This window comes from Sus scrofa, chromosome 3, assembly GCF_000003025.6.
Source record: "Sus scrofa isolate TJ Tabasco breed Duroc chromosome 3, Sscrofa11.1, whole genome shotgun sequence".
Lineage (NCBI taxonomy): Eukaryota > Metazoa > Chordata > Mammalia > Artiodactyla > Suidae > Sus > Sus scrofa.
Window position 1 is genome coordinate 109071750 of NC_010445.4, and position 72089 is coordinate 109143838.

A 72089-nucleotide genomic window follows, 5' to 3' on the forward strand; every position below is an offset into this window, starting at 1 on the left:
TTGTGGGTGCTTCTGGGATGGGCAGGGGAGGTTGACAAGGCTAAGACCAGATTCTGAGCCAGCGAACTAGGAGGCAAGAAGCCAACAGAGGGGCCCAGTCTCTGTGTATCAGAGCTGGCTGCTGATCCTCCCAGGCTTTGTTATGGTAAAATAACCTTTGGCGTGACCCTCCTCTCGGCCTCCCTCCTTTCACCACTGGGTAGGGAGACTGCAGCCCGAGGGGAAGTCGGGGGTGGGGGCAGGGGAGGGGAGGGGACTGTCTCTTCAGCCTGGAGAGAGGACTTAAGAGGACTTTGGGCAAACAATGGGAGGTGCCTCAGGGTCAGACCCCACCCATAGCGAGGGCAAGAGCTGCAAGGAAGTCCTCTTCCTCATTCCGGAGAGCCGCTCCCCACCCCCCCACCTTGACACAGGCCTCCTTGAAAGCCCTCCTGGGGCCCTTTAAGATGAAATCTACCTGGGAGAGGTGGTGCATTCAGATCTCAAGCTCTTAGCCTGAGCAATGTTTTATATCACCCTGTGTAAGAATACAGGGGAGCAGAGACCCTGGGGGCAAGGGGCCCCATTCCTGGCAGCAGCCCAAGTGACCTCTAGCTGGAAAAGTGCCCTCTCATTAGCCATCAGGAAATCAAGGCATAGCGCGCGCGCGGCGCCAAGTAGCAGGACCCCAGCGGTAGCCTGATGACATTCCAGCCTGTTAGACAAGGCGCCCCCTGCCCTAGGCAGCAAGGCTGCAGACCCCACGGGTTATTTTTATCTAATGGCGCTACTGTTGGTTGTCTGGTGGCTGCGGTTGGTCGTGGGTCCCAGCAGCCGTGAGCTTGCAGCGAGAATTTCCTGTGCAGTTTCCTCCTCCTCCCTCAGGCGAGGGTCCCTCCCTCCAGTGCCCAGGAGGCAGTCTGAGGGCTGCCTGGAGCTTAACCTTGGCCTCGGAGGAGGCCAAGGGCATCACGACCTTCCCAACACCGGCCACCCACGGCTCTGGATTCCACCCTTCAGTGCCCCAGCCGGTTTCCTCTGCGAGGAAGGGTACAAAGCCTTTACTATAGCTGCCTCTCTCCCACCTCACAACTCTACAAGGTAAAAACACTGCTTTCTAGAAAGCCAAGTTCACTTCACTCTCAAACTGTTTTGACTGCAACTTAAGAGCAAAAAAAAAATTTTCATGACCCAGTACACACATCCATACCTAAGTAGGAATGAAACAAATGTTTCAGGAAATAACACTTCATCTTCCCAGGTCTGTTGCACTGTTATTGTCCCCCCCCCTTCCATTCTCGTTTCGGGGTTTTTTGGTGTGTTTTTTGGGTTTTTTGTCTTTTCAAAAATTCTGATTGCAACCAGTTTCACAACTCAGTAATGATTCGTGATTCGGGTGGAAAAATACTGTTCCAGTGACATCTTTCTTAAGCTCGTTCTTTTTTCTGCATGAAGGAAGGGCGCTTAAGATTTATAGAAGCCTCTGAACTAGGCACAGCCCTGATTTTAGAGCTCTATCCATTTTACAGAAAAGGAAGCTGAGAGGCAGGCAGGCTAAGTAGCTTTTCTACAAAATTGTCAGAATGGGAGCATTTACGCCATGGAAATTGGCAAAAGCCATAAATCACTTTTTCCCCCTTGAGACCCGAGTCTACACACTTACCAGGACATCGCTGGCTCTCGCCCCCCCCTCTTTCTGATACCAGAGTCAGTATATTTTGAAGCCCTCTGACCTCAGCTTCCTCATCTCTAAAATGATATTAAAAATGTCTACTTCACAAGAAAAAAAATACACTTTTTGAGTACATTCTGGTAAGTATGAGGGACAATGACTGGAAAGAAACAAAAATGCAAATAATTGACTTGCCACTATGATGGCATTTGAAAGACAAGGTCCCCAAACTCCACCATCACTGCTAATTGTAGCTTGTACAGGGAAAAAAATAAATAAATAAAAATCTATATGTAAAAAACCCTTACTTTGTAAAACTACTGTAAGAATTAGAAGAAATGAGGACAAGCCTATCACCCAGTGCTCTATAAATGGTAGCCAGTACTAGAAAAGAGCAAATTCACATTTTTTCTGATTGTAAGTGGCCAAGGAAGGAGTACAAAGGAATCCCATTTCAAAGAAGGCTCTTCCATGCAGGTAAACGGAGAGAAAGGACTATTCTAATGAATATTCGGGCACATAGACTATACTGACAAACATATCACTAATTTTCTCAAATTTCTAGAATAAGAGCTATACCGTCTCAAACGTATCCAGTCCCAGCACAGTAGTGGTTCCTCCATCGGACAGAATCTCTGCCTGGTGACACCCAGAGAAGACTCTGAGCCTTAGGACAGTGTGGGCTCCAATACTGGGCAGTTCTTGGCCTGCCTAGAATCCCCTCCTGTCCACTGTCACCCTGCTCTCTGAGGCCATGCAGGAAAAGTCTGTATCATCATCACTATAACAATGACTGTATTGGTTTCCTATGGTGGCTCTAACAAATCACCGTCAATTTCGTGACTTCAAACAACACCAGTTTGTCATCTTACCGTTCTAGAAGTCAGAAGTCCAAAATGGATGTCCCTGGGCAATAATCAAGGTGTTGGCAGGGCTGTGTCCCTTCCGGAGGCTTCAGGGAGCACGGTTTCCTTGCCTTTTCCAGCCTGGAGAGGGACCTGCACTCCTCGACTGGTCGCCCCTTCCTCAATCTCCAAAGCTCCCCGTGACCCCACACTCCCGCTTCTGCCTCCTCCTGCCCCACACCCACCCCCTTATAAGGACCCTGGAGATTAGATGGAGTTCACCTGGATAGTCTGGGCTCCCCCAAGCCAAGGTTAGCTGATTAGCAACCTTAATTCCACCTGCACCTTTATTTCCCCCTTGCCATGTAACCTAATGGAGCCACAGGTCCCTGAGATTAAGACATGAACAACTTTGAGGAGTGGGGGCTCTTATTCTGCCTACCGTGACAGTTAACATTTCCAGCACTTAATATGCGCCGGGTACAGTTCTAAGCATGCTACTTGCAACAGTGCGTTTAAACCTCCCCACTACTCTGTGAGGTAGTTACTCATTTTACAGAGAAGGAAAGTGAGGCCCAGGGAGGAAAAGTAACTAGCCTAAGGTCACACAGCTGGGAAGAGACAGGGCCGAGCTACAGATCCACGGGCCTGACCTCAGAGCCCGTTCTCTTAGCCACAACCACGCATCAGTAATCAGAGGACAGAGGACCAAACAAATTCTACCTAACTTAATCCTCCTTTGACGATCCAGAAACCCCTTCAGGATGTGACAGTGCCTCAGGTCCATCAATACTGACTGCCATTTGCCGCTGGTCAGATAACTTTGGATGGGCTGACCTGTGGATTTTCAGGGGTTGGGATGCCTGATGAGCCTGCTTCCTTCACTAGAGGGCTTCTCACAATGGGCAATAGTGATTCTCAACTCAGCTCTGTAGCATTTGAGTTCAGCTACTTCTCTTTCCCTCTATTTAAGTCCCACTGGCTTCCCAGATGTTCCTCAAAAATATCAAATCAGGAGTTTTCTCGTGGCCCAGTGGGTTGAGGATCTGGCATTGTCACTGCAGCAGCTTGGGTTGCTGCTCTGGCCCACGTTCAGTTCCTGGCTTGGGAATTTCCACATTATGGGCATGACCAAAAAAAAAGGTCAGGTCAGTGTCTACCACAGAGCCTTTGCACTGGCTATCACCCACACCTGGAATCTTTCCTTTATGCAAAACTCAACCATCACTTCAAACAGGTCTCTGCTCAAGGATCCTCTCTTCTAAAAGGAACAAGCTATCAGGCCTTGCTTAATGGGAGATGTCTCTCATTTCCCTCCAATATTTGGTGGATAGAAGGCATTAAATTTCCTTTCTTCTCCCTGCTTTCCCATCCCTCATGGTGATGAATGAAGGGGCCAGGCTAATGGAGGTGCATTTATAGGTAGGGAGGTATCTTCACCCTGAAGCTCTCTTTGACTATGCCATGCACATGGGGGATGCAGAGCAAAAAGCAGAGCTGAGAAGGCAGGAGTTAGTTTCTTACCAGACTTTCCAGAGCAAGAGAGGAAAAAACCCTGACTTGTGGAGTGCCTACTGAGGGCTCAATCTTTACATCCTTATGCAAGAGCTGCTAGAAAGGAACACCGAGGATCCTGGACATTAAGAAATGGGCTCCAAATAACACATGGGCAGAGCAGGACTTGAATACAAGTTAGCCTGAATAACAGAGCACACTTCACCAGTTGCCATCAATGTTCCTCCTTTAGGGGCCTGGGGAGGAGTGGAGACAGCATTGAAGTGATTAGCCAACTATGAAAGAGGAATTTTTCCTAAATGAATAGTTGTTCTATTTAGAGAGTCATATGGAAACAATAGGAGACAGAGGTAAAGACCCACGTTTCCATACCTAGGGGATATTTACCTTTGGATGTACAATTCTTCTAGCACCGTTTGTCAAAGACTCCTTTCTTCACTGAGTTGCCTTGCTTGGCACCTTTGTCAAAAATCAATTGACTGTATGTTTGGGACTATTTCTGGACTCTCTACTCTGTTCCATGGATCTATTTGTCTATCTTGATGCCAGTACTAAACATTTTGATTACTGTAACTTTATAATAAAGTTTGAAATTAAGATTTGGGTTCTCTAACTTTGTTCTTTTTCAAAATTGTTTTGGCTATTCCAGGTCTTTTGCATTTCCATATGAATTTTAGAATCGGATTGTCAATTTCTGCCCAAAAAAGATTTACTAGGATTTTGATTGTGTGAATCTATAGACAATTTTAGAGAAAACTGACATCTTAATATCATGTCTTCAGATCCATGAACATGGTATACATCTCTGATTATGCAGGTCTTATTTCATTTCTCTTAGTAGCATTTTGTAGATTGTATTGAACAGATTTTGTACATCTTTTGTCGGATTTATCCCTAGTTTATATATTTTTGTGATAATATAAGTGGTATTTTAAATTTTAATTTCCAATATATTACTAGCATATAGAAATATAGTCAGTTTTTGTATATTGGTCTTAGATCCTACAGCTGAACTCTCATATCAGCTCTAGTAGATTTTTTTTTGGTAGATTTCATAGGATTTTTCTACATAAATGATGTCATCTATGAATAAAGATAGTTTTCAGTGAGCTGTATTCAAGGAGGATGTGTCCTGATAAACTCCACCCTCAGGCTTTTGGGGAACATAGAGGGACAATTCAGATGGTCAAGACCTGAATGTTATTGTCAGGGCATCAGATCCATAGATTGAATGGTCTCACTTAGGCTAATATTAAAATAGATTAATGAGGGGGACATTAATACTGGGGGACACCATTAATACTGGGGGACACCCTCCACGCAGATTACTTATCTATACTCTCCATGGTTAAAAACCCAGATATGGGCTGAGTGAAGGCAAAAACATCCGGTCTCAGACTCAAAAATGTCCAAAAACCCTTTCTATAAAGCACCGCCTTCTTTCACTCTGACCTCCATGAAGCGCCCCCCCCACCCCCACCCCCGGTTGGTCTTTCATCTTGGTCTCCCAATTCCATCTCCAGAGAGGCAGTGCCAAAATGTAAAGGATAGCATTCTAAGCCCTGCACTTATTTATTTTTTGGTCTTTTTGCCATTTCTATGGCCGCTCCTGCGGCATATGGAGGTTCCCAGGCTAGGGGTCTAATTGGAGCTAATTGTGGCCTACACCAGGGCCACAGCAACGCCAGATTCTTAACCCACTGAACAAGGCCAGGGATCAAACCCACAACCTCATTGTTCCACAACGGGGACTCCTAAGCCCTGCACTTAGACTGAAATCCAAACTCTTCCTCCAGCCCTCATTGCACTATGTCCTCCTCCCTGTTCCCTCCAGTCAGGCTCATTCCAAGTCTGCTCTGCCAGAAGCACTCACTCCATACACCTCACCCCCTTCTCTTGCTCCATGTTACTTTTTCAGATGCCCCTCCTGACCCTTCCGATAGACACTCTCAGAGCACCTGCTTTTCCTGTCTTTCACTCACCACATCTGTCAATTTTACACTAACGCAGTGCAGTGAGGGCAGGATCTGCTGCTATTTTGTTTACCCCAACCTCTTAACAGTGCTTGATAAGTCCAAGGTACTCAATCAATGGGTTGAATGACTCTTGGAGCTCTCTGAGCTACATACACACCTATCCATTTATTCTTAGACTTTAAAAACTTTACAATATATCTTAAGGTGTTTCTCTTCCCTTAGAAAGGCTGTTTAAAAGCACAGCAGTGTGTTAAAATCTCCCCAGCTGATTCTGAAAAATGCTAATGCCCGGACCTCACCCCAACCCACTAAAATCCACAGGCATCTGCATTGTTTTAAAGCTCCCCTGGTGACTCTGAAGTGCATCCAGAGCTACTGTGAAGAAAAAGCTGCTTTCATTCAACCTGCTGATAAAAACTAAGGACAGGCTTGACCCACAAGGGCCAGCAGGTGAGATATGGAAGGACACTCACATGGGGCTCCTGCAAGGGTGGCTCCTGTGTCTTGTCCATTCCAATGGAGCAGGAAGAAAGGAAACCAGACCAGAGTGGAAAGCATTTTCAAACTTTATTTACAACTGTCACAGTGACAAAAAGTAGTTTGGAAAAAAAAAAAAAAAAAATGCTAGTTTCTCCCTGAGCCTCAAAAAAGAACAGATAGAAGTTACAGGAGGTTCATCTTACAACAGGCATTTTTACTGAAATACTAAGGTTTTTTTTTTTTTTTCCCCTCAATATGATCAGTTAGAAATACACACAAGTTACTTTAAAAAAAAAAAAAAAAGGAGGCCAGACAGGAGCTCAGCCACTTGTCCAAGAGCAGCTGGGTTCCCCCAACAGGCTCACTGCTGAGGGTCCTGACTTGAGCTGTCAGCCCCTGGTCTGCTCAGACTCCACGTGGTCGTACAAAGGGGTCTAGTGACCAGCAAAATAATAAACCACCCCCATAAACACACATATACACAAAGTCGATTTGTTATGCAGTTTACAAGCACATTCCCATCACATGGCAAGACTGGACGGATGATACCGGGGAGTGGATGAGAGGGGACACAGAAACACGAGATTGTTTTCAAAGGCAAGACCCCATCCACAAAGGGAAGTGCGGGATGAGAACGGTGGCTGTGAAGGAATGAGAGGAACAAGGGAGGCTCTCTGCAGCCAAAGCAAGGGAGAGGGAGAGCGAGAGCCAGGGCAACCCCCTGGCTGTGCAGGCTGCAGGCCTCTCCCACTTGCTCAAGGAGCTGGAAGAAGTTATTGCCATCGGTGTGTGTGCGACACAAGCAGACAACACAGAGGGTGGGGGCAGGGAGGCGAGGGGCTGAGCGTCGGCTTCCCAGAGCCAAGTCCTGCTGCTGTGACAAAAGCACGCGCTGGTCCTCCTGCCCCAACGTTCTCCAGAGCCACACTAACCTTGAGGTATAAAACACAACTCCGCACGCAAGTCCCAACCGGGATCAACCTGGACCGACTGGAGCCCTGAGGGGAACACGGTGGGTGTCTCCGTTGGCCGAGTTCAGCCCCAGGGAGCATCCTGAGCTCATCTCTTGGCTGCACAGTCCTGCTCTGAGATAGAGATGGTTTGAAGAGTTTGTCCTGCAATCTCTGCAGCTCCAGATGGTTCTTAACCATGATAAGAAGCTCTAAGCACAAGCTAGCTTTCTCGTGCCACTGTGTCCTTGCAGGGGTCAGGTGGGAGGTGGGGAGGGGTGAGGCCCACCGCTCAATGCTCCCTCACCATGCCCTCCTCCCCCCACATCCGGGAACAAACCGAGGATCAGCTTGGAATCTCACGACACTTTAGTTTCAAATTCCATCCCCAGGCTGCTGCATGAGAGCCTCTCCCTGCCATCCAGTACCACCTGGGCTCTGCCAGCTCTCAGGACCTGCATTAAAGTTCATGTCCTCAACAAGAAATAGAAAAAGCCCCCTCTGCATGCCACTCAGCTCCCACCAGAAAAGCAGGCCAAGATCCCACGTGGGAGTGGGTGCTGCGGCGGGTCGGGCTGGCTGGATTATTCCGCAGCGGGGCTGGCAGCCACCCCGGCCTGACTGCTGTGGCCGGGACTAGGGAGGGTGGAGGTCAGGGGACAGGAAGGGCCAGCCTGGAAGAGGCTCGTGCCTCTGCTCAGAGGGAGAGCAAGTCCGGGGCGAGCAGGTAGGAAGGGATCTTGGTGTCCAAGCACCCACCTGGGTCTTCCAACAAGGGCGGGAAGAGCTCTCGCAACTTCCAAAAGGGCTTGGGGGCAAACGGGATACATCAGGGGAGAACTGAAAAGTGCGGTCTCTTAAAAACCTCCAGATTACAGCGGGCACATACACCTGCCGGGGTCGGAGGGGAAGGTGATGGAAAAGGAAACAGGAGACCCTTTTCTTTCCCAGCATCACCTCCAGCTGGCTTTGCCGGCAGCCAGCGTCCACTGTTCTCCTTTATCTGCCTCCCCATTACAGACCAACACACCTGAAATAAAAGCAAAAGCTGGCAGTGGGCAAAACTGGGGAGAGAGATGAAGACTTTGTCGTGTGAGGTCCCAGCCGCCAGAGTGCATGCATGCCGGGCAGGTACTTCCTGGCTGCGCTTCTCTGCTCAAAGTTTTCTTTAAAACGCCTGTTTTCTCTTTCATCTGTTTGTTTTCTTACCCCAGTCATCCCTTGTTAGCTTTGTACTTCCCCCATCCATCCCCCACCCCCCCAAGAGCCCCCCAGAATCCCACCGCCCCAACCTGCTGGAGTTCAGATAAAGATCTCCAAGGCGCCGCCTCCCCGCACCCCCCACCCCTGCTCTAAGCAGCTGCCTTTCTCAGAAGGCCTGGCACGGTGTCGCTGACGGCTCTGCTGCTCGACATCTCAAAAAAGGAAAAGAAAAGAAAAGAAAACCAACTCAGTGATTTGCAGGTGCAAAACGGAAGCCATCATCCGCTGTTTTCAGAACTGTTGTGGCTCACACGCTCCTTCCATCGTAGTGGGAAAGAATACAGTTCAGGTACAGATGCTGCCTGGGGTGACCCCGTGGGAGCCGGCGCGGACTCTACTGCTCCTTGTTTTCATTCGCTGTCTCTTCACAGTTGTCCTGCTCATCCTCCTGGACCAAGAACTCCTCGGGGGGCCACCGGAGCTCCCCACTCTCCACCTCCCCCTCTGTGGGCTCCACCACGATGGAGGGCAGACGGTCCTTCAGTTTGCAGCAGCGGTCGAAGTCTGAGGGGTCGGGGAAAATCTGAAATAAAAGCAGAGAGAGAACCTGGTCACGGACACGTGCAGGAAGGAGCCCCTGCTCTGGACCAGGGACCATGCCACAGCCTCAGGAGTGGGGCATCAGGCGGGAGCCAGGGAGCAAATTCTGGAGCAACAGAGGAAACCATCCCTCGGGAGACTAAGCCTGGAGCTGGAAGTTTTCGTGGCAGTGCTACTGAATGTGTGTTTGGATTTTTTGTTTTCAGATAAAAGAACTCAAAATCATGGCATCCACAGCCAGTCACATTTCCATTTGCAGCAAGCGGGTTACTCTAGCAGTCCAACGCAGGTAGCAGGTGCCAGGGCATTAAATGCCCCCTAGGATAATTATTGGTACCTGGTGCGAGCCACCTACCAGGTGCTTTACATGAATAATTTGGACCCAACACAGTCATGCTGAAACATAGATGTTGCTAATACTACTTGAAAGAATTCTAGAAGATTCCTGGAGAAGGAGGTGGTCCACACCATTCAGCCTAGAAATGAGTGGTGGTGGGACGAGATTCAGACTCAGGTCTAGTTTGATTCCCAAGCCCATACCCGTTACCACTGGCCTCCTAATGAGACGGGTTCTGACCTCACTGCAGCTGTAAAGTCAAGGTTAAATCAGGGTTGGGGACATGGGCCCAAACACAAGCACGCTGGGAATACAACCACAGGCTTCTTTTTCACTTGTGACCAATGCCTGGCTTCTTGACCATCCTATACCTAAAAGCTGACTTCTTTTTCAGAGTCCCGTCCACGAGACTTTTTTCTTTTTTCTTTTTAGGGCCTTGCCTGTGAAGTATGGAAGTTCCCAGGCTAGGGGTTGAATGAGAGCTACAGCTGCCGGCCTACACCACAGCAACGCCAGATCTGAGCAGCATCTGCGACCTAAGCGGCAGCTCACAGAAGCGCTGGACCCTTAGCCCACTAAGCAAGGCCAGGGGTCGAACCCGCATCCTCACGGACACTGTGTTGGATTCTTAACCCGATGAGCCACACTGGGAACTTCGAGACTTCTTTTTTTTAATGCCTGCTGTGGGTCCTGCCCAGAGCCGGGAGAAACCCCAAACCAGGCTATACAATTCAGGCTCTGCAGATTCCCTTTGGACATGCTGCCCTGTGACTACAGCTGACCCAATTCTTTGCCCAGCAGTTTAAGTACTTAATCCGATGGGCTGCTAGTCCCTCGTCACTCACAGCCCTCAGGGACACTCCCAAGTGCCAGAGAGAAGAGACACTGTTTGGGACACAGGGGCTCAAACGGCACCTTCAAGGCCATCTCTTCCAAACTCTCCATTTCATATATGAGGAGGTCAGGAAACTTGCTCAGGGTCATAACAGCTTGTTAATGAGAAAAAAGAAAGGAAAGCAAAACCTAGAGAAGGTGGAGACCCACATTTGAAGTGCTGGGGGTTCCCTATACCTGGCTCTGGCTCCCGGAGGAAGTAGAAGTATCCCCTACAAACTCAGGCCCCCCAGCTTCTAGGATGCTATAAGGGTGCCTGATCTTACGGCACCCAATCCTAAGCAGTGCTGCCCCAGTCAAGTCCCCTGCCCACGTCACAGGCCACGTGGGGCTGCTGGGAACCACGGGCCTCAACCCAACCTCCCCAATCCCTGCAGACCTGTGATTATTAACCATTTATCCAATAAAGCCCTATTGCTGGGGATTAAGTCTTAAGCCAGCTGCACAACCAGGCTTCATTAAAGACTTAACGAGGCTTATAAAAAGTATGGTAAGAGCAGCCAGGAGGAAAACAAGGCGGAGAGGGGCTAGGCTTGGGGTGAAGGGAGGCCTGTTGATCCCCCACTTTGGGCTTTCTCTTCCAGAGGCAGCCAGCCCTGCACGGCTGCCCTGGCCTGTGCGGTGCACACAGACCCGTGTGCTGAGTAGGGAGAGGGCCAAGTGGCTTCCTTGGGCCCCCCTCCCTTCTCGTGTAGAGCTGGAGCCCCTCCTTGTGGGTGAGGACACAGGTGTCCTTCCAAGCATGGGCTCTGGGCATGAAAGGGGAACCCCACGATGGAAAGCACACTTTCACACATGACTTCCCTTGGGCTTTATCAAACCCCCTAGGAGCAGAGAGACCCTGGGGACCTGGGGGTCACATGGGAGAGGCAGGATTCAAACCTAGATCTGCTGTTCATGGCACCTGTGCCTTTTGGAAAATGAATGGACACTCCTGGGTCAATAGAAAACCGACCAGGGAGGGCAGGCAAGATCCCAGGCCTTAAGAGCCCAGCTGGCTGCTGGAGGCCCCCATGCGGGCCCCAGTTCAGACGACCGTCTGGGCAGCCAGGTCCAGAAATGAGCTTCCCCGTCTGCACCGTTGTTCCAGATCGTCAAGGACAGAGCCATGAAATTTCAAGGGGAGGTGACACCTGGCCCGGGACAGACCTGGGCCCCTGCCTCTACCCTCCGACCTCAAGCCCAGGGCTGTGCCCACGCTGTGACTCCACAGCTGAGAGAGGTCGCAACTGGCTTCTAATTCAGATCACCCAAGCTGAGGAAGAGCCAAAGGGACAAGCAGCAGCAAGGCCAGCAGAGGGACAACAACAAGGGTGCAGAGCAAGTGATCTCCTTTTATGCTGGGAAAGGGTCTTTAACGAACTAAAAGCAGGGGGAAACGTTAAAATAAGGAGGATGATGGTGGAAGATATACCAGGCACATTTGCTGAGCAGAATCTCCGTCTCCACAGTAATCCTCTGAAGTGGTGTGATCACTACTGGCTGGATGAGGAAACTCAAGCACAGAGCAGGCAAGTGACTTACTCAAGGCCACAGAGCTAGGAAGTGGTCGGGTGGGGACCCAAACTCAGGCCCTCAAGATTTCAAAGGAGATGTTCATGTGTTAAGACAGTGTCAAGCCAGAGACCCTGATTTTCCACGAGACCCTAACAAAGCCCTCTCCGCCGCCAGGGCCTCTGTTATTCCTTTGATGACGTGAAGAGATTGTCTGGTCTCACTGGATGGGTACAAATGCTTGGCAAATACCAAGACGATAAAATGCTTTGAAGACATATGCTAAATTCAAATTGGAATGTCCTCTTTTGGAGCAGTTTCAACAGGACTACGGTAAGTACTCAATCCCTAAGCGAGAGGCAGCAATACTAACAAGTAATTAAAACAACTCCAAACAATGCTTTTCATACCAGAGCTGCACAATTAAGTCTTTTAAGTCCTTGGGGGACGTCTGAGCATTGAACTTCTGATACTGCTTAGTTGCCAGAGAACTTTGCTCCCTGAATTGCTCAAGCCAAGCGCCATCAAAAAAAAAAAATTTTTTTTTTTTTACAAAGCCTGTTCATTACATTTCAAAAAATCACTATAATAATCCAACCCTCCCATCAGAGATTTTATTTTATTATCAGAGAATACAATTTATGCCTCTGAAAATTGTAGCTCTCTCCAAAGACAAACAAAACGCACCCAGAACCAAACAGCTTCTCATTTCCTCACACCCAGACAGAAAGCCTTGCAAAGTGTAGCCTAGTATTTTGCCAGTACAATCTTATCTCCAACAGCTGCCTAAGAGGCTGACCCCAAGGAGGTCAAGATTTTTCCACTAAGTCATGCTTTTTAATCATCTAGGCAGCAGAAAAATGAGAGGTTGCAACGGCAATTTGACGGGGCGGGGAAGGCAGTGGAAAAAAGGACTCAAGTCAGACTTGCCAAGCACATGACAGGTAGGGCTGGGGCAGCAGGCCAGCCCGGCATGCTGTTTGCCTGCAGGAACTGGCAGGGAATAAAGCACTGCCCCTGTTCCAAAAAGAAACTGCTTCTGGTTAAACCTCTTACCCCAAAACACCCCTTCTCCCCGGACTGGGGAAAGGCCAGGGAAATAAAATCCTTTTCTCTTTTCTCTGCAGGAAAGGCTCATTTCCAAGAGGCTCAGAAGGGAAGATGAGGAGGCTGAGAGGCATTTCCCACCCTCACCCCAAGCACAGGACAGATCTAGAAGCATCCATCCCAGCTGGGATTCTGTCAGCCCTGCCCCTTCCGCTGTCTGCCAACCCTGGACTCCTCATCCAGCTGTCACACTGGGCTGCCAGCCCAGATGGACAGCAAGCTCCCTGCTTTGCAAATGGGGAGACGTCTTCAAATCACCTGCACCAGGAACATTTCGCATCTCCCTCTGGAGGAACAGCAGGCATTTAAACTTGGGCATGGCGAAATTTACAGAGGCCATCCTTTGCCAGGTGGCCTCCAATCCCAACAAGCCCTGACATTTTGGGAACTCCAATGAGTTCACTCAAAAGGTCAAAGGAGCTTGAGGACCTTCTAGGGAGAAACAGCGTGTGATGTCAACATACTGGAACTTCTGGCCGTGTAGATCAGAGCTGTCCTGGAGAACTTTCCACAATGATGGAAACGTTGGAGTTCCCATCGTGGCGCAGTGGCTAACGAATCCGACTAGGAACCATAAGGTTGTGGGTTCGATCCCTGACCTTGCTCAGTGGGTTAAGGATCTGGCGTTGCCGTGAGCTGTGGTGTAGGTTGCAGACGTGGCTCAGATCCCGCATTGCTGTGGCTCTGGCATAGGCCAGTGGCTACAGCTCCGATTCGACCCCTAGCCTGGGAACCTCCATATGCCACAGGAGCAGCCCTAGAAAAGGCAGAAAGACAAAAAAAAAAAAAAAGGAAATGTTTTCTATCTGCACTGTCCAATGGTAAGCACCAGCTACAGGTGTCTATGAAGTACTTGAGACTAAACATTTTAATTTCCTTTAAGTTTTATCAACAGACATTTAATAGTAATATGAAATTATGTGAAATATATAACGTTAATATAAATTTGAATAGCTACACAAGTAAATGGTTAAATACAAGACACAGTGAAAGCAGGCCTGTCCAGGAAGCTCAGGATGTTTCGTTGATGGACCAGCACAGGCAGTCTCAGAGCAGGGAAGTCTAGGTTCAGGAGTTCCCACTGTGGCTCAGCAGAAATGAATCTGACTGGTATCCATGAGGATGTGGGTTCAATCCCTGGCCTCGATCAGTGGGTTAAAGATCCGGTGTGGTCGTGAGCTGTGGTGTAGATCACAGACACGGCTCAGATCCTGCACTGCTGTGGCTGCAGTGTAGGCCAACAGCTACAGCTCCAATTCGACCCCTAGCCTGGGAACTACCATATGCGGAGGGTGTGGCCCTAAAAAGAAGAAAAAGAGAGAGAGAGGGAAGTCTGGGGTTGGGGTTGAAGGTGAGCTCCTGGAGATGAGGAATAAGTCAGCAGGCCTTTGTTCAAGCATAAAAGTTGCCAGCCAGTCAGCTCCCATTTCACCCATGGAGGGAAACTGAAAGGTAACACCAGGGCCCCAAAGCCCTGAAATTTGGGGGCCTAGGTATCAACTGTCTGCCTCTCAGCCAGGTGACTCAAACCTGGCTGCCCCAGGGGTGGGAGAGGAAAGAGATGTCTGGCACCTAGCATGGAAAATGTGAGCGGTTCTGGTTGGAGCAGCCCTCCCCCGTGTGCACACCTCCCTCCACTGTCCTCCCTGACAACTTGAGCTGGCCACCAAGAGGGCAGAGGGCTCGGCAAAGAGCTGAGAGATGCTAATAGGGAAAACGGACACCCCCGGGTAGAGGAGATGAAAGGCAGCTAACTAGACATAAAAGGCTCATTACCAGTTCTGCAAGCTGAGACCCAGGGAGCTTGTGCATCCTGCTCCTCTTTGCTGGGGGAGAACAGAGGCAAGAGGCTTGCTGGTGTAGGGGGAGAGGGGAGGAGGGGTGGAGGGGCTGAGAGGAATAACCAGGTCTCTCTCCAAGGCCCTGGGAGGCTTCGTCTCAGCATTCAAAATCACGCAATGAGCCTCTCCCCTCTCTGGTTCCAGTCGGGGGCGGGGGAGGTGGGGAATCAACCCCAAACTTGGAATGGAAAATCGCCACTCCCACAGGTAGAGGAGGAGTCTGAAAGATACAGCTTTTCCTTTGTCCTCATGTCTTATTATCTCCATAGCCAGGGTCAAGTCTCTAACTTTTCTAAGTCTCGGTTGCCTCTTGAGTAAAATGAGGAAAGAGTTTCCTCTCTACTGTATTACATGATGCTTCAGGTTGAGGGCCAGTATGGTACCCAACAGGCTCAAAGGTGTGGTGGCCCATCCTCCTCTCCTCATTTATAAATTGGGATTAATGCTAATACCCATTTTATAGGGCTTTGGAGAAAAGCAAATGCAGGTACATACAAATATGTTCTGTAAACTTTAAATTCCTAATGATGGTTCTTATTAGGTAAATCTGGGGTTCCCAAGGCGCATTTAGAGTCTGCAGCTGTGGCTTAGGACAGGAGCAAATCAGCAGCATTCCTGGGCTTGCGCTCACAAATTCTAGGCCAGGCTCTTTGGAGAAATGGTTGTGACTTCATCACCTCCCCCTCAGTGCCTCTCTTTTCCCAGGGCATGGGTTAGGCCAGCTGGAAGGGGAGCCACTTGCCTTGGCCAGATCCTGGCCTTTCAGTAGAAGCCCCTGCAATCTCCCGCTTCTGTACACTCCCCTCCCTCCCCCAGCCTATTCCAGGGGCCTGTGGCCCGGGTTTCTTATTTTTCCTGGAGAACAACAATGGACTGGCCTTGTGTATTTATTCCTTCCTAGGAGGGGCTGGTTTCTAACAATGGACAGATCTCTACCAGCATCCTGCTCTGCCAAAGGCTGAATGAATGAGCAGCAACTAATTCAAAAGAAAAAGTACACTCTGCTTCTTTGTCCCCTAACAATATGTGAAGGCAAGAAAAATGTTCTTTGAAAGACTTGCCTCCTCTATTTTATCATCACCATCATTATTTGCATGGTACTGACTTTTCAAAGTGAAACATGGCTGGTAAGAACAGAAAGAATTACAGCAAAGGGGCACAGTGGCTACCAACTGCATTCAGGGGAGTAGGGAGAACATTCTCCCACCTCCACCTGGATGCTAGTGACCTCATTCTCCATCCTTGAGACTCACCTCACTCAACTCTCCCCTGGCCTGGGTTATGGAATATCCACCTCACCCTCTCCTGCCTTCTCTATCTCTGACCCTATAGGAGACTTGAGAAGAGATTTGGGGCTTAATAACAACTGTTGCATCTCCTTCCTTTGGATTAAAGATGCTTAAGCCTGCAGCCTTGAAGCTTAAAAGAAAAGGAAATCCTCTGGATAAACACCATCTTTCATAAACATCTCTCCAACACACACCCATCCTGCAAGTGAACAGTTCCAAATTCCAAGTAATTAGAACTAATTGCTACTGATACCTCTGGGCCCAGCAAGCCAATGGGCTTTTGGAATGTTAAAGAATGTTTCTCAAAATTCTCCGTGTGGCAAGAAAACACTGCAGCTGTCTGGCATAGATGATTTCAAGTACCCACATTCCTTATCCTTATTGCCCTTTGAAAAGAGCACATAAAAAAGAACAAAATAATGCCATTTGCAGCCATTGGATGGACCTAGAGATTATCACACTAAGTGAAGTAGGTCAGATAAAGGCAAATATCACATGATATTACTTATATGTGGAATCTAACTTTAAAATGATACAAAAGAACTTCATTATAAAATGGAAACAAACTCACAGATTTTGAAATCAAACTTATGGCTACCAAAGGGGAAACCCTGGGGGGAGGAATAAATTGGGAGGATGGGCTTAACATAGACACACTACTGTATATAAAATAGATGAGTAACAAGGAGCTACAGTATAGCACAGGGAGGGCTACTCAGTGTTCTGTAAAATCCTGTATGGGAAAAGAATACATATGTGTATATGTATAACTGATTCACTTTGCTGTACACTGAAAATAATACAACATTGTAAATCAACTATACTCCAATCATTTAAAAAAAAAAGAAAAGAAAAAAAGAAAGAAAGAAGGCATGCTTTCCTGGGCCTTGAGGGATGGGCTTTCTCTCTCTCTCTCCCCCACTGGTGCTACCTAGGGGTCCCACAGCCACAGCCCCCTCTTGCAGGAAGCTCAAACCGCCAAGGCTGCCATTTCCAACCATTCCTTCCTTCTTTGTTTTGGAGACAAAGATCTTGATTGTGTAGCCTGGTCCCAGAGCCTCCCCATCCTTGTCTTGGGCTCCCCTATTACATGGCTTCCAAACTCATCCCAGGATGGAAGCAACTCTTTCAAGTTTCTAAGGACTTGCTTACGGGCCAGCCTCTTGGCTTGGCCTTCATTCACCACCACCCGTGCAGCACACTACCAGGCCAACCTGCGTCAGGACTTTGGCTCTCTCTGATTCTCATGACCCTGCTCAGATTCATCTGACCTGTCTAACCTCACCTTGCCTGTGCCCTCCCTGGACTCGGTGTCACCCAGGCTTTTCTCCTGGCTTCACCTGCCCATGTTAGGCTGAGGATTTCCCCCACCCACGCTGCACTTCCCTTTCCACCATCTGTGAAAATCTCCACTTGGATAACATCCAGCACCTCCACCTCAACTTTTCCCAAAGTGAGGTCATCAGCTAATTTATGTCTTTGAGTTAAAGACATCGCCCCCACCCCACCCCCACCAAACAGGAAGACCTGCTTAATGGTAGGTCCCGTAAAAAAAGGCCTGGAGATTTTAGCTGATCATTACTGCCGTATTAACACAAAACACTGAAGCAAACAGGGGTACCTTCCTAGAGGTCATTACACCAACAACGAGGCAATGCCCTGCTGTCCCCTGATCAGACACTTTCTGCTCAGTCCAGAGCAGTGGTTCTCAAGGCTCAATTCCCAAGGTCTTTCAGGGAGAAAGTGTCTATGGAGTTAAAATGTTTTCTGAATAATACTGAGATGTCATTTGTCTTTCTTCCTGCGTTAATACTTGCACTAATGGTGTAAAAAGCAGTGGCGGGTGAAATTGCTGGCACTGAGCAAGAATTAATGACGGTGGCAGAAGCAACCTGTACTTGTAGTCATTGTATTCTTCTCTACCCCCCACTCACAATCAAAACAAAAAACTTCATGTCCTTGATGAGCAGTAAAGATTAATTCTTATTAAATATGGACTCTTTTTTTTTTTTTTTTTTTTTTTGCTTTTTAGCCAGCACTCGCGGCATATGGAGGTTCCCAGGCCAGGGGTCAAATCGGAGCTACAGCTGCCAGCCTACACCACAGGTACAGCAACTCGGGATCCAAGCCGTGTCTGCAACCTACACCACGGCTCACAGCAATGCCGAATCTTTAACCCACTGAGTGGGGCCAGGGATTGAACCCGCAACCTCATGGTTTCTAGTCGGATTCGTTTCTGCTGCGCCATGACGGGAACTCCTAAATATTGACTCTTAAGTACATGTTGTTTTACTACTCTGTGTGATGAAATGGTAAGTCAGCATAAAACACTTCTGGTGCATCTCAGCACAACGGTTGTCTTGCAGAAAAGCAGTTAGGAGATGGAATTGCAAGCTGCACTAGCCATTTTTTCCCACAGAACACCATTTCCAGCTGAAAGAAGGACTGACAACAAACCATGATTATTCACATTTGGGAATTTGGCAGCTATAAGCCTGACATTTTAAAGAAAAGGACTGGTGGTATTTGCTACCAATGATAAAAACTGAGGTCTCAGGCAAAAATTAGAACTTTGGAAAACTTCTATCAGCCACTGTAAGCTTGGCAGTTTCCTACTACTTGAAGAATTTCTGATGAGACCAGTGGAGATATTAGCTAATGTGACTTTTTGATATTATTAAACAAAACGTGTTAACATTTGGAAGATCTGCATAACTCAGTGAACCTATATTTTCCCAATGATCAGTGCAGCGCATTATGAAACCAAGCGTGGGTAAAAGATTCATTCGAAGTGCAAGAAAGGCTAATGAATTTTAATGTAAGGGTACAGAAGGTTCACTGATAAGGTTTCAGATTCCACATTACCGCTAACCTTTAAGAAACCACCACTTGCTGAGTTTTGCTGAAATATCAAAGTAAAATATATGAAAAGGCTCTTAAAACATTTCTTCCTTTTCTAACTACATACCTACTTCAGCCAGGTTTTCTTCATTTACATCAACCAACACGGTTCACGACAGACTGAAAGCAGAAGCAGATGTGAGATTCTAGCTCTCCTCTATAAGCCAGATATCAAGCAGATTTGCAAAAATGTTAAACCTTTCTTCTCACAAAACTTTTATTTTTGTTTTGGAAAAATACATTTATTTTTATTAAAAACCATCACTTGTATTAACTGGTAATGGTTTTATTGTTATTTTGAAGGAATTAACAAATAATTAAAAAATTAAACACTCTATTTTAATACCACAAGATATAACTCACATAAATATCTCTGGCAGTTCTAAATAAGTATTAAGAACATAAAAAAGACCAAGAATTTTTTTTAAAACTTGAGAACCAATGGGCTGGAGAAAAAACACCCTCATAAAGGTGCTTCTATAAGTCAAAGTTGAAGGATGATATGTTTTAAAACTGGAAAAGCTTTGAGGAGAAACTAAAAGGTGCCTTCGTGTATGTGAAAGGCTGACATGAAGAAAAGAGATTTTTTTTTTTTTAACTCCAGGGGGCCCGATCTAGGATCAGGATGGAGGATTTCACCTCATTGTACAACATTCTAGCACAAAATGATAGAATCAACTTTCCCCATTACAGATGCAGAAGTCAAGGTCTGAAGAGGTGACGTGAGTTGTATGAGATGACACAGGTAGTGGCAAAGCCAAGATTAGAAACCAGCTATCCAGATTCATGGTCCATAATCTCGCTGTGCTGAGAGGCTCTGGGCTCTGTCACCAGCAGTGTTCAAAGAGCACAGAGTGACCCAAGGCCATTCTGCTAGAGTGCATTCCCACATCTGTGAGAGACTGGCAGTCTTAAAAGTGCCCTCCCACTCTGAGAAGCCATAGGACCACCACTGTGATCCCAAGGACAGAATCAATATCCATGATCTCCAAACTTTGTTTTTTTGTTGTTGTTTTTTACACTTTTTATGGTAGTTGATTTACAGTGTTCTGTCCTTTTTTGCTGTACAGCAGAGTGACCCAGTTATACATCTATATACATTCTTTTTTTCACATTATCCTCCACCATGTTTCATCCCAAGTGACTAGATAGAGTTCCCTGTACTACACAGCAGGATCTCGTTGCTTATCCACTCCAAATGCAACAGTTTGCATCTAGTAACCCCCCAGACTCTCAGTCCATCCCACTCCTTCCCCGTCCCCCTTGGCAACCACAAGTCTGTTTTCCATGTTCATGAGTTTGTTTCTTTTCTGTAGACAGGTTCATTTGTGCCATGTATTAGATTCCAGATATAAGTGATATCATATGGTATTTGTCTTTCTCTTTCTGACTTCACTTAGTATGAGAGTACAATCACCAGACTCTGTATACACCCTACAAGAATTTTGAAAAACCATGTCTCCTTCTACAGTTCTTAAAACTGACACCTAAAGCTTCTGATATATAATAAATGTCAGTATTTTAAATTAAAACATGTAAGCCATTGTTTTAAATGTATACGCAAAGGCTTATAAATACCATGGCAACCATCACCTACTTTAAAAAAAAAAAAACTCATCGAAAAGCTCCTAGGTTAAAACTTAGCACTTCCTCTATTTGAAAATGCATTTCTATTCTACTGCTCCATGGAATTTTATCTTCATATACTTTCAAATATGACAGTTTTTAGTCATTAGCTTTCTTTTTACTTCTCTGCAATAAAAGATATATTCATTGTACATAAATTGACTTTTAATGTTTTTATGTCCTGGGACCCTAAGCCTTTTTAGTAAAAAAGAAAAAAATTCTGGATTAGCTTATTGCAGCTATTGGTATGGAAATGATCAATAAACATACCACAAATAATGATTAAATGCAAAGGTAATTTTTAAATTGATTTTGTATTGTGATAGGTGAGATTTATGAAACTTCTTAGAACCATTTTAAATGGTCCATTTGTTTGATGCCCCTAAGGTTTCTACACACTGGGGAAAGAAACCCTGAAAGATTCAAAGGAGGGCAAGAAGCAGGTCCTCCTAAAAAGGAGGTAAAGGGTTGGATTACCTGCGGTGGTGCAGTGGGTTAAGAATCCGACTGCATGGGAGTTCCCGTCATGGCGCAGTGGTTAACGAATCCGACTAGAACCATAAGGTTGCGGGTTCGGTCCCTGCCCTTGCTCAGTGGGTTAACGATCCGGCGTTGCCATGAGCTGTGGTGTAGGTTGCAGACGTGGCTCGGATCCAGCGTTGCTGTGGCTCTGGCGTAGGCCGGCAGCTATAGCTCCAATTCAACCCCTAGCCTGGGAACCTCCATATGCTGCGGGAGCGGCCCAAGAAATAGCAAAAAAAAAAAAAAAAAAAAAAAGACAAAAAAAAAAAAGAATCCGACTACAGCAGCTTGGGTTGTTGTGGAGGCAAGGGTTCAATCCCCAGCCTGAAACACTGGATTAAAGGATTCAGGGTTGCTGCAGCTGAGGCTCGGATTTGATCCCACAGCCCTGGATTTTCCATAAGCTGCGGGTGTGGCCCTTAAAAAAGAGAAGGTGGTGGAGGGCAATCTTGACAGGAAAGGTACAAAAAAAAAAAATGGTGAGGCCTGTCTTTTAGGAAACACAATTTTGGAAAAGCAACCGAAGGTAGCCAAAGATGTGGAAACTGATTTCCCGAAAATGCCCTCTGTTGTCACATCCCTTGGAAAGTTTCTGTGAACCCCAGAGGCAGCTATCCTCTGGTTTTAACACCTTGTTAAAACATGAAGAGGTGTATACATAGAACATTTTTAAGGAATGATTTGGCTTTAAATCCTCCAATATTAGGGTGCCAAGGAAAACAGCCAGGAAGTTTCCTGATGCTTCAACTGCCATATCCAAGGGGGCACATGACCAAAGAAATACAGAAATTATAATGTAGTACTAGCTGATCCTTAAGAATGCTTCTATCTAAGAGAACACATTCAACTCTTGAAGAAGAAAAAATAAAATTCCTTCATGCTAACAGCAGTGACGCCAACCACACTTGTTATTCTGTCCTGTCCACGTACACACCATGGCTCAATTATATTTTTTTCTTTACTCACTTGTTTAAAACATGTTTTTTTAAAAAAAAAAAAAAACTCTATCACTACATAAATGGGAAACTAGTATTACTTGTCATAAGCAGTAACCATAAGATGCACTAACATTTTCAAAGTTTATCTATGTAACTTGTAAATTAAATTTGTAAACAACCAGGCATATGTGGACCTTACTGGAATGTTGGCCGAATGCTATTTACTTGTTGCAAAGAACCTAAAGCCTTGCAGAGCTGTTGGGTGGAAGGTCCTTGAACCCTGGCCCAAGACTTCCAATATGTTCAGATTTACTTCTAAGAGCCCAGCTTATCTTTGATTTCAGGGAAGTAATATTTCTAATATTTCTGGTTCTATGAGCCACACCTGGAACGCCAGGGAAACCAAGATGGTTCAGGGGCCTAAATGTACATCTGTTCAACCTTCTGGGTCTCCAGGTCAAGGCAACTTCACTGGTCTTCCTCAAGGTCACACAATGTTCCAATGTCATTTATAGAACAAAGGAGATAAGAAGGGCACTCAGCAGCTCATCTCCATTCATAATCCACAGGGCATGTCAGTATTCCCACTGTGGGACAAGATTATGATCACCCGCTATTTGGCAATGCTGGCTCAGTGTAGCCTAACATCTGAAATATTATCGTCTCGGCTCAAAATAAGCAATTAACAAACTAGAGGAGATGTACAACGTCTCCCAAATACTTTAAAATAACCAAACACCCTTCTGACTCTGCACAAATCTCCTCCACTTTTTCCATCTCTACAGACTTTACACCCCCGAGATTCTATTTGCTAGAAAAGAATCTATTTGCTAGAGCTTTCAATGCGGGGAGCTTGTATCATGATAACCTCTTTCATTTGTTTTCTGTTTTTAAGGTAATATATAATCAAGAGGCTTAATGATGTTGAAGCTCTTTGATTCAGTAATTCGACTTCCAGGAATTCATTCCAAGGAAACAAATCAGACTTGCACAGAGGTTTGTGTAAAAGGATGCTCAAAGCCAGGTTCTCTATAAGAACAAAAGGTGCCACGACCTAAATATTCAGCAATAAGTGGTATGTAACAAAATGAAATACCATTTTATAAAGAAAACCAAATGACAGGAACATAGTCACGATAATATTATAGTAAGTGGAAAAAAGATTCACTCTAGCATAACTAGTATTACCTCAACTGTATTTTTAAATAAAAATCATAGAAAAATACTGGAAGTAAACATATAAAATGTTTCAGTGATAAGAATGTGGGTATTTTCTTCCTTCGTAGTTCTCTGTATTTTCCTGAATTTCTAAAAGGAATTGCTATTATCTTTATATTTATAACAAACACACACACATACACTTTTACACCTTTTTGACTCAGAAATTCTACTCCTAAGACTCCACTCTAAGGAAACAGTATAAACTATGGACGAAGATTTATATGTAAAATTACATACAAATTATCACATTATTTGTAAGAGAAAAATGTTTACAATCTAAAAAAAATTCAACAATTGGAGAATGGTGAAAAAAATCATGTTGTAATTTTATAACATTGTGCAGTTATTAAAATGCTGCCTTTAAGGCATGTTTAAGATAAGCTGTAATGATGTGACGCTGATGACTTACACACCATAAAGTAAAAACGCAGGACAAAACTCTGTGTGATCTTGGCCACATAAAAATTACAAGTGCCATGGAAAAGAAGGAAAAAGATGCTAAAATGGTCACAGTTGCGATTTATGCGTGGTGAGATTATGGTGAGTGGATAAAAAAAGTTTAAAGAAGAAACTAAAAATTCCAACATGGCATATGTTACTTCAAAAATCTGAAAAGTAGGCATACGCATAATAAAATACATACGTTACCATTGAAAATTACTCAAAACGGGGGGAAGGAAAAGAAAATTTTCCTACAATCACAGCACCGTGATCTAAAACAATCGCTTTGAACATTCCACCATCTGCCCTTTGGGTCATGAATAAGTGTTTGTGGGTATGAGTGTGTGTGGGTGTAGGTGTGCGTGCATCTCCCTGTAGGCGCCTCAGACCTTGTCCACAGGGATCAGCGGCTGAGCTCAGTGCTGCTCAGGCACCTCGGGCTAATGCTCACCTGCGGATGAATCAGAGCTCACACGCAGAGCTGTGCCTAGAGAAAACGTTCAGGAACTTGGGAAAACCAAGGATGCCGCTCAGATCCAGGGTGGACAAGTGTTTCAAGCTCTACAAAGTAAAGGCCGAAGATGGGTTCAAGGCATACTATTAACTCTGCCTGGGAACCACTTCGTGTTCAAGTTAGAAGGAAGTCAGATCTAGAGACCAGCTACCTCTGGACTGAGGTTTGTGACTGCCCTCTTGGCCAGGCAGGTTCTACTTTGGGTGAGAGACCCAGAACCTTCCTTTCCGTTGGCTCCAGTAAAATTCCTAGCTGAGTTGCAAGGAATTGCTATCCCTTCAGCTAAATGCTTGGGTGCCTCTTCTATACAGTTTACCTAAAAGGAGCTTCTGAGAGTGTAAGGCAATTAATTCTAGCAGAGAGAGGGCCAAGGGAGCACCCAAACTTTCCTTGAGGTCAAAATGCTAGCAGGACAATGGTCTGGAGAAACCGGTAGTGAATTTTATTTTATTTTTTTTCTAAGACAGGTCTGTGCAATAAGGGGCGCTTCCTCAGTCAAGGAGTGAGAAGCAGGCACAGCATTTAATTCACTGATAAAGAATCCTCCTGAGCTGGGCTTGGAGACAAGTGGAGGACAGGTGGCCAGGTGAGCGGCAGCTGAGGGGGCACGGTGGCTATTTGATTGCAAAGGGGCGAAGCCTCGGCAACTCTGGGCCCCGTGTGAATGAGGGCCTGTCTTCATTCTCCAAGGATTATTTCAGGACTCGAGCCTGAAGGATCATTTCGGGACGTTCACTAGACACCCAGGAATAGCTCTTGGCTCCAATCACAAGATTCGCCACCCAAACTCATCCTTTTCCCTAAGAGGACAATCCTTCTCTCCAGCCACTTGGGTCAGCGTAGAGAAAGTGCTGATGCTATGAAAATCCACGCCACAGGACGGCCCGGGTAGAGGGATGATCCTCAGTGTAGGAAAGAGAGAGAGGAAGGGTCTAATCAATCACAGAGCCTTCGCTAAGCGACTGTTCACAGGACCCCGTGCCTGGCATTGTGGGAGCAAAGGGCCACCCAAGACACAGACCCGGGGTCTGGAGAGTGATGAACGCACCAGGGCTTGAGAGGCCTCAGGCCTAACACAGGCCCTTTGAGAGCAGGCTGGGTTGTATGGCTCCAGTGTGTGACATGTTGGCTAGGGAAGTGAAGCGGGCTTGTTCTCCCCCTGGCCATGCTACAGACTCACTGTTGTGACCACGGTGTGTGTGCTGGGCCAGGGCATCTCTGCAGGCCCGCACCCGGGGGCATTCCAGAACAGCGAATGCCATGCTGACGTCAAGGCTTCTTTCGGGCCCTGAAAGGAAGGTGCTGGCTCCCTCGTACGAAGGAGACGCGACTTGAATAAAGTGGGCACTGACTTAGAAGGAGACAGCATACGCCCACACAGGGTCCGTGCAACGTGCTTCGGAGCCACATGGTCCTAACCCCTCTTTTGTGTCCCCGTCTTGCGAGGTGTCCCGAGCAGGGAGCCGGGTGGACGGGCTAGGGATAGGAGAAAGAAACCTCACTGGGTTTCCAGCAACATGTTCTGTCCATGACCGCACATCTCCTGCCAAGTGCTCTGGAATTTCAGCTTTATGTCTCTCCAGGGACAACTGAGGCTTTTTAAGTCTGATGTGAACGATGATTTCCTGGTGCCTGTGGGACTTCTGCGCGCCTGCTCAGGAGGGCCTCCAAAATTCTTGAGAACATGTGGGTACCACAGCTGGGGGCGGGGGGGTACCCAAGAGCCAAGGGCACCAGGAGGAGGAGACAAAGGAAGGTGATGACTTAGGCCTGGAGTGGCCTCGTGAGCAGGGGCTTGAGGGAGACGGAGCAGAGACACACGCAGGAACCCCGACCCATCACTCATTTCCACACCTGCATTTACACAGGTGGGAACAGGGAGAGCCAGGCTCGGGGGTCTCGCTTCAGTGGAGATGTGTGTGAAGAGAAGCGTTTCTGAGCTACGGCCGGACTTGTGAGGTTCCACCGAGCCTGTTCTCTGAGAGAGGAGATGCTGCTTCTGATAGAGAGTGAGGAGGGGGAGATAAAGGAGCCGACTACTGCTGGGTCTTGGCGACAGAAGAGGCAGAGCTCCTGTGTGGGGAGGGCCTGGTTCTCAGCCAGCGCAGCACACAGACCTGACCTGGTGCAGAGCTAAAACCGAGGCTCGGGGATGGCAAGAAGCTGACGACAGGGCTTGGCACGGCCCCTCCTCCCTGTCATAGAAAACACCAGGATTTTCCCTCCCTCCTGTCTTGAGAAGCACAGGGAAGAGGCAGGGAAGCTCTTAGGGCAGTGGATGGAAGGGAAGGCCCAGGACACGGGGCACTGTGATGCGTGTAGGATTAGCTCCTCTGGTTTATGGCACATCCGCCTGGCTTCCCCGAGGACAGCCCGCTGCCCCTCTGACTGGTGGATGGACGTCAAATGGCAGGAGTGTGTGACCACAAAGAGTGGGAGGGATACAGGGATGCCGGTGAGGGACACGTGTGCCGATCAGAGAGGAATTCAAAGAGCCTAGGGAATGATAAAAGTTATCAGGCCGTGGTCCAGATGCTTTATTTTTTTGTTGTTGTTTTTGTTTTGTTTTGTTTTGTTTTTAGGGCCGCACCCATGGCATATGGAAGTTCCCAGGCTAGGGGTGGAATTGGAGCTACATCTGCCAGCCTACACCACAGCCCCAGCAACACTAGATCTGAGCCGCATCTGTGACCTACACCACAGCTCACAGATCCTTAACCCACTGAGCAAGGCCAGGGATCAAACCTGCATCCTTAAGGGTACCAATCAGGTTCTTAACCCACTGAGCCACAACAGGAACCCCAGGGCAGTTGCTTTAGAAGGTACAATTTCAAATGAAAACCAAGGAGCCATATCTCATCTAGGACTTAACAAGGGAGATAACACTGCTGCAGCCTCAGCACGCTGTGCTGGGGAAAATTAGACAGTAAGGCCAGAATGCAATGGGCCCTTGACGTGTGGCAGCATCAGTGTCCACAGACAAAAGCCCAGAACCCTTCCCCATACAGGGCTCAGACCAACTCAGGCACAGCAGGAAGGGGATCCAGTCAGAGAGGCATTCCAGAATGCCACATTCTTAGAGCCCCTGGGCGGTGGTGGGGGGCCTGCAAGGCAGCCTGAATTAGGGAAAGTATAAAGGCATTAGGTGCAGACATTCCTGTCCTGTGGGCTGGAAAACAGGAGGCCCACAGATGCAGTATGAGGGAGGGAGCTGCAGCCAACAAGGACATAAATGTCCTCACAGAGGGCCCCCCACCCCCAACACACACTCAGCCCTGTGAGCTGGCGGCCACCCACACCCCTCCCAAAATGTACTCAAGACTTTCTAGTAAGCGTTTACTCACCCACCCGACAGGTGTCATCATTCATGCCAAGCGAGAGAGCAGACATGGATTTCACGTATTGAATAGACTCTCTAAATAAATGTTAAGACAAAACAAGGCACTGGCTCTGTCGATTTTTATATATGCTCATAAAACAGCACTAACTCCCTAAGCACAAGAGATAGGGCTTACCCCAATCTTTCAGGAGATACAGAGCTATCTATCTGAGCCTGGGGAGGCCCTTTAAAAATTCTAAGGCAGAAGTGAAGGTAGGCAGCTTTAGAATCAGAAGGGATTTCACTGAAACAATCACTGTCCGCCTTGCACCTGCTCTGTGAAGGCCCTGAGCCAGTAGGCACCTTGGGTTGGGAGGGGCCACTGAGGGGTTAGTGGCTGATGGCCACGAAGAGGGACTCAGTCATCGCCTGTCCTCAGAGCTCTGGGCAGGGAGAAGGTCAGGCAGGACCACGGCAGCATCCTCTAAGCACAAATGCCACACACAGGTATCGGAGAAGAAAGAGGTCACATCTGGGGCAGAGAAATCAGGCAACTTTCATACTGAGTAGGTCTGGAGAGGGTGGGGAATGATTGACAAATTCCAGTGTGCCTATTTATTTTACGACCTTGTTTCAAGGTCAAACCACAAGTCTGAGATTTCTGTTTCATCTGCCAAGTCAGAATTGATGTCTCCTTCCCACTTTTAGTTCCTTGGAAAAGCAGGTCACAGTAAAAGCCACGTACTATTATTACTCTCAGGAGGAGTGCCAAGAACAGAGCTCAGAGATCTCTCGCCCCCAGGTCTGAGCCCAGCCGGAGCATCTACAGTGGACAGGCTCTGGCCAGTCCCCAGAGGTCTGGTGGGAATGTGTTTAATTAGATGGCACTGGCTTTGAGTGGGCCCAGAGAATAGCAGTCCTATGACAATTGTCAGACCAGCTCGCTGATTTCCCGAGAGGCTGTGAAAACTGAGCCCTCAGTCTGGCACTGCAAGGAAGATTTGGGGGGCCTTTTCTTACGCAGCAACAAGTGATCTCAGGTGCCCGGAGGTGATTTTATTTTCCTCCTGCCATGGTAGCCCCAGTTCAGCTGCCCTCACCCAGTGTTGCAGCCCCTTCCTCCCACATCACCTCGTTTAACCCGCAGATCCAGCAGAATGACCTAAAGGTCAAGAAAACTGCCCTGTAGGACCTGGCCCTTTATCCTGGGACATATCCTAAAGGAGAATGTAAAATGCACATCCAAGTCATTTCTGTATTTGAAGAGGTTCTGTGATGGAAATTGAAAACCTAGAACTGAAAAAAAACAAAAAACAAAACAAAAACCCCCCAAAACCTCATCTGTTACCACAAAGAGATTCGGTCTGATTCAGCAGCTTGGAAACTGGAATCCAAAAACACCCCAGCCTGTGGCTCAGGAAATTTCTACCCTCCCACAGGCTGTGGGGCCTTCAATTGTCTCTCTCAGAGCTACTTTGAAGGTGGAAGGTATAAAACCAACCAGAAAAGGGTATTCCCCCCTCCTTCTGAACCCCCTCAGGCCACCTGAGTACTTATTGCCAGCCAGCAAAAGGGGCTTGACCATACTGACACACAACAAAGGGGCCTTCTTGAACCTCCCAGGCATGTCTGAGGTGACTCGTGCTGTCACCTGTCGAGTCACCTTCCCCAGCCTTAGCTTTCATCTCAGCTCTCTTTGATCACCCTCCTTCCAACACGCCCACTCAGCTTTCAATTTTCTTCTTCCTTTACAAAACAAGCGCCCCTGGAATGCTTCTAAGGAATGACTAGCCAGAACAAGTCTAGATTATAGCCAACGCCAAGGCACAGACACATGATACAGCAGAAGGGCAGGGCTTTGGAGTTTGAGACCCAAGTCATCCTCTCAGTCTGAGCCTGTATCCCCATCTGTGAAACAGAATAGTAATTCCCACCTCAGAGCTGTGGTCAAGAATGAATAACACTCGTAAAATGCATGGCCAAAGCTGGCATTCAATTAATATCTGCTGAATGAGCCCATCACAGCCCATTCATCTTGACGGGCCAGTCATCCTACACAGTTTCCCAAGATCTCCCCTTAAAAACAGACTCTTTCTGGAATTCCCATTGTGGCGCAGTGGAATGAATCCGACTAGGAATCATGAGGTTGCGGGTTCGATCCCTGGCCTCGCTCAGTGGGTTAAGGATCCAGGGTTGCCATGAGCTGTGGTGTAGGCTGCGGATACGGCTCAGATCCAGTGTTGCTGTGGTTGTGGCGTAGGCTGGCAGCTATACCTCCGATTTGACTCCTAGCCTGGGAACCTCCATATGCCCTAAAAGGACAGAAAGACAAAAAGACTGAAAAAAAAAAAAAAAAAAAAGCAGACTCTTTCCTCCCTTAGATGTAATCACCTAGACACTCTCCTTGGAAATCTGAAAACAGGTCACTGCCCTGGTGGTCTCTGTAGTCAGCTGAGGGCCGTGGAAAAGCATATGGCAGGCCGGAAACAGCACCGTGTTGAGAATCTAAAGATGTTACTTTGTCCACTTTTTTGGTCCTTATGCATTTTAGATCCACCAGGTGGGATAATCTCTGAGCCGGATTCTGGCACTCGCCTCCCCGAGAGAGCTGTCCTTCAGGGAACAGTCTCTTCAACTTGAAGTGGTTTGAACACTAACCTTGTTGGAATCAGTTGGTCAACCATCAACCAGAGGAAGAAAGCAGCACTTGATACAACAATTCCTCCATCAGACCACCCTTCCCCATAAGCTGCCCCTCACAGCAATGTTGCTACCATCAAGGCATGGCCAGGAAGGGAAGTTCTGGTCTGAAATGACTGTACAAATTACTTCCTCCTTTGCCACCATGAAAAGGACAGTCCATAGCAGCCAGGATGACTAATTAATAACATCAGCTCATGCTTGCTGAATCCTGACTGTGTCCCAGGTACTGTGAATGCCTTATCCATGCCATCACATTATGTTGAATCTTCACCACAAATCTATGAGGTAAGGACTACTATTGTCCCAATGTATGGATGAAGAAGCTGAGGCTTTACTGGCATTAGGGGACTTTCTCATGGGCACAGAGCTCTTACATGTGGCGCTGGGATGCAGAACCAAGATTGCCTCTGGCCCCAGCAAAAGCCACTGGGCTCTAAGGAGCTAGAAGGAAGCCAGTATTGAACTCACCTGGTAGGAAAGGCCATCCTTTCGGGGGTTGAGGCCAATCTCCTCCATGGATGGGGTGTTCAGCATCACCTCAGTCATCTCGGCTGATCTCAGATAGTCAGGGCTGCCAAGAAACCCAGAACAAAAGTCAACAAACACAGCACTTGCACATTCCTCGTCTCGGTGCATTCTGCCATTAATTCAGGGCACTGTCTGGAAGCGGGATGAGAAGTGCTCAAAACAGAATTTGCAGAAAAACAAGCCCATGCCCTAAGGAACCACCTTACAAGCCCAGAGCGTCAGGCTCTCAACCTCCACCAATAAAGCCCATTGTCTGAAAACTGCTCTGGCAAACCTCTTCCCTCCTCTCCGATACTAGTCCCCACTGGCACAGAGCAACTCTGGATTTTCTTGTGACAGAACTAGGAAAAAAAAAAAAAAAAAGACCCAAACAGTAGGTAGCTGAGGCTGTCTGTCTATATTAAAGCCAATTCAGCCTATGTCTAGAGGAATCAAATATTATTATTACATAATGATAATAGGTCAACCTCAGGGAAACCAAGTTCAATAATGCCGCCTTCCTAAATTTCTCTCTGTCTCTCTGGTGTTTTTTGTAAAATGTCCCGCTTAAAGCCCCAAGGGGTCAGCTTTCTGCAAGCTTCACATCTGCCATCCAATCCCCTTCTCTAGCCCCAGCCACAGCAGCTGCAAGCTCACAGCTTGAAAAACATCCCCTGGATTAAAAGCCTTAAGGATGCCTGAACTCTGATTGCAAAGGAAATTTCCAGAGGGGCCAAGCTGACCCACCAAAGGCTGACATGTGAAAATGTTTTGTACTCTCTAAGCAGGATACAAATGTTCCATTATCCTCACACAAGCCATGGGCACATACAGGGTCCCGAATCTGTAATGCCAAATGGCATATACCAAAGTCAATGCACTTGCTACACAATACCCAATGTTGTCACCATCATACCATTACACATGGTTAAAAAAAAAAAAAAAAAAAAAAAAAAGGTAGAGTAAGCTTTAGAAAGATTATATCTAAGGAAACAGGGGTGCCAAACCCTTCTTCATTTTATGGCTACTACATAGAGTAGAAATGGCACCGAATTGGAAACAGAAGCAGTAAGTTCTGATCCAAGCTCTGCCACTCAAGTGGTGTGTGATCTTAAAAAGTCATATAACCTTGCTGAGCTGCAGGTGCCCTGTTAGTCTGTTACCATGATGCTAACAATGCATATCTCACAGTTACCCTAAAGGAAAAATCTCTGAGGGAAAGAAAAGCATTACCAACTATGAAATGCTAATCAACTGTAAAGTAATCCCAAACCTTAATCTCTCTGGGGGCAATAACCTTGATGGGCCCTAACACCCACTTTGGCAGGTTTTGAGTGGTCAGGGGCACACAGCCTCCAATGGCCTTCCAAGTCTCCCCCATATGGTACCTGGCTGCTCACATACCACGGAGATGGGAGAGAGGGGCACACAAGCCTCAGGGATTAGGGCATTTTTACTTTGTTTTGTGAGTTCAGTTTCCTTTCTAAACAGAGCCGGGCGGGGATGGGGGAGGGGAAACTAAGAGAAGATGCTAGCCTTTTGGGCAAATTTAAGGTCAGGGGCTAGGACTCCAAAGTCAGTTTCCTCCTCGCTTACAGAAAGGCTACCGCTGACCCCCAAAGAAATGGGACAGGAGAGCGCCCACCGGGCTCTCCCAAGGCTCTTAGCTGGTGTCCAGGCGCACACTTCTCGCTCCCGGCTGTGACGCGGGCCTGAAAAGTTGAAGCAAGAACCATGAACTTTCCGGTTCCTGGGGTGAGCAGAACCGCACGGAGCTGGAGCCTCCGGGCCGGGTTTTTAGCGGCAGCACCTGAGAGTGCGCTCGTGGCCGCCGGCGCTCGGCCCCCGACCGCCCGAATACTCTTCCTCTTCCCCAGCGCAGGAAGGAAGCAGCGGCCGGCGCCCAAGTTCCAGAGGCTGGGGGCCTCGCTCCACAACAAGCGAGGGGAGCACCAGGGGCTCATCCCTCCCCGCCCGGATCCCAGGTCGGGTACAAAACCTCCGCTCCCCCTGCCTGGCCTGGGCTCCTTCCAGCCGGGCCCGGTGCAGGCGGCTCCTCCCCAGCCCGGGCCCCCATAAAGGCGCGTCGGATTTAAGGGCTAGGGAGAGAAAAGGGATTGAGAGGGTGGCACGAGGGCTTGTGCTGCTGCTTGCGGCTTCAGTAGGGTTACTGTGGGGAGAGCGTTCTCCCCACCCCTCGGAGCTCTGCAAACGCCGCTGCTGCATCAGCTCAGCCCCACTGCCGCCAGCCTGGACGCCGAGACTTGCATGCAAACAAAAAGGAAAAGGGGAGGGGCCCAAAAGAGCCCCTAGCGCCAGGGCCCTTGCAGGGCGCGCACCTCCCGCAGCCCTCCGCACCGGGGGCTTTATTAGCGGAGTTCAGCCGTGACCCCTGGTTCTCCCCTACCCCATCACCACCGTACACACACTCTCCCAGCCGTCACTTAAGTGAGGGCTTCGAGTTCACTTCCTTTGTCTGGATGCTCTCAGCACCACTTCCCCCCACCCCCACCTTTGCAACCTTGACGTTGACTCCTACACCGGCTTGGGCTGCGGGTTAGTGCCCGGAGCCCTAGCCACCCGCTGCCCTTGCACCCGAGCCGGCACGAGCTGGCGTCCGAGCACCGGAGCCACAGCCGGGAGACGGATGCCCGCCGAGGGGGCAGGATACTCACCAGTGAATGGGGAAATATACAGACATGAAGTCCTAGGGGAGCCTGACCCACGCCCTTGTGATTTAAAAAGGGTCACTGCGTCCCAGGGAAGGATGTCACGGGAGCAGACAGGTGCGGCTAGCTGCGAATGCGGGCATGGGCGTTCGCCGGTCTGCTTCCCGGAGACAGCCCCACTGCCTGTGGCGTCGGAGCAGACGGAGCTCTGGGTTCTCCACCGAGCTCGCGGCCCCACAAAGAGCCCGGAAAGCCGTATTTATAGGGGTAGGGGCGGGGCTCGGCTCTGGGAGGCCCCGCCCTCCCTCGCCCACTCGGGGAATAACGTCACCAAAATCATGAATGGCTTCAGCGCTCGCAGCTCAGGCGGGCGGCGGCTCGGGGGCGCGCTCTGCTCCGCTCCCCGAAGGCCGTTGTTTGCTGCAGCTTCTAGCCCGGCCCGCTCACCACGACTCACACACGCAGACACGCGAGGGGACATGAGCGCGCGCACACACGCACGCACGGGGATGGGGGTTCAGTGTCAACGCCAATTCGCGCCTACCACCCCTCCCGCGTCGGTGCCCCTCTCCCTGCACACACCCCCGGGGACTTGCGAGCAGAGGACTGCGGCGTGAGCAGGGCGCTGGGGCCTGCTCCGGACGTGACCGCTGGGCGGCCACCCTGCGCCGGGGGAGGGCGCCATCCCTCAACCAGCGCCCTCTTTTGCACCCACTGGCCATGCCCAGCCCACACCTCAGGACCCTCTATGGTGTTCATTCCCCCAACCTAGGCTTTTCCCTGGCATCTTAGCTCGCGGCACCTTTATCTCTGCGCCCGAGGCGCATCTCTCCTATCCCCGGGAGAAGCTAAGTGGAAATGAGAGCACAGCTAAAATAGAGGCGACGGGAAGGTGGGAGGGGACGCGGAGCTGGGGGATCGAGTGCCCGCGGGGGTCGTGTTAGCTTGAGAGGAGCTGATCTGCAGCCCTGAGAACCGTGGAGCGTTTTATTTGCGTGAGAAAGGATGTGATGTCGTCGCAGGGTTTTTCCATCGGACACGTACAGACCCGGCTCGCGGCCAGGGGACTCGGGCTGCAGCGGGACGCCGCGCAAGCACAACCCACCAACCTTGGCTCCCAGATCTGCTCCGAGGAGAAGAAACAAAGAGCTTCAGCCGAACCCCTCCCACATTGTTCAGGAATTGCATCGCCAGAGTCTTTCCCAGTGGTCAGGCTTCGCAGCCCCCAGAGCAGGATGGGAGTCTGCCCCTCTGTGGCTGGAGTGCGTTGCTTCACACCTCTGCCTCAAAGACTACTCCTGCAAAATGGCTTTATAACCCTGACTTAAGTGTGCACTGGGGACAGAGGAAGTGTGGGGAGGGGGGGGAGGGTATCCAAAATTAGGCAAAATTAAATGTGCCTTGAAATCAGCTCTTGCAAAGGTAGTGAATGTATTGAAACCATACATAATGTGCTTAAAAGTGAGAACATCAGGCGTATCTTAGGCAAAGGAGGATAGGATTCATGGTGAGGGTTTAACAGTGGCAGGGCCATGAGAAGGCTCTCATAATTTTGACCAGCTCAAAACGCAAGCCAACCCAAATGAAAATAATCTATAAGAATTGATGAGAATAATGAAATTAAAACCAACGTTGCTACTTTTAGTCATTCATATCTACAACCTGAATAAAAACAATGTACATCCTATGAAAATGCAGCTTCAAGACCAGCCCCCTAGCTGCTCCCCTCCAACCAGAGAAATTCAGGAGCTCCTTGTCATCCCACCTCTACTCCCTCCCTACAAGAGAAATCAGAAATTGCTATGTGCTGCCAAGTACCACCTCCATTCTCCTCTGGAGGCAGCGTCCTGACAGAGGGCACTGCTTCTATGGACAGGTGCTATGGAGGATGAGTTAGAGGGTGGGGGCAGTTTCCAGATGTGAGGTCCCTGCTGACAGGGGGCGCTGTGCGTAGGTTTAGGGAGACTGTCAAAGTCTGGGTGTGCCATGTTGTCATCTACTCTGTCAAAAGGGAAGCCGACGCTTAGAGAGCTGTTTTCCAAGCTGGAGTTTCTGGGGCACTTAGAGGAGAGCGCCTGAGTTGGGGTCTGGCAAGCAGAACTGGTGCCTTCTGCCATCTCGCCCCTAGTAATCCCTGGCCACCCCTGGCCTGAAAAACCGTCTCACCACTTTTATATACCACAGCCCTGCATTATAACTTTGTGATTTTTTTCTTGTGAAAATCCCAAAACTCAGAAAGCTACCCCACTACAGACACACACACACACACACACACACACACACACACACACACACCACACCCCTCAGTGTCAAAATGGCCTCATTTTGGAGAAGAGGATGGGAGGTAAGGCCTCCACCAGCACTATCCAGCCTCTGGAAAAATTCCCTACTTTGGAGAACACTGAGGTAATTAGTTCATGCTCCTCTTAGGGAAACTTTGTATTTAATGCCCATTTTAGCTAAATTTCACATCCTTTTAAAATGGAGTTGAAAGTTAGCCTTGGGTTGAGACCCTAAATCTGCATTCTCTGGTTTCCCCTCTGGGTCCCCATGACATAGTCATTCATTTGAAAATATGGGAAGCATGGGGCTAAACTTTGATACAACTGAAACAAGTTGTATTTCTCAATCGTAAGACTTCATAGAGTGCCTTACAGGTTTTCAAAGCATTTCCACAATCTCAACTTTCAAAAAAATGTAGAAAGATTACCCTAGCACAACTTTACAAATAGGCTAATAGGGGCTGAAATAAATGAAGGGACTTTCCAGGGATCACACCGCCACTCGGCTACACTGCCGTGGGTCACTGCATTAGTTTCATCTCTCTAAAGACACAGGTTATTTCAACCTGCAGAATGACCGTTTCTTCCCCCTATCCCATGAGATACATTTCTATCCCTACCGCCTTTGAATAAAGGAAGAAATAGAAACAAACAAATGAAGCTACGTAGCACCCCAGAACCTTAGAGCCGAAAGAGACCTTCCAAATCGGAGTCCGGTCTCTTCATTTTATAGGTGAGAGGACATCTAAGGTTAAGTGGCACGTCCAAGGTTGCCAGGCTATTAAGTGGTATCGATGGAACCTGAAAGCAGGCCTTCAGAAAGCTGGTCAAATGTTCTTTCCACAACCCCACGCCTTGCACTGAACTTGCCAGGACGTCAGCAGCAGAAGTCAAACACACCATCTGGTTTCTCGAAACCCCCTCAGTCCACCACCAATACTTACTGAGCGTTTATGATGTGCATACCAGGGAACTAAATACCTTTCTGTATGCCCTTCCTTTTGTCCCTAGGAACTAGAGAGTCAAATTGCAATTCTGCTTTAATAAAAATCCAAGTGTAATCAGAACTGCCTTACTTTCCAACATTACATAAATCCAGTTTCTCAATTCCTTCTCTCTCTCAGCTAAAATAAGTATTTAAAAAAAGAATAAAGGTACTGAGCTTTACATTTTATTAGAGTTATCTCAGGCATCACTGTGCCATGTAGGCAGGACATGTAGCTAATTATTCATCGAATAAAAATGTCTGCATCTGCATTCATTTAGCAACATATTCGCACAATTAATCTCCCTTCTGCTTTTCCAAAAAGGCGGTGTTGCTTGTAATTTGCCTAGTAGTGGTGACGCTAGCCCTTGAGTTAGCTAGAAGGGACTTCACAAAGCAAGCAAAACTGATGTACACTCAGATCTGTTAGAATATTTAAGCTTCACAAAAAAACTTTAAGACAGAAGTGCTACTGCCCCATTTTATAGCTGAAAAGAGAGGCTCTGAGAGGTTAAGTGACATGACTCTCTAACGGAGCAACTTAAACTTGACTCCAGGGCTTGTTGGTTCTAAAAAACCAATGTGTCCCCCTGTCCCCAACACAACATTTATCGTGGCCTCTGTGGTTTTGTTTGTTTTAACAGCCAATCTATAAACTGAATACAAGTTTGATTCTAGTAGCAAAGATCGGGACTACTTTTTGTCCATCCAATGGTTTAGGGCTGGCAGAATAAAAAAAAACTTCCCACACTGGGAATCTGGGAACTTCTCAAAGGTATCAGTCAAAGGCTTGGGGTTCAAAAAAAAATGAGTGGGAGAGGGGGAGTTTCTAGCCAATTTTTCAGTGAAACTGGTTTGAGTATGTAAGAAATCTGAAAGACAAGAATGCGTGTGGGCTGATGTGAGGATGAAATGAGATAATGTTATGAAAACACTTGGTGAGTTGGAAAGCACTGAGCAGACGCACGGCTTGTTTTTAAGGTGTGTGGGGGGAAAGGAGGGGTTCGGCAAACGTGATTGCATCTGCTTCAGTTTTTCACTTATTTCCACCACAGACTGTCCCATTTCCCCCCTGGAGCCCCTTGACTGAACTTTCCAACTCTGGGGGGCAGACCTCAGAGGCAAGTAGTGAAGCTCTGCCTGGTGGGCACCGCTGAGGTCACAGAGTCCAGGCAGCTCCCCTCCCTGCCATAAGTTCCTTCAGCCTTTGGGGCCTCCCAGCAAGGGTTCAGCTGGGTTCTGGACACACGATGCATGAGCAGGCTTGAGAGCATGGGCTCACTTTCCCACCTCAGCCATTAGGGAATGAGCAATCCGCCACACAGAGCAACCCACACCCACCAGACAGAATCCTCCAGGCTTCCACTGACTTTGCTGTAAGCCCTCAGCGAGTTACGCGCCCTCTCTGTCTCAGACTCCTAAAGCAATAAAGCAGCCAATAGACATCTCTTTTTAGCTCTCCGAGCTCTAATAAGGCTGAGGGAAATCTCTTCTATAAACGCTCAAGAGGGAAGTGCTTTGCAACTATCCTCAGAGCTCTGCAGCCCAACGTAAAGCCCGGGGATGCCCTTGCTCTCTGCCATCTCATGAGGAGCCTCCATCGTTCTGCCCAGAACACTCTCACCCCCGACAAGAGCCTGGGATCCGACAGCCCATGAACTCTTGCCTTCCCAGGTATTAAAGAGATTCAGCCCTGGTTTATTTCTTATTTCTATCAAGGGGCCTTTGAACTAAAGAGATTTTTCAGAGAAAGAAAACGCTATGGAATCTTTAGGATCCAGGCTCTTAAAAGAAAACACTGAAACTGGAACCAGTTCAAGGCTCTCGTGTCCAATTAAGGAAATACTCACATTCCCGTCCTGGCTCCGGCCCTAGCGTGCCTTCTCTCTATCCACATCTACTCAGGAATGCACTTTAACAGCCAGAAAGGAGGTCACTATCACCAGGACACAGATCGTATAGCAGAGGGCTCCCTGGGGTGGGCTCCAGCAGGCTGATGCCTTCCTCGAATTAGACAAAGAGCATGGACCACAGAGCAATCTCAATTCCCTTCATACTACCCCTCCACCTCCTCCCTCCACCATTTCACCCCCAACTCTGGACCAGAGAAACTCCACGGTACCTGTGGGGTTAGGCAAAAAGAGAAAAACACTTACAATAGTTTCTGGTGAAGAAAAGCACTTTCAGTTTTCTTTTCAAATATACAGGATGTCAGCTAGCTTCCTCCAGAGGCAGCTGCGTCCCTGTTGATCTCACACCCACTGCTGCCCCTTGGATGAACAAGCCGTGAATTATACACAGGGAGCAGCTCCTCCTGAAGGCGTCTGCCAACCCCGAAACCCGAGCTAACACCAGCTCGCTGGAGTCCCTGGTGTACTTCACACCCACATGGTGCCCAGCCTTGGGATCAGATAGCTGGGTCCATATTACACCTTCCTGACCTTTCAACAACACTTCTCTCAAAAGGTCTTAAGCACCTACTACGTGCCAGGCAGTAGCGTTCTAAGCACTTACTCTAGGAGATCTTTAGTTCTCTCCCATCGCCATCCCTCGTGAAACTATCCCCAACAAACACACACGCGCTACATGACAACAGGAGTCTCTCAAGCCAACACAGCTCTAAGACAAATCACTAAATTGCTTCAGTGATCCCCTAAATAATTAGAAAGCTGAATAAAAACAGCACATATGTTATTAAGGGCAGTTTGCACATAAGACCCCTAACCTCTGCACTTCCTACCAGGTTTTCTACCCCCAGATTCCTTTTATAAAGAAATTGGGAGCTGCCTGTCCTGCGGTGCTTGGCGTGGTGTCCGTCACTGGGGAGATTTGGGAGACCAGATGCCAGCTCTCTCTAGGACCATCTGCTAAAGGCTGTGATAGAGATGTGAGCCTGAGGGTGGTGTGTCATGATTGCTCTTTTCTTGAGGAAACGTGTGCTCACCACCAGCATGGATGCTCTGTAAGGACAAGTGTTGAGTCTGTTTCGTCCACTGTTCATACCTTCACCACCCGGCAGGGTGCCTGGTACATAGTAGGCACTCAAGAAATACGTGAATGAATGACTGAATGGTATTAGGAGAAGCTCAGGGGGAAGGATGCTACTGAGCTGGCCTCAAAAGATGGGTAAAAACAACAAGAACAGCATAAATAATGGCTCGGGGCTGAGAAAGTGCCAGGGTGTGCTGGGAACCAGGAGTGAGCAGAAGACTCTCGATCTTGGGAGGGGACATTGGAGGCTCCTAGGATGCCAAGTCTGCAAAATAAGTAAGCAAAATGGTGTACTTATTTGCTAGGAAGGGGTCTTGCGCTCTGCAGAATGGACTGCACACTAAATTTCTGGCAGGAAAAACATCTGTCACTTCTATTAGCCAAACCAGTCTGGTTTTCCTGGCCTCGATATTAGTTGAGTTAATAGCAGCATTTCTCTTCCAGTTGGGTGGAGCTAAGCAGAAGTGTTAAGTAGGTCAGATTGAGTTTATGTGAATTGTGTCTTCCGAGACTTCCCCTTTCCATCTCCTCCTGTTTCACACCTCTCTTTGACCCACTCCAGGCACCCACTGATCTCAAGATACCCATGCTCCCTCCTTCATCAGCCTCTCAAACTCCAAAGCCATCCTTTTCTTTTTCACTGAAGCGTCCATTCTTCAGCTCCCTAGTATCAGGCAGCTGCCAGGCAAGCGAACTTAATCTGCCAAATAATTCACACTATTGTGAGAATGACATGCTGGCAATACCTCCAGGGCCTCTGTCTAATAGTGCCATTTCAGGCAGGGTAAGTGGGGGAGAGGGAAGATCTCTGCGGTCCCAGAGGCTGGATGGTGGTTGCTGGTAGGAATCTGAGGGGAACCCATGCCCTGAGAAGACAGAAAAGGAGATGAACCCCGAAGAAAGGCTGGATGGGTGAAAACACGGGTACACAGAGAAAATGACTTCCAGAGTTAGTCACAGCCCTTCTGGAGGGATCTGGTTGGAATCCTTGACCTCATCTCTAACCTGACTACAGCACTGTAGCAGATTAACTCTGACGATCAGTGAGGAGGGATTAAAAAAAAAAAAAAAAAAAAGTCTGGGCAGGCCATTTCTTTTTTCCCTTTTACTAAGAAGGAGTAATGCTTCAGACCAAGCGGACTGAAGGGGGCTTCTCCAAGTGGACCCCACGCACCCTGCAGTCCACACACCCTGCAGCCAAGCAGCCCAGGTGTGCACCAGGAGGCCTGACACCATTTCTGAAGTCCTGAGCCAGCCTGAGCAAAGCCAATGACAGGTCATGCTGGTGGGAAAGGCCAAATGCCTTTTCACATGCTTGATGAGGCCCCGGGGCGGCAGAGGCTTCCACAAAGTGTTTCGAAGCCTAGTGAGTGGACAGTGGGGCATATTCAGGCTCATACAGGGTTGGGGACACTACTGCTCACCAGCTACTGAGGACAGTGGGACAGCCGGCCACTCACATCCCCTGCCCTGCCATCTGGAGCCTGAACGACTGCAGGAATCTCGCCTTGCAACCCCATCTGCCCGCTGAGTGAGCAGCTGGCTGCCCCGCTCCTCCTCACCCAGGCATCCTCTTAGGAAAGGAAAGCCAGAAAGAGGGAAGGAGATTCTCCCGAGAGGCTGTTTTCTCACTTCTCTTTTTAAAGCCCCTGATGTTACAACCGAACAAAGCAAGAGCGTTAGGTGTGTTTTATGTCTTTCTGGAGGCTGGGTACTGAGGGGGTGGGATGTCCCCCACCCCTAGCCACATGCTGTCTTTTGTTTGGGGGTGGCTGGAGAGCACACCAGGAAGGCCTTGACTTACTTCACTTCCTGTTCCTCACTGGGGGGGGGGGCACCTCCACACACACGCCCCGTGGGTATCCTCATGTTATTGCCTCCATCTCCAGGACCCCAAGCCTCCACAGTGCGTTCCTATTTCCCCATTTAAAAAGAAGGAAATACAAAGACAAATGAATTACTCACCAGTTAGGATGTTATCTGACATTCTTAATAAGAGAACGAACAGGTCTCGTCCCTTGCCTCGCCTCAGTTTGCCCCTCTGTAAAATGGGTCGGATAGTCCCCACCCTCAGCTCATCACCCGTAAAGGTGCAGTCATGGCAAACGCTCAGCTTTCTTGGCAGAAACAGTCAGTGTTAAACTATCTTCTACTGGAGCTGCTTGAATATGAACAGTAAAAAGAAGGGAAAGTGAAACCCACATCAATTATTCCATTTTGTTGCTTGTTAACAGGAAAACATAGCAGAGGCAGCAGCCCTTTCTTGGGTTCTGAGAATGAAAGGCCAGGCCAGTTCTCTTAGAAGAGAGTGATTCCCAGTATAATGGTTGCTAACCCATCTCTCCCTCTTCCTGGCACACTTTTTCTGGGAGTATGTGCACTGGGTCTCACACTTGCCAATACCTTGACTACAAGCACACGCTGCTGCATTTCTGTGAAAGCCCAGGAGGCTCCAGCAGCTTCTGTTGGCAGGCAAGTGGTCTCCCACCTTCACAGCCCGCCCTTCTGCACATGGGGACACAGGCAGATGAAAGCTATTTGTTCAACAAGGAATATTAAGAAATGCCCTGGAAAGGAGCACCAGCGAGTCACTCGGCTCTTCTGTTGTTCCTGGGACCTCCACATGTCCATACAAGCACATGCACTTAGGTGCCAGGGGCAACTCAGCAGTTGAACAAGTGCTCTGTTTTCTGGGCTGAAGGTAGAGAAATAGCTGACCTCAATCCAAATAGAAAGAGAAAATGCTCATCCAATTCACATTGTTTTACCACCTTTGTTTGTGTTTGAGTATTTGTCACAAGCAGCAACAAATACCTCCCAGTGACTTCAGGGGAAACAGGTGTGAGGACTGGTGTGGTTCCAATAGCTCTAGCCTTCTCTTCCTTCTATGGTGCCAAGACTGGGAGCGGTGGAGACCTTCATGGTGAGAGGAGCCCATATGGGGATAACCATCTGACAGCAAGAAAGGAGGGGCGGACTGGAGAAGGGGAGGTCGGAAAGGGAGCCGCTGTGATGGCCCAAGACGGAGGCTGTGTCCGTGGGATGTTCAGACGATGAGGTGAGAGGCCACCCAAAGACGGAGGCTTCTGAATTCAGTAACTGGATGTGGGGCAGAAGAGGGAGGGATTGGAAAAGGCTTGGAGTTCTTGAGCTTGGGCAACTGGAAAATTGTCACCATCTGCTGGAAAAGCCAAGCCCAGAAAGGGCTGGTTTGGAGAGAAGAGGATCGTGTCCATTTTAGACGCGTGGGGCATCCATGCGATGAGATGAGTAGCAGCTGTGGCTACAGGTGCTGTCACACCATATCTGCCAGTTGTCTCTCACTTTGGGGTCCATGGTGGCTAAGGTTTCTGTCCCAAAGGTCAAGTGCCTGGTGAGTCTCTGTGCTGTGGGTGCTTTGACCATGTTGTAGATTGGATTCTTCAGAGGCAGCTGCGGAGACAGGGTTTGGAACCAACTCCAGTGAAAGGCAGAAGGAGAGAGCAGGCTTGGACCAAGAGAGAAAACAAATGGTGATGCAGCTTATGGGATGCTTTGGAGCAAGTATGACCCATCAGAGTGTCTCTCATTGGGATAAAATGCCTGGGCCTTTGTTCCGCTGCATCTGCAGGGCGAGAGATGCTCGGGAACACGTGACCATGGCAAAGAAGGCTCTTCAGCCGAGGCTGACCTTGAAGGAGCCAGCAGAGGCAGTCTGCTGACCCCACTCACTGTGGCTGGGCAGCAGGTCCTCCCCTGAAAGGCACATTTCCATTTCTACCACAGACCCCAAAGCTTGCACCCCTGCTTTATTGCCTCTCTCCATTTTGTCAAGCATCGCAGAGGACTGCAGCTGGGGGAATCCTCAGAGAAGGGACAGAGTAGATGCCAGCCCATCTTCTCTGTTTTGCAGGTGACAGAACGAAGGCCCACAAAGAGGAGTTGCCTTTCCTCAGTTCTGACAGGCAGTGAGCGTGACCTCAGGACCGGCACTTGATCCTCTGGCTCCTAGGCCTGTGCTTGCCAGGAAAAGAGAGTGCTCTGTGCCCAGCGAGTCACGCAGGAAGAGCCCTGCTCCCAAGCTCAAGGAAGGGCCACACGCTGTGCCCCTTGTCCTAACTTTCATTGTCTGCAGATGTGCTGGCCATTAAGGCAGCACTTAGTGCCCCAAGGCATTAAGTGAGGCAGGCTCGGGGGTCTGGAGAGCAGACTGGATTCAGCTTCTCAGAGAGGCAGGCCTGGGGGGTGTTTATAAATCAGACTTTCAGGTTCCCAAAGCAGTTCCTTACCTTGTTTTTATCTGGGATTAAGCCAGCTCGGGGGTCGGGGGGGGGGGTGTCATTCTGGAATCTTTCACAATTGCTCTCAATGCATTAGGCATTGGCACAGCCGTCAGCTGGCACTGGGCGCATTATAGAAAACATCCCCATGAAACAACCTGTGGGACTTCTCATAGAGCTGGTGTTGAGGACAACCCGTGGCATTCTGCTGTGTCTTCTGATTCTCCCTCATGAAGCCCCATGGGGAGCCCCAGCACCAGGAATAGCTGTGCTTCATTTTTCACAGCGTAGGTGCAGCGAGTGCTGTCTGTGCTTTTCTTGCACTTTTGCTTTGTAGGTTAGGAAGTCAGCTTGATCTAAGATACCTTAGGAATTCCTGCTGTGTCTCTGTGAGGACGTGGGTTCGATCCCTGGCCCCGCTCTGTGCGTTTAGGAAACAATGTTTCCACAAGCTGTGACATGGGTCACAGTTGCAACTCTGATTTGTCCCCTGGCCCCAGGAACTTCCATATGCCTCAGGTGTGGCCATAAAAAGAAGGAAAAAAGATGCTTTAGTCCAAGTACATGGGACCTTAGAGTATTTGATGGGATATTGACCACGCCAGGCTTAATCTTCTTCTACCTTTTATTTTCCCTCCTGCCCCACCCATATTCTCTCTTCTTAATTTTTTTAACTTTGCCCTTTTCTGTGTGGCTTCTATAAACTCCCTCAAATACTTTCTAGGATGATATCATATGTGAATAATAACATTAAATATGACTTCCTTGGAGGCCTTCCATTTGTCTTGGGACTTGCTGCTTTGAGTATTTTCTCCCATGTAGCATAACAGCTTCCCAGGAATGGAGTTGGGATGGCCCTCCAGGAGGGCCTGAACCTGGCCTGCCCACCTCTGCAGTACAAATCATGGTCACATCCCAAATGTTAGTGGAGTCCTAGAGCCGTCCAGCTCCTAAGCAGTCACCAGAATTCAGGTCTTCCAAGAGTCCAGGGGAGAGTCTCATATTATTCCCACTTTGCCCTGTGTGTGGCCAAGACCAGCCAGGCCGGCTGCCTTGCTTCTTGAGGTGCAGATGTGATGCAAGTTCATACCTGGTAGCCATCTGGGTTCTGTAAGGGCACATCGCAATTCTTGGAGGTATTTAAATATCTCTAGGTGGGTCAGTCAGTTACAACTGTCTTCACTCTGGTGTTTCCACAAGCTGGGGCATTTTTTTTTTTCCTCCTGCATTCCTGAATGGCCCTTAAGAGGCATTCTTTCCAAGCTGACACATCAAAGCATATTCTCCTGGTATTAAGAATTTCAAACTGCATGTCCTAGGGTTTGAACACATCAGTACCAGAGGGAGTTGAAAACCAGATGTGTCCACCTTTCTGAGCAACTGTCTGAGTAACTGTAAGAGGCCAGGGCTTACTGGGCCAAACATTCACCCCAGGATTCCTGCATTCCTGAGCTTGGCCCTGACGATTCTGTACAGAAGGAATTACTCATTCTCGAGCGTCAGGAGGGCCTATCATCACAAGCAGACAACGCCCAGCCTTACCAAAGGGGTGTTAATTATCCTTTGTCTTTGGGTTATTTCAGATTGCTGGGAAGGGGAGGGAAGGTAGCAATGAAAGCTCTTGGAAATGATACTTCCATAGCAGGAATTAACCCTCTTAGCCTGAATTTCCTTGCCTGCAAGGAAGGGGCAGGGATAATAACACCTACCTTGAAGAGCTGGTATGAAGAGTAAAAGAGCTAAATGACAGAAAACACCTGGTACAGCACCTGTCACAGAGTCAGATGGAGCTCCTCACACGGTAATTATTTCGACTGCGGAAAGTGCACACAGTCATCTGAACCCTAAGGCTCTGCCAGCTCACAGTGTGGTCCATAGACCAACACCATCAGCATCACCCGGCAGCTTGTTAGAAATGCAATTTCTCAGCCCTGCCCCAACCTGCTGGATCAGAAGCTGCATTTTAATAAGACCCCCAGTGACGATATGCACATTAAAGTTTGCGAGACATCAGATTAAGGAACGTCTATTTTATCTTTGAATCTGGTGGATCTGGTGGCATGTCTCTTGGCAACCAACAGTCAGTCAGTAAATGACTCCGTCCATCAAATCCAGGCAATATTTACCTAACACAACCCGCTTGGAGCCAGACTGGCTCTGAGGTGGCTCTAGCCAGCCTGTGGCTTGCTCTCTCACCTGCCTGCCCCAGTCACCTGCTCAGTGGCCAAGGCTCTGGGGAGATCGAGGGCTCCTTGTTTACTGGGCAAGCACAGATAAGGTTTCTCACAGCCCCACCTGAGCTCCTGTGCCAAGGTAAACTTGCTCTCCAGAATCGCTCCCTGACTGGAAAATGTGTCAGTCTATTTATTTCTCACTCCCACTGGAAAAAAGGTGGGGTGGGGGGAGTGGTTGGTCATGATGTCATTCTTTCCACAGAACTTCTCAAAGGCATCGAGTTTCACGGTGACTTCCAGGCACTGCTTGTGTTTCGCTGCACGGTACAGAACAGAACTGGCCAGAAGCACAAGTTTCTCTTCCTTCTCCCAGCACTCTGCCCCCTTCCCCCACCTCTTTCTGGGGTTTGTACTCCCTGAGGGTTTTGCAGGCAGCCCTGAAAAGGAACCTGGGAGCCACAAGGTCTGGGAAAGTTTTCTTAGCATTTCTTGCAGAGGTGACCTGCATCAGGGGAACCAGTTGCTTGTTGGTGGGGAGGGAGGGCAGGTGTTGGCTCTAAGCGGGTAGGGGAGGGACTCCCTAGGGGCAAGACTAGCGATTTAAGACACGTCAGGGAATTAGGAAAAAGGGGTGAAGTGATTTTTCCAAAACCATACAAAGATTCAGCAGCAGTTGGGACTATTGCATTCATCACAATTCTTGTTTACATTTCTCTGGAGAAGAGCTGAGACTTTCTAATTGAGTTTCTGGCTCCCATAAGCTGATGAGAGATGCCATTGGCTAGCAGATAGCACTGGAGGAAATCTGGACTCATGCTAGGAGTGCAAGCCCAGCATTCATTCTCTTTATCAAGATATCAAGATCTCCTGTCATTCAACATTGCTTCCATCACAAGTCTGAGGTATTTAGAAAATAAGAACCAATAAGAGAGAGAGGCCTTTCACAGACCAGTAAAGATAATGTCTCATGAACTGAGAAATATGATTAATCCAGTCGAATCTAAAACCTGTTTTTAAAATGTATTTGTAGTATTTCAACATGTAGATAAAATCATAGACTAACAAAGTGAAGCCCTGTGGACACACTTCCCAGTTGTATCAGCCAGGACAGAGTTGGTTGTGCTGTGGTAACAAATATTCCCCAAATCTTGGTGGCTGAAAGCAGCAAAGGTTCATTTTTCACTCATCCACCTGTCCTCCACAGGTTACCTGGAGATGTCATGTCTGCTTAGGGCCTGAGAAAGACAAGTTTTATCTCTGGGAAGCCACTTCCTCCCCAGTTCATTGGCCAAAGTCTCCAGGCCACCCCTAACTTCAAAGTGAGTGGAAAATGTAATCCTTCTATGGGCCTGGAAGGCAGAGAGCCAGAAATATTTGGTGGGCAGCATTAATGATGGCCACATCAGCTTTAGCAAATATTAGCATATTGTCTTATTTGCTTCAGGTCTTTTCACTTCAAGAAAAGTAAATATTAGAGACACGACGAAGTTTCCCTCTATACTCTTCCCTATCCCATTCTCCTCCATCATTTCCCAGCGCAAAGCAATGTTTTGCATTCAGTGTTAATCATCCTCGTGCACGTTTTTATATTTTTACTACATTATTGCATTTTTATGTATCTATAAACATTATAAAGTATGATTATATTGTGCCAACTTTTAAATTATATGCATGTGTATCCATAATAATAATCTTCTGCATTGTGCATTTCTCCCATAGCATTACAATTATGAGATTTTTATCTATGCTGACACACATTGTATTATATTCCATTGTACAACTATAATACAATTTAGTCATCCATTCTCTTGTTGATGGAGATTTAGGTTGTCTCCAGGCTCAGCAAACATCTTAATACATGTCTCTTTGTGCACGCACGTAAGATTGCACGCCTGGCAGTGGAATTTCTGGACATGACCACCTACAACTTTACTGGTCACTGCCAAATTGCTCTCCAAACTATTTGTATCAATTTACGATCCCACTAGCAGCCAATGAGCCTCCATGATTTCACAGATCTTTGCCAGCACTTGGCATTGGCCGACATAAATTTCTGCTGATCTGGTAGGTGTGTATGGTATACATTACTGTTTTAATTTGTATTTCATTAATAGGGAGAGCAAGCATCTTTCTGTGCTTTTATTGACCTTCTGGGTTTCTTCTTCTACAAATGGATAATTTATATTCTTTGCCCATTTCCCCCCCCATGTGTTATCTTTTCCTAATTAATTTTAGAGTTTTCTTTACATGTTATATTCATTGCAAAAATCTTCTCCCAGGCTATGGCTTGTTTTTCACTTTGTTACAGTTGCCTTTTGTTGTATACAAGTTAATTTTAAAATAATCAAAGTTGTCCCTTTTTAAGGTTTCTATGCATGTGTGTTTTAAAGAAATCTTTCTTTCTTTTTTTTTTTTTTTTTTTTTGTCTTTTTGCCTTTTCTAGGGCCACTTCCCACAGCATATGGAGGTTCCCAGGCTAGGGGTCTAATCGGAGCTGTAGCCACCGGCCTCTGCCAAAGCCACAGTAACTCGGGATCCGAGCTGCGTCTGCAACCCACACCACAGGTCATAGCAACACCGGATCCTTAATCCACTGAGCAAGGTCAGGGATCGAACCTGCAGCCTCATGGTTCTTAGTCAGATTTGTTAACCACTGCGCCACAATGGGGACTCCAAAGAAATCTTTCTTTATCTGAAAGTCATGAAGAGTTTTTTCAATACTTTCATCTCATGTTTTAAAGTTTCGCCTTTTGTTTTTAGCTCTTTAATCTACCTAGGGTTGATCTAGGGTAGAAGTCTAATTTTGCATTTTCCTCGTGGATGATAATTGTTCCTTAGACCCATTTATTAAACAGATCCACACTGATCTGTAACATCATCTCTGCCTTCTATTGTTTCTAAGTATGGGTGGGCCAGCGGCTGGGTTCTCTATTCTGCTATATTGGTCTATCCTTTTGCCCAAATGATATTGTCTACATTACTAAATATTTGATAAAAAGTCTTGATATCTGGTAGGGCAAGTTCTTCTACCTTGTACTTTTTCAAAACTGCTTCTCAGGTATGCTTGGTCCTTTGCTCTTCCAAGTCAATTTTAGGATCAGATGGTCTAGTTCCAAACAAAACAAAACATCCTCTTGGACTTTGATTAAAACGTCATAGATGAATCTGACATCTTTATGATCTTGAATGTTCCTATCTATTTATTTCATTTTGTATGACGTGATCATGATTTCCAAGCCCTCCGTAAGACCCCTCATCTCCCCTTCTGCTCCCCTCTCCAACTCTTCTCGCTTTGACTCAAACATTGCCTACTTCCTATTTCTTATTGTAGCGTCAGTATTTCCACTTGTAGCACTGGTCTCTTTCAAAGATCCCCCAATTCTTCCAACTTTTCCCAGTGTGCAAAAGGTAAAACCAGACAGTATTATATCGACAAGAGGGTGGAAGAGAGGATCCCGAAAGTCTCCTATGAAGAGATATGACAGCACAATTACATACAAGGGCATATGCAAAAAATATTTTTTGAGCTTCAAGAGGTAGTATAGGCGGTGGTAAAGAGGCCACTCTGCTGAGTTTGAATCTCTGCTCTATCATTTACCAACTTAAATTTTGGGCCAATTACTTAACCTTACTATGCCTTAGCTTTCCCTTCTGTAACACAGGGATGAAAATATTTTTTCATAGCATTATTGTGAGAAATAAATAAAGTAACTATGTAAAGTATTTGGGGTAGGGCCTGGTATATCATGTCTTATCTATTATTGTCATTACCAAGATAGGATTTCCATGGAACACTGGGAATGTGGCTAGTTTGAATATTCAGACTAGATAATGTCAGAGTAACTCACTAATCTTAACACCAGACAGTACTTATTGGCTAGTGTTCTATCTTCCCATTAAGTAGAAGGGTACCATCCACGTTGCATTGCAGGTTTAATCATTAGTGATTCTCAATGGAGCTAGTTTAGTGTTAACTATGTTGTAAATTTCACAGAATCATTGAGTTCAGGGTTGGACAGTACCTAAGATAATCAAATCTAATTTCTTACCTCATGCTTGAAACCTCTTAAAATAAAGCTATGGAAAAGGAAGAGTTTTATGAAAGAAGATCTGAAAGGCAGTAATATTGAAAGGGCATCCGAATCTATTTAAAAAATAAAACCGAGAAGATGGTAGAAAATAGCATGAATGAGTAAAGTTCCAAAGGTTGCTGGGAGTGACCACAACAGAAGCTGAAAGGAAGGGGGTGGTTCTAGAGAGCTGATAGCCTAGGTCCAAAAGAGAGAATCTCATTCCTAGTAATATCTGTGCCTTGGAAACCAAGGGAGTACTTCTGAAGAGTACATGTTACTGCCTAAACCTCTCCCTTCTCCCTGCCACCAGGCTGCCAGGAGACCTGATATTTCTACCTTTGTGTTAAGACTTTGGGTACCCTATTGAAAGAAAGCGTATATAATTTATGAGGAGTAAGCCCATATCATTCAAGAGACCCTTAGGTTGAATTCCTTAGCTTAAGGTATATAAGGTATATACATAACAAAGTTCTGCTAGGCAGAGGTGAAGGGAAATGCCCAGGGTATGGGACCCTCTCACAAGCAGGGAAGGCAGGATGGAGACTCAAAGAAACCAGAGCAGGGGAAGGTGGAGGGACAGACTGGGGTAATACATTATAAGGGTATGAGTAAGGGTGGGAGAGGAGGGTAAAGAGTGGGTAGGATCACCCACCTGGAGTTGCTTCTCCATTGGCAGGAAGTTGGCTCTAGCTCCCAGAAGTTTCTTTCAGATGATCTGAAAAGTCACAGACCCCTGGGGAGTCTTGTTCCCCTCCAAGGAAGCAGTTAGATCAAGGACTACATATCACCGTGTGGGATCTCCCTTCAGAATGCAGACTCCAGGGTCAGAGATTCTCACATGTACTGTGGTATGTCCCTGATGACAGAAGCATCCTGCTTACAACCACTTAAACACTTCTTTGGTTGCTCCTTAATCCCTTGGAAGCTGAATAGGACAGTAACATTATCCCCAAGTTATGGAAGAGAAAACTGAGGGTCAAAGAAGAGGCAACTTGCCATAGGTCCCACAGCTGGACAGAAAGAATCAGACCAACCTCATAGGAGGATCCCCCACAGATATCAAAATGTAGCTTTGGAGCAAATGGAGAGCTAGTTGAAGATATGGCAGGCATGTACCCGAGGTTTGGTCTTAGAACATGACTGGGCTGGGCTGGCAGCCCCCAGGTGCTTCCTCCTACAGGGAGGGATCTGCTAAAGGGGCTGCCAGCCTGATAGAGGTCATGCACCTGGGTGTGAGCACACAATATTGTCATGAAGCTTGGTTGCTGCCCTGGCCCCACAGCACCTCCTGCTCCAGCCCTGTGGCCACTGTCACTCCTCCATTCTCTTAGTTTATTCATTCATTCATTCATTTAACACACAGTGAACACTGAGCACTAAGAATACAGAGGCAAAACAGGATCCTATCACTGCTTCCACAATGTGGTGGAGGAAGGCAGTGCCTAAACAGACAAGGGCAACAAATGTTGACTTACTTTCAGAGAGGGAGGATAGTACCATGGTTAGGATTATAGACTTTGGAACCAGAATGGGAAAATGAATTAAGGAGAGAGGACATATTGATGATATAATAATTGAGAATTTTGTAGAAATAAAGAAAATTTAAAACTTCTGTTGAAAGGATTCAATGCTAAACAAAATAGATAAAAAACAGAATTCACATATAGAAATAGTGGAGTGAAGTTTAAGAATTTTAACAACAGGAAAAATTTCAAATTGTCTATTAAGAAAAAGTAGATCAACTAAAAAGGAAAATGAATCAGAATGACATGAAACCTCAATAACAAAGATAGATATGAGTTCTCATGGTGGTGCAGCAGAAATGAATACGACGAGGAACCATGAGGTTGCAGGTTCCATCCCTGGCCTCACTCATTGGGTTAAGGATCCAGCATTGCTGTAAGCTATGGTGTAGGTCACAGATACGGCTCAGATCTGACATTGCTGTGGCTGTGGTGTAGGCTGGCAGCTGTGGCTCTGATTCGACCCCTAGCCTGGGAACTTCCATATGCTGTGGGTGTGGCACTAAAAAGAAAAAAAAAAGCAATGACATAGTATTTTAAATGTTGACTGAAAAGAATTTCAAACCTTTAATTTTATATCCAGCCAAACTATTGCTTATATTCAAGTAAAATAAAAAATAGTATCAAGTATAGAAGGCTTCACATAGCTTATCTCCAAACCCCTTTTGAAACATTCTTAGAGCTAATTTTTTTTTTTTTTGACTTTTTGCCTCTTCTAGGGCTGCTTCCCGTGGCATATGGAGGTTCCCAGGCTAGGGGTCTAATCAGAGTTATAGACACAACTCGGGATCTGAGCCTGAGTCGTATCTGTGACCTACACCACAGTTCATGGCAACGCCGGATCCTTAACCTGATGAGCAAGGTCAGGGATCGAACCCACAGCCTCATGGTTCCCAGTCGGATTGGTTAACCACTGAGCCACAATGGGAACTCCATTAGAACTAATTTTTTAATTAGCCTCAGAACAAGGAGAAGGAGGAAGGGAGGAAAGGAAAACATATACATAATGTCAGAAATCAGGGAAACAGCAGAAACAATAGGATTAAACAAACTGGTTTCTTGAAAAGGCTGTAAAATATACAAATAGTATATGACAAAGTAGTGGAGGAAAAAAGAGATGTAAACAAGTGGTTAATATTGAAAGAAATACAAACACGATAAAAAGTTTTAGACTAACAATACTTTGAAAAATTATAATTTGGAGACATTAAAATTGATACAATTCTGGAAAAGTATGAAATTCCAAAGTTGCAACAATAATAAAGAGCAAACTGAAATTGTTGAGTATTCAATAAAGAATTATAATATAATCAAAGACCATCTCTCTTCCTGAAAAGACGTAGGCTTAGATGGTTTTACAGATAAGTTCCACCCACCTGTAAGGATGAGGTAATACCCTGACATACACAAACTGTTCCAGAAAATATAAATCAGTTTCTCCTTTGTTATGAGACTGGTCTAACCTTGATTACAAAGTCAGATAAGTATGGTAAAAACAAACAAAAAAGCTATAAGGTTACTTCATGTTTGAATATAGATAAGAAATTCTAAATAAAATATTAGCTAACTATATCTGACAGTGTATTTAAAAAGTTATGACCAAGTAAAGCATATTTTCAAAATACAGTAAAATTTAATGTGAGAAAAACTATTAATGTACTTTTTACCATTTATGAACAAAAGAAGAAAAATTTCATGATTGTCTCAGGAAGTGTTTCTAAAAACATTTGAATATTTATATCAAAAAGCAATCTGAAAAGCATTTCTATCAAATAAGCACTTTTGAATTTTTTAAAAAACTCTCATAGAACTGGAATGAATACATATTTTCTCAACTTGATGAAGGCTATATATTAAGTATCTGTAGTTTAGATTCATCCTCATGGTGAAGGGTGCCTGTTGTCACTGCTATGGTTCAGCATAGTACTAGAGACTTAGCCAGAAGAATAAAATCAGAAAATAAATAAGAGCCATAGGAAGGAAAGAGAGAGAACTATGACTGACCACAATAGGAAAACTCAACATAATCAACAAATTATTAAAGCTAATAAGAAAGCTCAGCAAGTTTGCTCAATAAAAATATCACAAATATTGCTTCCACAAATATTTCCTCCACATAACCAATAAAAAGTATGTTAAAATAGCAAATATATTAGAAGCATACTTTTTCTTTCAGAATAGCAAAACCAAAACAAAACAAACCATGCAGTATTTGAGTATCATTCTTACAAAGAAGCATGGTACCTTTAAGGAAAAAAATTTAAACCAAAAAATCAGATCTACTGAATGGGAGAAAATATTTACAAATCATATATCTGATAAGGGGTTAGTAATCAAAAAATACAAAGAACTCTTACAACTCAACAGCAAAAAAGCAAACACTCTGACTTCTTTTAAAAGATATTTTTCTAGAGAAGACACACAAATGGTCAACAGGTGAAAAGGTGCTCAACATTACTAATTATCAGAGAAATTCAAACCAAAATCACGAGATATTACCTCACATGTATTAGAATGATTATCACCCAAAAGTCAAGAAATAAAAAGATCTGGCAAGGATGTAAAGAAAAGGCAACCATTTTGCACAAAAATGGGAATTTTTTTTGTCAGTTTGTTTTGGCACGCCTATGTCATGGAAGTTCCCTGACCAGGGATCAAACTTGTGCCATAGCAGTGACAATGCATGGTCTTTAACCTGTTAGGTCACCAGGGAACTCCAATGGGAACATTAACTGATATATCCACTATGGAAAACAGTATTGAAATTTCTCAAAAAATTAAAAATAGAACTTCCATATGATCCAGCAATCCCACTTCTAGGTATATAGCCAAAGGAAATGGAAGCAGGATCTCAAAAAGAATTTGTACTCCCATATAACTTGCAGCATTTTATTCAGAATAGCTAAAACTGACAACAACCTCAGTGTTCATCAATGATAAAGAAGTGAGATTATAGATATAGGTATAATCTCATAATTTCTCTACCCATTAGTATGTGAGATATATATGTGTGTGTGTGTGTATATGTATATATATATATATACACAAATGTTATTCAGGTATGATAAAGAGGGACAGCCTGCCATTTGTGACAACATGGATGGAACTTGAGGGTGTTATGCTAGGTGAAACAAGCCAGACAGAGAAAGACAAATACTGTATATCACTTATATGTGGAATATAAAAAGCTGAACTCATGGAAATAGACTACAATGGAGGTTACCAAGGGCTGGAGGATGGGGGAAATGGGGAAGTGTTGGTCAAAGAGTATAAACTTCTGGTAATATCAAATAGTTCTGGGAATCTAATATACAGTATGATGATTATAGTTAGTAATATTGTATTATATACTTGAAAATTGCCAAAGTAGAAGAACTTAAACATTCTCACCCCCCAAAAAAGAGATGTTAATTATATGACATGATGCATGTGTTAGCTAGTGCTATGGTGTAATCATTTTGCAATATACAAGTATACCAGATCAGCCATTGTACACCTTAAACTTACACAATGTTATATGTCAATTATATTTCAATAAATCTGGGGTGAAGGGCAGAATATTGAGTGAGCATAGACATCATATGATAACCTTGTTAAAATGCAGATTTAATTCAGTAGAACTCAATGTGCCTGAAAGTCTGCATTTCTAACAAACTCTCAGCTTCCAGATGGCAATGCTTCTGGTCCAGGAACCACATTTTGGGTAAATGCAGTTGATCTGTGCATGACAATAGGTAGCCACATGAAGCTATTTAAATTTTACTTTTAATTAATTAATATTAAACTTTAGTTCCTCAGTCACACAAGCCACTGTTCAAATAGCCACATGTCATTAATGGGTACCATACTAGGCAACACAAAAGTATAGACTATTTCCATTATTGTGGATTATCATGGAAATTTCTATGGGACACCACTGCTCTAGAATTCAGAATATGTAAATGTAAGAGTATGTAAAACTTGTAAAAGGCTTAAGATCAAACAAGGGTTTGAGTGATTTACTGTCATCTTTATAAGGAGTTTACTCAGACTTTTAGGTGATGGTGGGGACAGACTAAAGTGGTTGATTGTGGCCATCACTGTCACTGACTTGGATGAAGCTCTCAGAAGCATGTAGAGTAAATAAACAGATAATACAAAATAAGCAGGGAAACCCCTCTGAGATGATTAAGTCCGGAATAATACAAAACAAAACAGAAGCCAATAACAACGAAACAAATTAGGTAGGCACAAGTGGCAGGTAATATACTTAGGGAGGGTAGGAGTAGGTGATGAGTAAAGTATATAAACCTAAATGGGAAATGACTAAGAATAAAGAGAAAAAGGACCCAAGGTTAGGGTCCATGAGTTATTAAAAAAAAAAGTAATAAAAAATGCTTATTAATAGCATTATATAGAGGGATCAAGATGGCAGAGGAGGGAGTTCCCATCATGGTGCAACAGAAACAAATCTGACTAATATCCATGAGGACATAGTTTCAATCCCTGGACTCACTCAGTCAGTTAAGGATCTGGCATTGCCATGAGCTGTGGTGTAGGTCACAGACATGGCTTGGATCCCACATTGCTGTGGCTATGGCATAGGCCAGCAGCTACAGCTCTGATTCAACCCCTAGCCTGGGAACTTCCATATGCCATGTGTGTGGCCCTAAAAAGACAAAAAAAAAAAAAAAAAAAAAAAACGGAAAGAAAATATGTAAGCAAAATGAAGAAGCACAGGAACCATTCCCAGTTGAAAGAACAGGAGAATTCCCCTGAAAAAGCAATGAAATAGACCTCTGTGATCTAACAGACACAGAGTTCAAAAGAGAGGTAATGAAAATACTGAAGGAATTAAGAATGGATAGCAACAGTTATACATATTACTTTAGAAAGGAACTAGAAACTATAAGGAGGAGCCATGAAAAATTAGAAAATTCATTTTCAGAGACACAAACTGGGTTAAAGGCATTGAAGAGCAGAATGGATAATGCAGAGGAACAAATAAGTGACTTGGAAGGTAGAATAATGGAAAGGAAGTTACCAAGCAGGACAGCAGACAGAAAGCCAAATGAAAAAGAAACAAAGAAAGCAAGCAATATACGATATCTATGGAATACTATAAAGTGTGCCAATCTATACATAATAGGAATTCCAGAATGAGAGAAAAAGAAAAGGGGATTGAAAAGCTATCTGAAGAAATTATGGCTGAAAACTTTCCAAATCTAAAGAAGGAAACAAATATCCAGATACAAGAAACACAGAGGGCCCCAAACAAGTTGAACTCAAAGAGACCTACACCAAGACATATTATAATAAAAATGGCAAAAGTTAAAGATAAGGAGAGGATTCTAAAGGCAGCAAGAGAAAAACAAAGAGTTAATTATAACGGAACCCCCATAAGACTATCAATTGATTTCTCTATAGAAATGCCACAGGCAAGAAGAGAGGGGCAAGATATATTCAAAGTTCTAAAAGAGAAAAATTTCCAAATTAGAATACTCTATCCAGCAATATTATCATTTAAAATAGAAGGAGAAATAATTCCTCAGACAAACAAAAAATAAAAGAAAGAGAAATACTAAAACCATTCTAAAAGAAATATTGAAAGGTCTTCTCTAAATAGGAAAGAAGTAAGAAGATATAGGATGGAAGAAATCACAATTGGAAAGTAATCACTTAAATAGGCCAGTATACATATCAATTTGTGAAAGTGATGATAACTACAAGGAACCCCAAAAGGATAAACATAAAGATGTAAAAAGGATATAAAAAATCGTATGTTGCCGTGAGCTGTGGTATAGGTTGCAGACGCAGCTGGAATCCCACGTTGCTGTGGCTCTGGTGTAGGCCAGGGTCTACAGCTCCTATTAGACCCCTAGCTTGGGAACCTCATATGCCATGAGCGCGGCCATAGAAAAGACCAAAAAAAAAAAAAAATCATAAAACGTGGAGAAGGAGAGTAATAAAATCTAGATTCTTTTTTTAAGAATGTGTTTGAGACTATATCAGTCCATCAGTCTAAAGCAAGCAGATATACGAAGGGGTTAACATATTTGAAAACCAGCGCAACTACAAATCAAACAATACATTCACAAAAACTAAAAAGAAGAGGCCACAGCATAAGATAAAAGGAAATCATTCAACCAAAAAAAGAAAAAGAAAGGAACAAAGGAGAAACATACAATCAAATGGAAAACAAGGTTTAAAATGGCAACAAATACATATTTATTAATAATTACCTTAATACAATTATAAATGTAATAAAATTCATGAGTTAAAAAAGAAAATAAATGATAATAATAATAATTACCTTAAATGTCAATGGACTGAGTGCTTCAATCAAAAGACATAGAGTGGAAAAAAAAAAGACATGAGTGTCAGGCTAGATAAAATAACAAGAACCTACAATATGTTGCCTACAAGATACCCATCTTAGGGCAAAGGACACATAAAAATTGAAAGTGAGGGGATGGAAAAAGACATTTCATGTGAATGGAAATGAAAGGAAAGCAAGAGTCGCAATACTCATATCAGACAAAACAGACTTTAAAACAAAGGCCATAAAGAAGGATAAAGAAGGACACTATTTAACGATAAAATGTTCGATTCCAGAAGAGGATATTAAACTCATCAATATATATGCCCCTAATATAGAAGCATCCAAATACATATAATTACTAAGACACATAAAAGGAGAAATTAATGGGTATACAATAATAGTAGGATATTTTAACACACCACTCACATCAATGGACAGACCTTCCACACAGAAAACCAATAATGCAATAGAGATCCTAAATGATACAATAGAACACTTAGACTTAATTGATAGTTTCAAGGCATTACATCCAAAAAGACCAGAATACACATTCTTTTCAAGTGCACAGGGAATATTCTCTAAGACTGACCACATACTGGGGCACAAAACTAACCTCAAAAAATTCAAGTATAGAAAGTATTTCAAGCATTTTTTCTGATGATAATGTCATGAAACTAGAAATCAAAGACAGGAAAAGAAAAGAGAAAAAACTGACTCCATGGAGACTAAACAACATGCTACTAAAAACCAATGTGTCAAAGAGGAACTCAAAAACGACATTAAAAAAAATACCTTAAGACAAATGGCAATAAAAATACAACCATAAAAAATCTATGAGATGCTCCAAAAGCAGTTCTTAGAAGGAAGTTCAGAGCAATACATATCTTCCTTAAAAAAAAAAACAAGAAAAACCTCAAATAAACAATGTAGCCTATCATCTAAAAGAATTAGAAAAAGAATAAACAAAACCTAAAGTCAGCAGAAGGAAATCATAAGATCAGAGAGGAAATAAATAAAATAGAGATTAAAAGAAAAACAATAGAAAAAAAGATCAATAAAACCAAGAGCTAGTTCTTTGAAAAAGCAAACAAAATTGAAGAACCTAACCAGACTCAATACGAAGAGAGTGAGAACCCAAACAAACAAAATGAAAAGAACTCTCAACTGATAGTGAAGAAATAACAAAAAAATTAAAAGAATACTATGAACAATTACATGCCAACAAATTTGACAACCTAGAAGCAATGGACAACTTTCTAGAAACACACAGCCCACCAAAACTGAATGAAGAAGAAATAGACAATTTGAACAGACCAATCACTAGAGATGAAATTGAACATATAAGAAAAAAAAAAAAAAAAACTCCCTGAAAACAAAATCCAGGACCAGATGGATTCACAGATGAATTCTACCAACTGTACAAAGAATTTATACCAATCCTTCTTAAACTTTTCCAAAAGACTGAAGAAGAAACACTCCCAAAGACATTCTATGAAGCCATCACCTTAATACCAAAACCAAAGATACCACCAAAAAAGAAAATTATAGGCTAACATCTTTGATGAATATAGATGAAAAAATTCTCAACAAAATTTTAGTCAACTGAATCCAACAACACATTAAAAAAGATCATACACCATGATCAAGTGAGGCTCATCTCAAATTTATAAGGATGGTTCTACATATGCAAATCAATCAATGCAATATACCACATTAACAACAGAAAAGTCAAAAACCACATGATCATCTCAATAGATGCAGAAAAAGCATTTGACAAAATTCAACATCCATTCATGATAAAAACTCTTACTAAAGTGGGTATAGAGGGGACATATCTCAACATAATAAAAGCCACTTAGGACGTACCCACAGCCAATATGGTACTCAACAGAGAAAAGCTGAAAGCCTTCCTGCTAAAATCTGGAATAGGACAAGGATGCCCACTCTCATCACTTTTATTCACTGAAGTACTGGAAGTCCTAGCCACACCAATCAGACAAACAAAAGAAATAAAAGATATTCAAACTGGAAGAGAAGAGAAGAGAAGAGGTAAAATTGTCATTATATGCAGATGACATGATGATATATAGAGAAAAGCCCAAGGACTCCACACAAAAACTACTCAAACTGATCAACAAATTCAGCAAAGTATCAGGATACAAGACTAATATTCAGAAATCAGTTTCACTTCTGTATACTAACAATGAAAAATTAGAAAAGGAATATTAAAAAAATCACACCAAAAAAAAAAAAAAAACCCACATAGGAATAAACCTGACCAAGAAGGTGAAAGACTTAGAAGCTGAGAACTATAAAACATTAATCAAGGAAACTAAAGAGGATTCAAAGAAATGGAAAGATAGCCTATGCCCTTGATTTAGAAGAATTAACATTGTTTCAATGGCCATAAAACCCAAAGCAATCTACAGATTTAATGTGATCTGTATCAAATTACCAATGACATTTTTCACAGAATTAGACCAAATAATCCAAAAATTTATATGGAACCATAAAAGACCCAGAATTGCCAAAGCAATCTGAGGAATAAAAACAAAGCAGGAGGCATAACTCTCCCAGATTTCAGACAATCTTATAAAACTACAGTAATCCAGACTGTGTGGTATTGGTACCAAAACCGACATACAGACCAAAGAGTCCAGAATAAACCTAGATACCTATGGTCCATCTTCAACAAAGGAGGCAAGAATATAAAATGGGAAAAAGACAGTCTCTTCAGCAAGTGATGCTGGCAAAACTGGACAACTGCAGGTAAACCAATGAAACTAGAACACATCCTCACACAGTGCACAAAATAAACTCAAAATGTCTTAAAGACTTAAACATAAGACATGACACCATAAAACTCCTAGAAGAGAATATAGGCAAAACATTCTCAGACATCAACCATACAAATGTTTTCTTAGGTCACTCTCCCAAGGCAACAGAAATAAAAACAAAAATAAACAATGGGGAATTCCCATTGTGGCGCAGTGGAAAAGAATATGACTAGGAACCATGAGGTTGTAGGTTTGATCCCTGGCCTCGCTCAGAGGGTTAAGGATCTGGCGTTGCTGTGAGCTGTGGTGTAAGTCACAGATGCAGCTCGGATCTGGCATTGCTGTGGCTCTGGCGTAGGCCAGCAGCTACAGCTCTGATTAGACCCCTAGCCTGGGAACCTCCATATGCCCTGGATGCAGCTCTAAAAAGGACAAAAGAAAAAAAAAAAAAACCCACAATGAGACATAATAAAATTTATAAGCTTTCACACAACAAAGAAAACCATAAAAAAATGAAAAAACCTCCAGAATGGGAGAAAATAGTTGCAAACCATGCATGGGACAAGGGCTTAATCTCTAAAATACACAGACAACTCATACAAATTCAACAACAACAAAACCCAATTGAAAGATGGGCAGAAGACCTAAAGAGACATTTATCCAAAGACCAGTAGGCACATCAAAAAATGTTCAACATCGCTATTAGAGAAATGCAAATCAAAGGTACAAAGAATGGCCATCATTAATAAGTATACAAATAACAAATGCTGAAGAGGGTATGGGAAAAAGGGAACCCTCCTACACGGCTGATGGAACTGTAAATTGGTAAAACCACTATGGAAAACAGTATGGAGGTTCCTCAGAAAACTAAATATAGAACTACAATATGATCAATCAATCCCACTCTAGATCATATATCCAGACAAAACTATAATTCAAAAAGATACATGTACCTATATGTTCATGGCAGCATTATTGACAATAGCCAAGACATGGAAACAATCTAAAAATGTCCAGTGACAGATTAAGGTTAAGACATTGTACATGTATACAATGGAATATTTACTCAGCCATAAAAAAGAACAAAATAGTGCCATTTGCAACAACATGGTTGCCACTAGAGATTCTCATACTAAGTGAAGTCAGAAAGAGAAAGACAAATACCGTATCACTTATATGTGGAATCTAAAATATGGCACAAATGAACCTATCTACAGAACAGAAACAGACTCACAGACATAGAGAAAAGACTTGTGATTGCCAAGGGGGAGGGGGAGAGAGTGGGATGGATTGGGAGTTTGGGGTTAGTAGACACAAACTATTACATTTAGAATGGATAAGCAATGAGGTCCTACTCTATAGCACAGAAACTATATCCAGTCTCTTGGGATAGACCATGATGGAAGATAATATAAGAAATGGAAGGTGTGAGGGAGTTCCCTTCGTGGCTCAGCAGTTAACGAACCTGACTAGGATCCATGAGGTTGCAGGTTCGATCCCTGGCCTTGCTCAGTGGGTTAAGGATCCCGGGTTGCAGTGAGCTGTGATGGTAGGTAACAGACGTGGCTTGGATCTCACGTTGCTGTGGCTGTGGTGTAGGCCAGCAGTTGTAGCTCTGTTTGACCCCTAGCCTGGGAACTTCCATATGCCGCAGGTGCAGCCCTAAGCAAAAAAAGAAAAGAAAAGTAAAGAAAAGAAATGGAAGGTGTGTGTATATATATATATATATATATATGACTGGGTCACTTTGTTCTACAGCAGAAATTGGCACAACACTGTAAATCAAGTATACTTCTTAAAAATAGCAGTATGAATATAATATTGGTCAGCAACGTACCTGGCTCAAGCCTACAAATGAATAAATCAATTAATTAATTAATGAAAGAACCAACCAACCAACCAACCAAATTGGAGGGGGTGCCCTTTAGAGGGTAAGAAGAGGGGTTGAATGGGAATAGAAACTGTGGATGATGGGAAAATGAAATATTAAATCAAACAAAACAAGAGAAGGTCTTTGCAAAGCTTGACAATGGTAACGTACACAAGGCGAGAATGAGGAGCACACTCACCTCTACACCTACGCTGGGAGTTTAAAGAGAGAACAGATGGAGAGAGACGGAAGGTAGGTCTCTCTTGATAGAAATACTTGTACGAAGTGGTGTCTTTAGGGCCAAAAGAGTTGCTTGGGGTTTTTTGTTTTTTAAGAACTGTGTGACTTCAGACAAATCCTTATGTTGGCTGAGAGTCTCTTCATCTTAAAAAATTGGAGTTTCAACTGTATCTGTCCTACCTCCCTCTCAAGATTGCTGGCCTCATGAACAAAATTATGAACAAAATTAAAGTGGTGCTGTTACTGTGACAGGTGTCCAGTGTCAGCTTAGGAGTTGGCAGCTATGGAGTCCTCAGTTTCTCACACTCAGCCTCCCCAACAGCATTTCAGTTCTGAGTTACTGGGTTGGGAGGGGACTCTGCCCATGCGATCCCTGTGGCTGAGGGAGCTGAGCCATATCACGGATCCTCAAGCCTCTCAGCTGCTGCCTGGGAGGTTCAGGGCTCCCCTCTGAGGACTAGGACCTCAGAGGACAGGCAGTCCCTTTGAGGCATGCCAGCTGGAATGGAGTGTCCTGAGGTCAGAGGGACCCCAACAAGAAAATGGGGGCAATGACATTCCCTCCTCCCTCAGCCTACCACCTCAGTGCCAGCCTCGCCACCACTCCTGGCCTCCCAGCTGAGGTGGCAACCTGGTCTATTGTCCCACAGCTCACGTGTAGTGAGAGAAGCTAGAGGGAGCAGCCTTGGCACTCACCTCTGCTAATGATTTCAGTTTGCAAAGTGCTTTACCCTGATTATCCCAATACTCCTACAAGGCAGTTATTATCCTCTTTTCGTGGATGCAGAAGCAGGCTCACAGAGGGAAAATGACACAAGCTAGACACAGGTAGATTGAGGACCCAAGTCTTGGATTGTCTGGATTCAGATCCTGTTCATGTCTTATGTTGCTATAGGCCTCTTGCCTTGTGGGTGCAGGAGATCCAGAGCTATTCTTTCCATGCCCCTGGCTCCCAGAGGCACACCACCTGAAACCACAGCAGCCACACTGTGCTTTCCTGCTCTTTCTTCAAGTTCCCTCCATGAAAAATTCTTAACTACACTTCCTCCTAAACCTCCATGGGCTTATAAAGGACTTATAAGCGTCTAAGGTGGAAGGCTTCTGCCCTCTCCTGGCAACTCATGAAACTGCCCTAAACTAACCCATCCATTCAATTCCACTAAATCCATTCCTTTTTTCAGATCATTTCCTTTCTTGAATAAATACTCTGATATTTTTCCAGCTCTTACTGTGTCTGAACAGAATAAAATCATAATATTTGTACTATGAACATCAGACTAAAAGTTAGGAAACCTGGGCTTGAACTGCCTGTCTTTTGTGGGATTCTGGTTAAATCAGCTTCCTTGAGCCTCAGTTTCCTTATCTGTAAAATGAGTGTAACGTCTACCTCTTGGAGTGATTGTGAGGACTGAGTGATAGGAAATACTCAAGGGTCACAGAGCGGGGTTCGAGGAGAGTCCCAGCTAACATTTGTTCATACTCATTGCTTTGCAGGATTGTCACTGCTTCTCCACTCGCAGGAGACTTCCTGAATTCAGTCCAAATAATTTAAAGACTCTTAGAGCTGGAAGGCAGCTAAAGGCAGGCCACAAAGTGGCTATTAGAGGTTCCCTGCAAGGCACATTAAAAGTGGCTGACCCCCTATCCATTGTTCAAATAGTCCTGCCCCCAAACCTCACCCCATTATCCTCACAAAACGTTTCGAATGCGGAAACTCAGCATCTTAAGAAGCAGCCCATTTCCTCTTTGGCCAGCTCTGCCTGGGGGCAAGTTCTCCCTCCCTGGAGGAGAGGACCCCACCTGACCATACTTGCTGAGGCCCAGAAGTGAGGTCAAGGGAAATGCTTGGGGTACCATGTTACTTTCTGCCAAAATCCATTCACTTTACTCTTCAGTGGATTATTTTAAGTTGGGGGCTTTGTACTTATTAAAATATCTCATTCTTGAATTCCCCCACAGTGGAGTGGCTTTTGGGAGAACAGACTCCTTATCTTACAAGCCAAGTGTTCTCGAAAGGGTCTTTTGGCTATTCATAGCTCATATGGAATCTGACCCAGCTCACTGATGCCTGCAGCACAGAAGTCAGAATTACCATTGGCAATGCGGGGACAGCTAAGCCCAGATGGGGTGAGGGACGTAGAGCAGTGAGGGGACCAGGCAAGGCCATCTGGGAAGAAGTGCACCCAAAGTTGGCAGTTAGGAGAGTGTTCAGAAAAGGAGATGGAGAAGGCAGCTTAAATTTCTTGACAGTTTTTGCAGAGGAGCCGCTGAAAACCATCTCATACTCTTTGCCATTTGTGAGCAGGTTTTGTACCCTCACATTAAGAAATCACCCAGACTGGAAGGCTACACACCTCAGCCTCCTAGGGCCCTGCCCGTTCTCCCCAGAACTCACATCTGATTGCCAAGCATCTGCCCTACAGCTCATTATGTTCCTCTTTAATCCGTCTTCTGTTTCCTCTGCAAGGAAAAGAGAAAGAAAGCAATGATGGTGGAGGAGATACATGCAGGTTTGCCCATTCCTTCCTCTCCTTTTATTTGTACATTACAGACAACATTTCCCTGTTTCACTATCTGTGGGTCCTCCAGATAAAATTAATTCTGTATGCTTTATCTCCCCTGTCAGACTGGGGGTGCCTTGAATATAAGAACCAGGACCAGTTTACTCATATATCTGAAGGCTCACATAGTGCCTGGCACACAACAGGTGAACAAAAATGTGTGTTGAATTTAAGTGAACTGCAAGTCATATGAACAGTTGAAAGTTGGAAGCTCGACACCATTTAGTCTAGTAGCTCTCAAACCTGGATGTGCATTAGAATCACCCTGGGAGCTTTAAAAAAAAAATTAGAGCCCTAGTCTCTCCTCAGACCAATTAAATCAGAATCTGAGAGCAAGATTTTCATAGTTAAATGACCAGAAAGGAACTCATCACCTGAAGGCATGCTGCAACGAATCCTTTATGAAACTGAGATCACTTTCTAATGCATGATGATTATCCATTGTATTATGTTTCAGTGATCATATAATGCATTTTCTTAAAGTTGAGCCTATGTGCACTAAATATGTAGAACATGGATTTTTTAATAAGTACCTAGCAAATATAGACGGAAAAGGATAATTTTCACTGCGTATTCAGAGACTTGCCCATTCAAGGAGTGGCTAAAGGTTCAACATATTACAGTGGTTGAGCTGAGTTTCATTAAAAAAAAAAAAAAAACAAAAGCCCAAGGATGGAAAGGAGTGAGAGAAGGGAGACCTGGCTACTCCCACCCCTAATAAGAGTCTTTGTGTGACCTGTTGGGACAGATTCTGATCCAAAGACACCTTCTTTGGAAATGTGTATATGTCTGAATATCCTTCTGTTTTCACAGAGCAGAAGTGATCAGAACCTAGTGTGGGTTTTAATTATATTAAAGTATCTGTGGAGTTCCTGTCGTGGCACAGTGGTTGGCAAATCCGACTAGGAACCATGAGGTTGCGGGTTCGATCCTTGGCCTTGCTCAGTGGGTTGAGGATCCGGGGTTGCCGTGAGCTGTGGTGTAGGTTGCAGACATGGCTCGGATCCCGCGTTGCTGTGGCTCTGGCATAGGCCAGCGGCTATAGCTCCAATTCAACCCCTGGCCTGGGAACCTCCATATGCAGAGGGAGCGGCCCTAGAAAAGGCAAAAAGACTAAATAAATAAATAAATAAAATAAAGTGTCTGCTAAGAGAAGCTCGCTTGGCCAGCACTTGCCCGGACAGCCCCAGCTGCAAGAAAATGGCAGGGATGTTTTTACAGATCACAGCACTTCAGGACTGGAGCAAGGTAGAGACAGGCAGAATGTCACTGTCAAATTCTCTGAGTGTGGTCCTGAACTGGCAGCATGGACCTCCCTCATCTAGGAGCTCCTCAGACCTACTGTATCTCAGTCTGCATCATAATAGGATCCCTACGTGGTGTTCCAACAGAGGAAAGGTTAAAAAACACTGCCTTTAAGAGAAAGACAAATACCATAAGATGTCACTTATATGTGGAATCTAAAGCATGACACAAATGGACTTACCTACAAAACAGAAAGAGACTCACAGACATAGAGAAAAGACTTGTGGTTGCCAAGGGGAAGATAGGGAGGTGGCATTTGGGATTAGCAGGTACAAACTATTACATGTAGGATGGATAAACAACAGAGAACTATATTCATATCCTGTGATAAACCGTAATGGAAAAGAGTATGTAAAAGAATATATATATAAGAATGTGAAAAAATTACATATATATATATATCCAAATCACTTTGCTGTACAGCAGAAATTAACACAATATTGTAAATCTACTATACTTTGATAAAATAAATTTTTCAAAAACACTGCCTTTAAAGGTGCCCTTCTTACGATTGCCACTGACTTTACATGGAAAGGGCTAGCTAGATCTTCTCTTTCTCACCCCAGTAGCTAGTGTGTAATAGCTCTTACAATATTTTAACAAGCTTTCGGAGCCCTCATGACTTCTTTTTGTAGAGAAAAGAAAAAAAATTAAAAAGAAGTAAAATAGCTGTCATCACTGATTTGAGGCCCAGAGGGAGAGAGGAGATCAAAAGTCAACATCTGTGATTCTGCAAATAGAAATGAAATGTTTCCCAGGCTGGCTGGGAAGTGGCCTTCAAGTGCTTGGCTGGTCCTTTGTGGTCCCACTGGAGGTGGCTGGGTTCAATCCAGAGCCTTTGAAGGGAACCCCAGGGCTGACCGTCATGGGAGGTGGTAGCGCTCAGCCAAACTCCCAGGGAAACTTCAAGTAGGTCTGCAAAGGCCTAGGCACCAGCAGTGCGGGCCACCAACAGCCCTTCTGCTCAGTGGAGACCCTTCAAAGGAGCAGGATAAACTATCACCTGGAAGTAGGCGTACAGGTAATGTTTAGTTACCTCCTCCTCCTGCCCAGCTCTGAGCCAGAGCCTTGTCCTTCCTCTGTCTAGAGACCAGGTCTATGAGGGAAGCAGGGAAGATGTAGAGTCTTAAGCCTCCTTCATGGTGTTCTGATCAAGTTGTTTCTCTGAGGGAAAAGCCAGAATGTTGAAGAGTAATCAAGCAGCCAGTGCACTGGGCTACGGTCAAACACGATGGGGGCCAGTGGGATTGTTAGAGAGTGGGGGGATTTGTTCCAGAGATGTAGTTTCCAGAAATCCCTATGACCAATACCTGGATGGGCTTCTCCATCAAGGCTCCCAGAAGAGGTGACAGAAGCAAAAGTGGTGAATATTATAAATAGCTTTAGCGAGCTCCTTCTGTGGGCCAAGCATGATACTAGGTCCTTTGCAAGCATTATCTCTGTTACTCTCAACAGGAACCCTAAAGCAGGCAGTCCCCCATTTTACAGAATAGCAAAGCTGAAGCTCAGAGGGCAAGGGTGCCATGCCTATGTTCAAAGAGTTAATGCATGACAGACACTCAAGGTCTGTGGTCTTTTCCCTACTGTACCTGCCTCTGGAACCCGGGATTGATTGCAAAGCACCCAATTTTAGCCCTTTCATTAACTGGCCCCATAACTCTAAGCAAGGTCTATTGTCTCTCTTGGCCTTGGTGTGCTCATTTGTAAACAAGGTAGTATTAATAGGCCTCCCTTGTGTTGTAAAGTGCCTAGCACGCAGCAAATCCCCAGTAGATACTAGTTTTTCTCCTTCTTCCTTTAAAATGAAGGGCAGCCTTGGAGTTCCCGTCATGGCTCAGTGGTTAACGAACCCACCAGTATCCATGAAGATATAGGTTCAATCCCTGACCTTGCTCAGTGGGTTAAGGATCCAGTGTTGCCATGAGCAATGAGGCTCAGATCCTGAGTTGCTGTGGCTGTGGTGCAGGCCAGCAGCACAGCTCTGATTCAACTCCTAGCCTGGGAACCTCCATATGCAGCAGGTTCAGCCCTAAAAAGATATAAAGACAAATAAATAAATAAATAAATAAATAAATAAATAAATAAATAAATAAATAAATAAATAAAATGAAGGGATGGCCTTGGCACTGAGGTGTAAGACTGTATGGCTGACCACCCACAGGCAGGACTACCTGAGACAGAAGGGCTCCTCTGGCAGAGTTCCTGCGTGAATCAGGGCCCAGCATCTTTGCTTTCCTTCGCCACCACACCTGGCTCGACGCTCTCCTTGCTCTTGTTCTCCACGTAGCCGAGAGGCCTCCAACCAAACAGGTTCACCTTGACCCAGACGCAGTTTCCTTTTCCCTGCTCTGCATTCTGGCCAAGAAGGAACCTCAGAACATTGATTTCTCAGCCCCCTGTGGGCACTCTCAGCCTGGAGGCTTCTATGAGGGGGTGCTGGGGATCCAGGACCAGAACACGTCCAGCGCTCTGCAGCTCCCCTCCACATGTCAGTCCAGTGATTCAGTGCCAAGGGGCCCTGAGCCAGAGTCCCCTGTTACCCCGAATCAAGAATCAGAGCTGGGTATCACTGAGCCACTCTTCATTTCTAATGAAGTACCAGACAGTCAAAACCAGCTGCATTTCTGCCTCGAGGGTCAAAAGTAGGAAGAGACTCTTTCTTTGGATATTTTCCCCTGGATGTTTGGTTTATGGTTTCTTTGAGGGATAAAGCTTTAGCCATTGGTGCTCTTTAACAATAACTCCATCTTCCTGAGGACATATTCAGGGATAGGAACTAAGATGTATATAGATGTATATATCTTGCCACTTGAGATAGTGAAATGTTGAAAACAGCACAGATGTTCAACAATAGGGAAATGGTTAAATGAATTACAATGCGGCTTTATGACAGACAATGATACCCATGAAAAGTGATGTGTCCCAAGAATTTTATTGACTGGGCACATATAAGAATCATGTTAAGAGGAAGAAGTGAGATTCATAACTACATAAACAAATTAATTACAATTATGAAACTGTATGTAATATAGATGTGTGTATATGATATGTAATAGAAAAATACATAAAAGACAAAACCCTAAATATGAACTGTATCTATCTATGGATTAATTATGGGTTTATTTATTTCCTTGTTTAATCTTTTCTATATCTGCACATTTTCTTTCTTTCTTTCTTTCTTTCTTTATAGGGCCACACCCACAGCACATGGACGTTCCCAGGCTAGGGGTCAAACCAGAGTTTCAGCTGCCTGCCTACACCACAGCCACAGCAACGAGGGATCCGAGTTGTGTCTGCAACCTACATTGCAGCTCATAGCAATGCCAGATCCTTAACCCACTGAACAAACCAAGGATAGAACCCGCATCTTCACGGATACTAGTTAGGTCCATTACCACTGAGCCACAACAGGAACTCCTATATTTGCACATTTTCTTGTAAGAATTAAAAAATATATTTTAGGGGAGGGAAATCTGTTTGTAAAAGGGCAATCCTTAAATCCCATCCCATCAGGACCCACCACGCAGGCTGATGCTGGATGTCTGGCTCACCTGGTTGGTGTGTGGGAGCTGTGAACCCATGGTCCCTGTTGCTCCAGCCCAGTCTTCTTCTGCTTCTCCAAATCCTGGGCCAGCTTGGTGTGTGGCTCTGTGGGCCACAAACTAACTAATCCTGCAGGTCACCTGCATTACTAAAAGGAAGGGAGACAAGTACAAGTTGCAGTTTTCCCCCAAGGACCCCAGTTTGTCTTTGTGGGTTCCTGTTTGTCCTTTCTCCCCTACTTCACATCTTTCTTTCCCAACTGCTGGCCCAGAGGGACATCAGGCCCAACGCTGGACACAGAAACAACCACATGATGTAGACTGCTTAACTAGCATCCACAATTGTGTGAGGCCTACTCTTCCCCAAATGCCTTTATTTGATATGGTATCATTCACTGTAGCTCTCCCTTTCAGATCAAACCCAAAGACACACAGATAAATCCCCGAGCCTGGATTTGATCCCAAGACTCTCCAAAGCCCACCTTCTTGCATGACAGTGTGTCCTCACTCGTCTAAGCATTAACATCAGGGTAATCAGCTCTATAGGACAATTGGCCCAGTTTCTGCAGCAAGTCAATAATATGGAGGAAAAAATAGGGGTGAAGAATAGGGAAATGCTGCAAGAGAATTAAGAGACAGAATACACTAGGATGTGCTGACCTTATTTAGATTCTTATTAGAATAAACCACCTCTAGGAGTTCTTGTTGTGGCTCAGAGGTAATGAATCTGACCAGTATCCATGAGGAGTATGGATACTGGTCATCCATACTCTATCCACTAGTATCCATGACTAGTAACCTGCTCAGCAGGTTAAGGATTCAGCTTTGCTGTGAGCTGTGGTGTAGGTCACAGATGTGGCTTGATCTGGCATTGCTGTGGCTGCGGCATAGGCCGGCAGCTGCAGCTCAGATTCAACCCCTAGCCTGGGAACTTCCATATGCTGTGGGTATGGCCCTAAAAAGAGAAGAAGGAGGAGGAGGAGAAGAAAAAGAAGAAGAAAAAGGAGGAGGAGGGGCAGAAGAAACCACCTCTAAAGAGATATTTTAAGAAAATGAGGAAATCTGATTAGAAACTAGATATTGGCTAATCAAGAAATTACAGCTCATTTTTCTGGAGTTCCCATTGTGGCGCAGCAGAAACAAATCCGACTAGGATCCATGAGGTTGCGGGTTCAATCCCTGGCCTCACTCAGTGGGATACAGATCCAGCGTTGCCATGAGCTGTGGTGTAGGTCGCAGACTTGGCTTGGATCCCGCGTTCCTGTGGCTGTGGCGTAGGCCGGCAGCTACAGCTCTGACTAGACCCCTAGCCTGGGAACCTTCATATGCTGCAGGTGTGGCCCTAAAAGGACAAAAGACAAAAAAAAAGAAAAGAAAAAGAAAGAAAAGAAAAAGAAATTAGAGCTCATTTTTCTAAGTGTGACAGTGACAACGAGGTTCTGTTGGAAAATGTCTCGATTTTGAGATGCATCCCAAAATTATGCAATTTGTGTTAAAATAGTTCAGCAAAGAAAAAAATGAAAAAGCGACAAATGAATCAAGAGTAGAACACTTTCAATAATTGTTGAATCTGGGTGATGGACAATGGAGGTTCTTTTCACCCTTTCCTCTCTTTTTAAAGCAGGTCACTCTCACAGTCCCGTTCTCTCTGCCTTGGTGGCGT

The 72089-nt window shown here is 45.4% G+C and overlaps 1 protein-coding gene across 3 annotated transcripts; it reads right to left on the bottom strand.

Annotated features, from left to right (window-relative positions):
• Positions 6536–41787, bottom strand: LBH (limb bud and heart development). Of its 3 annotated transcripts, none has more exons than XM_021087663.1 (3): positions 41767–41787; positions 30836–30938; positions 6536–9203 (listed from the first exon to the last, which is right to left on the bottom strand). In XM_021087663.1, the coding sequence occupies exons 2-3, from the start codon at positions 30911–30913 to the stop codon at positions 9015–9017; spliced, it is 267 nt and encodes an 88-aa protein (XP_020943322.1). In that variant the 5' UTR covers positions 30914–30938; positions 41767–41787; the 3' UTR covers positions 6536–9014. The 3 variants fall into 3 exon arrangements, with proteins under 3 accessions (XP_020943322.1, XP_013851688.2, XP_020943321.1); XM_013996234.2 differs by lacking the exon at positions 41767–41787 and adding an exon at positions 38967–39201; XM_021087662.1 differs by lacking the exon at positions 41767–41787 and adding an exon at positions 33550–33791.

Bases quoted from the DNA above. Each gene is read 5' to 3' on its own strand.
- LBH (XM_021087662.1), bottom strand. From the start codon at position 33,575: ATGTCTGTATATTTCCCCATTCACTG. The intron at 30,939-33,549 runs GTGAGTATCCTG...GTTTCTTGGCAG, and splicing joins GTATATTTCCCCATTCACTG to CCCTGACTATCTGAGATCAG. The intron at 9,204-30,835 runs GTGAGTTCAATA...CTTTTATTTCAG, and splicing joins AGGATGGCCTTTCCTACCAG to ATTTTCCCCGACCCCTCAGA.